The sequence below is a fragment of the Ranitomeya variabilis genome, chromosome 6, assembly GCF_051348905.1.
Source record: "Ranitomeya variabilis isolate aRanVar5 chromosome 6, aRanVar5.hap1, whole genome shotgun sequence".
Taxonomy (NCBI): domain Eukaryota; kingdom Metazoa; phylum Chordata; class Amphibia; order Anura; family Dendrobatidae; genus Ranitomeya; species Ranitomeya variabilis.
In genome coordinates this window covers 543,696,571-543,757,518 of record NC_135237.1, presented here as the reverse complement: position 1 = coordinate 543,757,518, position 60,948 = coordinate 543,696,571, and the positions used below count along the sequence as shown (strand labels likewise).

General features: G+C 44.3%; 1 protein-coding gene across 1 annotated transcript; it reads right to left on the bottom strand.

Annotated features, from left to right (window-relative positions):
* Positions 1–20,021: 20,021 nt before the first annotated feature.
* On the bottom strand, positions 20,022–25,817 carry TRIB1 (tribbles pseudokinase 1). The gene is made up of 3 exons (XM_077271217.1): positions 25,224–25,817; positions 22,865–23,157; positions 20,022–21,062 (listed from the first exon to the last, which is right to left on the bottom strand). The coding sequence occupies exons 1-3, from the start codon at positions 25,524–25,526 to the stop codon at positions 20,594–20,596; spliced, it is 1,065 nt and encodes a 354-aa protein (XP_077127332.1). The 5' UTR covers positions 25,527–25,817; the 3' UTR covers positions 20,022–20,593.
* Between the last annotated feature and the right edge of the window lie 35,131 nt (positions 25,818–60,948).

Sequence of the window (60,948 nt, the reverse complement as noted above, 5' to 3'; positions counted from 1 at the left end):
ATGTTCAGAAGCAGCAGTAGAATGGAGGACATTATATAACTTGTATCCTGCTTTTGCCTCCAGTTTTCACACTCCGCAAGGTTCTTTCTATCATTTTTAAATGTTTCTGAGCTAGTGGGTGGAGACTTGCTCCTATAATGGTTTTGATACACTGAACACACAGACATTAGGGATACCCCGTCTACTGTGTCTATGTAAAAAAATGTTCACAAGCAGCAGCATGGAGGACATTATATACAGCGGGGAAAATAAGTATATGACACACTGACGATTTTGCAAGTTTTCCCACCTACAAAGAACGGAGAGGTCTAATTTTTATCATAGGTACACTTCACCTGTGAGAGACAGAATCTTAAAAAAAAATCCAGAAAATCACATTGTATGATTTTTCAATAAATAATTTGCATTTTATTGCACAAAATAAGTATTTGATACAATAGAAAATCAGAACTTAATATGTGTACAGAAACCTTTCTTCTTAATTACAGAGGTCAGACATTTCCTGTAGTTCTTGACCAGGTTTGCACACACTGCAGCAGGGATTTTGGCCCCCTCCTCCATACAGATCTTCTCCAGATCTTTCAGGTTTTGGGGCTGTCGCTGGGTAACATTGATTTTCAGCTCCCTCCAAAGATTTTCTATTGGGTTCAGGTCTGGAGACTGGCTAGGTCGCTCCATTTTGTCCCTGCTGTCCTTAGAAAGGTTTTTGGTCTTGGCCATGGTGGAGAGGTTGGAGTGTGATTGAGTGTGTGGACTGGGTGTCTTTTATAAAGGTAAACAGGGGCAATTAATACAGGAAATGAGTGCAGAGTAGTTAAAGAAAAACTGACAGGTCTGTAAGAGCCAGAATTCTTGCTGGTTGGTCGGTAATCAAATACTTATTTCATGCAATGAAATGCAATTTATATATTTAAAAATCATACAATGTGATTTTCTGTTTTTTTCTTTATTATTTTTAGATTCTGTCTCTCACAGTTGAAGTGTACCTACGATAAAAATTACAGACCTCTCCATTCTCTGTAGGTGGGGAACCTTGCAAAATCGGCAGTGTATCAAATACTTATTTTCCCCCACTGTAACTTGTATCCTACTTTAGTACTAGTTTTCCCTTCTGCAGGGTCTTTGCTTCATTTTCTGTGTCTCTGAGCTGGTGGGTGAAGAGGAGCTGCCTTCATGTCTCCTATACACAGCACACAAACTGTACCCATTAGGGATTCCTGCCAGGGATGAGCAAACCCTTGGAAATTTGGGTTCTGATATCTGACCCAAACTTTAGTCCAAAGTTCAGTAGGGGTACCAGAACTGTACCCAAACTTTAACCAGAACCCAAATTCTATTAAAAGCAATGCAGACCCCAACTTTGAATCTGGGAAAAACAATTCTCTCTCTCTTATCCCCGAACTCCGAACTTTGCAACAGGCTTCCAGAAGAAGTCCGTGTTCGGTGTTTAGCGCCAGACACTATCTGTCCTGTATAAACCTCAAGCTTCTAATTCCTGCTCCCCTGTGTCTATGTAGTACATGTTCACCCGCAGCAGCATGGAGGACATTATGTAACTTGCATCCTGCTCTTACTACTAGTTTCCCTTCTGCATTGTTGTGCAGTCAACAATGTCTTGTTTTCATGATCTCTGAGCTAGAGGGTGGAGAGTAACTGATTTGATGTCTCCTATACACAGCACACACAGACATCAGGGATTCATACTCTCTTGTGTCTATGTAGGACATGTTCAGCAGCATGGAGGGCATTATACTGTAGAACGGAGCTGAACAGTGTTTTACTGAAATGACAGTGACAATATATAACGTTTTTATTTTATTTTAATAAACTTTTTACAGAGCGTTTATCCTTAGTAAAGGAAGCAGTCAGTGTGAAATATTATGTAAGTTCTTGATTCATCCTTAGTTAAGGAATGCTCAGTTACATCTGATTCTGCAAACGTTATGTAATAATCAATATGGGAGCCATTAAAGATCAATAGGAAGCAATACACCCCAGCAGAATTTTTGCTTTCTTGGCCTTTTTTTCAGAGAATATGAATGATAACACCAAAAGTTTTTCTCCACTCATGGTTAGTGGTTGGGTGAAGCCATTTATTGTCAAACTACTGTGTTTTCCGTTTTTAAATCATAATGACAACCCAAAACATCCAAATGACCCTGATCAAAAGTTCACATACCCCATTTCTTAATACCGTGTATTGCCCCCTCTAACATGAATGACCGCTTGAAGTCTTTTGTGGTAGTTGTGGATGAGGTTCTTTATTTTCTCAGATGGTAAAGCTGCCCACTCTTTGTGTCAAAAAGTCTCTAGTTCCTGTAAATTCCTGGGCTGTCTAGCATGAACTGCGCGCTTGAGATCTCCCCAGAGTGGCTCAATGATATTGAGGTCAGGAGACTGAGATGGCCACTCCAGAACCTTCACTTTGTTCTGCTGTAGCCAATTACAGGTCGACTTGGCCTTGTGATTTGGCTCGTTGTCATATTCGAAGGTCCAAGTACGTCCCATGCGCAGCTTCCGGGCTGATGAGTGCAAATTTGCCTCCAGTATTTGCTGATAACATGCTGCATTCATCTTTCCTTCAACTTTGACCAAGTTTCCTGTGCCTTTGTAGCTCACACATCCCCAAAACATCAGCGATCCACCTCTGTGCTTTACAGTAGGAATGGTGTTCCTTTCATCATAGGCCTTGTTGACCTCTCTCCAAATGTAACATTTATGGTTGTGGCCAAATAGTTCAATTTTGGTATCATCACTCCAAATTACCTTGTTCCAGAAGTTTTGAGGCTTGTCTCTTTGCTGTTTTGCGTATTGTAGTCGAGATACTTTGTGGCATTTGAGCAGTAATGGGTTTCTTCTGGCAACTCGACCATGCAGCCCATTTTTCTTTAAAGTGCCTCCTTATTGTGCATCTTGAAACAGCCACACTGCTAGTTTGCAGAGAGTCCTATATTTCAGCTGATGTTATTTGTGGGTTTTTCTTTGCATCCCGAACAATTTTCCTGGCAGTTGTAGACGAGATTTTTGTTGGTCTACCTGACTGTGGTTTTGTTTTTACAGAGCCCCTGATTTTCCATTTGTTAATCCCAGTTTGAACGCTGCTGAATGACACTATCAATTCCTTGGATATCTTTTTGTATCCCTTTCCTGTTTTATACAGTTCAACTACTTTTTCCTGTAGATCCATTGATAATTCATTTTCTTTCCCCATGACTCACAATCCAGAAATATCAGTGGCTGGATGAAAGATGCAAGAGTCTGTCTGGATCCCAGAAATTCACTCAGCTTCTATGCACACACACTGATTACAAGCAGACAGGTCACAGGTGAGGATCTTACCTTTAGTAGCAATTCAAACCCATTTATGTCAACTTCTGTGCATGGACTTGGACATTCCAACATGACAACGATCCTAAACACAACAACCACAAAAGACTTCAAGCTGTCATTGATGTTAGAGGGGGCAATACACGATATTAAGAAATGGGGTATGTGAACTTTTGATGAGGGTCATTTGGATGTTTTGGGTTGTCATTATGATTTAAAAAGAGAAAACACAGTACTTTGACAATAAATGGCTTCACCCAACCACTAACTATGAGTGCAGGAAAAGTTTTGGTGTTATCTTTCATATTCTCTGAAAAAAGGCCAAGAAAGCAAAAATTCTGCCGGGTATGTAAACGTTTGAGCACAACTGTATTTAATGATAAGTATAGTGCAGTTTGCATCATTTTTTCAGAAAGACAGTACCAGAGCCCTGACAGGCACCATGAAGCTAGCGGCATCCATAGGGATTTGTCAGTGTCTCCTATTAAAAATAATTCCTTGACAATAAATTGTGTAGGGGCCTAACTTCAACTGCGTGCTCTCTCGAGTGAATGGTGGTCCTGCAGGCTTGTCTAGATGGGGATGTGATGGACTATGGGGATTGTCTGGTTGTCACTGAATCTGTTGCAAAACAAAAAACGTTAAAGATGCGCAAGACTTAAAGGGTTTGTCTGGTCACAACATATTAACGACCTATCTGTAGGGTAGATCATCAATATCAGATCTGTGGCAACCAATGACAATGCAGCTTCCATTCTTCCACAGCAGAATAAAAGATTAAAGCTGTGTTGTGATTGGTTGCTAAGGGTAACAAGGCCTGTCCCTCTGTTTTGGTAAATGAGGCCGTTAGTGCAACTATGTCACATTGGCCAATGGCTGAGTATACCTCCCAAAATCAAAATTAGGGAAATGAACTAAAATTCAGCTAGGAAATTTGTAGCAAATTTATTCGTTGTGTATCGCAAAAATTCCCTGAGTAGCATCAAATTATGTTTATTAAGCTCTGAGGTCTCTAAAGACCCTAAAGCAAAATTAACGGAGGTCCAGGAAGGGGTCGTCCGCTCACTCCTTCCAGTCTCCCACACTAACGTATAGGATTCCTGCACATTATTACTTTATGGAGAATGAGGACAATGTACCAGGATGGAGGATATTATACCAGGAAGGGGCCCAGGAAGGGGGCCATATGTTACTGGAAGGGGCCAGGATATTGGCCATTATCACTGTAAGGAGCCCAGAATAGGGGAAAATATTACCTCAAGGGGCTCAGGATGGGGACATTATTACCGAAAGGAGTCCTGCATGGAGACATTGTTACTGCAAGGAGTCCAGGATGGTGGACATTATTACCTGAAGGAGCCCAGGATGGTGGACATTATTACCGGAAGGAGCCCAGCATGGGGACACTATTACTGCAAAGAGCCCAGGATGGTGGACATTATTACCAGAAGGAGCCCAGGATGGTGGACATTATTGCCAGAAGGAGCACAGGATGGCGGACATTATTACCAGGAGGAGCCCAGGATGGTGGACATTATTACCAGAAGGAGCCCAGGATGGTGGACATTATTACTGAAAAGAGCCCAGGATGGTGGACATTATTACCAGAAGGAACCCAGGATGGTGGACATTATTACCAGAAGGAGCCCAGGATGGTGGACATTATTACCAGAAGGAGCCCCGGATGGTGGACATTATTACTGAAAAGAGCCCAGGATGGTGGACATTATTACCAGAAGGAACCCAGGATGGTGGACATTATTACCAGAAGGAACCCAGGATGGTGGACATTATTACCAGAAGGAGCCCAGGATGGTGGACATTATTGCAAGAAGGAGCCCAGGATGGTGGACATTATTACCAGAAGGAGCCCAGGATGGTGGACATTATTACCAGAAGGAGCCCAAGATGGTGGACATTATTACTGAAAAGAGCCCAGAATGGGGGAAATTATTACCAGAAGGAGTCCAGGATGGTGGATATTATTACCAGAAGGAGCCCAGGATGGTGGACATCATTACCAGAAGGAGCCCAGGATGATGGACATTATTGCAAGAAGGATCCCAGGATGGTGGACATTATTACCAGAAGGAGCCCACGATGGTGGACATTATTACCAGAAGGAGCCCACGATGGTGGACATTATTACCAGAAGGAGCCCAGGATGGTGGACATTATTGCCAGAAGGAGCCCAGGATGGTGGACATTATTACCAGAAGGAGCCCAGGATGGTGGGCATTATTACCAGAAGGAGCCCAGGATGGTGGACATTATTACCAGAAGGAGCCCAGCATGAGAGACATTATTACTGCAAGAAGCCCAGGATAGTGGACATTATTACCAGAAGGATCCCAGGATGGTGGACATTATTACCAGAAGGAGCCCACGATGGTGGACATTATTACCAGAAGGAGCCCAGGATGGTGGACATTATTGCCAGAAGGAGCCCAGGATGGTGGACATTATTACCAGAAGGATCCCAGGATGGTGGACATTATTACCAGAAGGAGCCCACGATGGTGGACATTATTACCAGAAGGAGCCCAGGATGGTGGACATTATTGCCAGAAGGAGCCCAGGATGGTGGACATTATTACCAGAAGGAGCCCAGGATGGTGGACATTATTACCAGAAGGAGCCCAGGATGGTGGACATTATTACCAGAAGGAGCCCAGCATGAGAGACATTATTACTGCAAGAAGCCCAGGATGGTGGACATTTATAGCAGAAGGAGCCCAGGATGGTGGACATTATTACCAGAAGGAGCCCAGGATGGTGGACATTATTACCAGAAGGAGCCCAGGATGGTGGACATTATTACCAGAAGGAGCCCAGGATAGTGGACATTATTACCAGAAGGAGCCCAGGATGGTGGACATTATTGCCAGAAGGAGCCCAGGATGGTGGACATTAGTACCAGAAGGAGCCCAGGATGATGGACATTATTGCAAGAAGGAGCCCAGGATGGTGGACATTATTACCAGAAGGAGCCCAGGATGGTGGACATTATTACCAGAAGGAGCCCCGGATGGTGGACATTATTACCAGAAGGAGCTCATGGTGGTGGACATTATTACCAGAAGGAGCCCAGGATGGTGGACATTATTGCCAGAAGGAGCCCAGGATGGTGGACATTATTACCAGAAGGAGCCCTGGATGGAGGACATTATTACCAGAAGGAGCCCAGGATGGTGGACATTATTACCAGAGGGAGCCCAGAATGGGGAAAATTATTACCAGAAGGAGCCCAGGACGGTGGACATTATTACCAGAAGGAGCCCAGAATGGGGGAAATTATTACCAGAAGGAGCCCAGGACGGTGGACATTATTACCAGAAGGAGCCCAGGATGGTGAACATTATTACTGAAAAGAGCCCAGAATGGGGGAAATTATTACCAGAAGGAGCCCAGGATGGAAACATTACGGAGGGACTTTTATGTCTTTATAGGTTTTAGAACACTACAAGGGCCAAACATCTGACTAATAAAAGACCTAAGAATCATCGAGAAGGGGACTGGGACGGGAGGAAGAGATTAGGTGAACTAAGGCTGATTATTTTAATTCATATTAATATTTTATGAATTTTTTAACGCTTACTCCGGAAAAAAAATTGGCGAAGAAGGCGGTTTTACTATTTCCTGGGAAATAACTGTAAAAGATAGCGAGTGTAACCCACGTTTGTGTATCCCCACTTTCATGTATGGCCCACATGTCCACCATGTGATGTAAGGTCACGTCTTTTCTATTTCCAGCATTTCCCCGCACTGAGATCATCGCTCCCCACAAGGAATGTCCTGGGGGGCAGTAACCTGCGTGTGTCAGGACGCTCGTCTTAGTTCATTACTCATTCCTCCATGCCCCGGACATGTAACTGACACCTGTTGTGATTCACCTTGCAGCCATATTGGGTATGAGGAACGAGTGTCGCTCACTACCAGAAATACAAGCCTTTTATAGGTTTCAGGAATTAGTGAGGAGACCCCACCAAAGGATAGGACCGCGGGCGTCACACTAGGCACACATCCGCCGGTGTGGCAGGTGGCAGCCACAGTACGACCGAGCAGGGCCCACGTCCCTTCATGTGGATGTCAGCACAGCTGTGTTTACTCATGGGAGTATTTATAGGGCGCAGTGGGGATGCTGCCATGTTTCAGCCCGTGGTCTATAAATTAAAGGACTCCTCAGGGACATAGTATTGTCTGCAGACGGTCGTTTCTTCTCACCTGTTTGCAGTTTACATGACTATATTTTCAGATGCAGCAGAGTTGAGCTTGTCATTTAGTACCGTTTATTTTATGCAATGGGTGTAAGTTACGCTATGACAGCTCTGAGTCATAGAGGCGCGTAACATACACCGAATCTGCGCATAGGAAAGGAGCATTCACCCTGGATGCACAATGTGGTCTCATTACGGGAGCATTAACTGAAAACTGGATGTTATTATAGGAAATAAATGGAGTATTATGAGAGTATGTGCAGTATTATGTGGGCATGGTGTGGTGGTAATATGAAGACACAGAGCAGCAGTATTGTGTGGGCCGTATATATGACACCATGATGTGGGCATGGTGTGGTGGTAATATGAAGTTGCAGAGCGGCAGTGTTGTGTGGGCCGTATATATGACACCATGATGTGGGCACAGTATGGTGGTAATAAGAAGTTGCAGAGCGGCAGTATTGTGTGGACCGTATATGACTCCATGATGTGGGCACAGTATGGTGGTAATATGAAGTTGCAGAGCGGCAGTATTGTGTGGGCCGTATATATGACACCATGATGTGGGCACAGTATGGTGGTAATATGAAGTTGCAGAGCGGCAGTATTGTGTGGGCCGTATATATGACACCATGATGTGGGCACAGTATAGTGGTAATATGAAGACGCAGAGCAGCAGTATTGTGTGGGCCGTATATATGACACCATGATATGGACACAGTATGGTGGTAATATGAAGTTGCAGAGCGGCAGTGTTGTGTGGGCCGTATATATGACACCATGATGTGGGCACAGTATGGTGGTAATAAGAAGTTGCAGAGCGGCAGTATTGTGTGGACCGTATATGACTCCATGATGTGGGCACAGTATGGTGGTAATATGAAGTTGCAGAGCGGCAGTATTGTGTGGGCCGTATATATGACACCATGATGTGGGCACAGTATGGTGGTAATATGAAGTTGCAGAGCGGCAGTATTGTGTGGGCCGTATATATGACACCATGATGTGGGCACAGTATAGTAGTAATATGAAGTTGCAGAGCGGCAGTATTGTGTGGGCCGTATATATGACACCATGATGTGGGCACAGTATAGTGGTAATATGAAGACGCAGAGCAGCAGTATTGTGTGGGCCGTATATATGACACCATGATATGGACACAGTATGGTGGCAATATGAAGTTGCAGAGCGGCAGTATTGTGTGGGCCGTATATATGACACCATGATGTGGGCACAGTATAGTGGTAATATGAAGTTGCAGAGCGGCAGTATTGTGTGGGCCGTATATATGACACCATGATATGGACACAGTATGGTGGTAATATGAAGTTGCAGAGCGGCAGTGTTGTGTGGGCCGTATATATGACACCATGATGTGGGCACAGTATAGTGGTAATATGAAGACGCAGAGCAGCAGTATTGTGTGGGCCGTATATATGACACCATGATATGGACACAGTATGGTGGTAATATGAAGTTGCAGAGCGGCAGTGTTGTGTGGGCCGTATATATGACACCATGATGTGGGCACAGTATGGTGGTAATAAGAAGTTGCAGAGCGGCAGTGTTGTGTGGGCCGTATATATGACACCATGATGTGGGCACAGTATGGTGGTAATAAGAAGTTGCAGAGCGGCAGTATTGTGTGGACCGTATATGACTCCATGATGTGGGCACAGTATGGTGGTAATATGAAGTTGCAGAGCAGCAGTATTGTGTGGGCCGTATATATGACACCATGATGTGGGCACAGTATAGTGGTAATATGAAGACGCAGAGCAGCAGTATTGTGTGGGCCGTATATATGACACCATGATGTGGGCACAGTATGGTGGTAATATGAAGTTGCAGAGCAGCAGTATTGTGTGGGCCGTATATATGACACCATGATATGGACACAGTATGGTGGTAATATGAAGTTGCAGAGCAGCAGTATTGTGTGGGCCGTATATATGACACCATGATATGGACACAGTATGGTGGCAATATGAAGTTGCAGAGCGGCAGTATTGTGTGGGCCGTATATATGACACCATGATGTGGGCACAGTATAGTGGTAATATGAAGACGCAGAGCAGCAGTATTGTGTGGGCCGTATATATGACACCATGATATGGACACAGTATGGTGGTAATATGAAGTTGCAGAGCGGCAGTATTGTGTGGGCCGTATATACGACACCATGATGTGGGCACAATATGGTAGTAATATGAAGTTGCAGAGCGGCAGTATTGTGTGGGCCGTATATATGACACCATGATGTGGGCACAGTATAGTGGTAATATCATACCTCCCAACCGTCCCGATTTCAGCGGGACAGTCCCGCTTTGGCACCGGGGTCCCGCTGTCCCGCTTCGGGCATTTAAAATCCCGAATTTGCGGCCGCCGGTGAAGCCCCGCCCACTTCCGGGACGTAGAGAGAGCCTGTTTTTTTTTTTTTTTATATAAAAGCTGCCTCCTGACCGCCCGCGCAACACCCCCCCCCCCTCCCGCCCCCTGTGCGGCGCTGCCACGCTGAAGGAGAGAGCCTGCAGCAATCAAGAAGAAAGGTCAGCGATTCACTACCTCTGGCTGTGTGTGCACGGAGCTCCGGCTTCTGCTCTTAGCTGCTATCCCGGCAGAGAAGGAGAGACGGGGGAGGTGCCGGGATAGTGCAGAGCTGTGAGCAGGAGACTGAAGACTTCAGCAGAGAGCTGCACATGGACATCAGCCGCCCCTGCATCACAGAGGAGATTGTGTGTGTGTGATGTGTGTGATGGCTGCGTGTGTGTGTGTGTGTGATGGCTGGGTGTGTGTGTGTGATGGCTGTGTGTGTGTGATGGCTGCGTGTGTGTGTGTGTGATGGCTGCGTGTGTGTGATGGCTGCGTGTGTGTGTGTGATGGCTGTGTGTGTGTGATGGCTGCGTGTGTGTGTGTGTGATGGCTGCGTGTGTGTGTGTGTGATGGCTGCGTGTGTGTGTGTGATGGCTGCGTGTGTGTGTGATGGCTGCGTGTGTGTGTGTGATGGCTGCGTGTGTGTGTGTGTGATGGCTGCGTGTGTGTGTGATGGCTGCATGTGTGATGGCTGCGCGTGTGTGTGTGTGTGTGATGGCTGCGTGTGTGTGTGTGATGGCTGTGTGTGTGATGGCTGCGTGTGTGTGTGATGGCTGCGTGTGTGTGTGTGATGGCTGCGTGTGTGTGATGGCTGCGTGTGTGTGATGGCTGCGTGTGTGTGATGGCTGCGTGTGTGTGTGATGGCTGTGTGTGTGTGATGGCTGCGTGTGTGTGATGGCTGCGTGTGTGTGATGGCTGCGTGTGTGTGATGGCTGTGTGTGTGTGATGGCTGTGTGTGTGTGATGGCTGTGTGTGTGTGATGGCTGCGTGTGTGTGATGGCTGCGTGTGTGTGATGGCTGCGTGTGTGTGTGATGGCTGCGTGTGTGTGTGTGTGTGATGGCTGCGTGTGTGATGTCTGCGTGTGTGTGTGATGGCTGCATGTGTGTGTGATGGCTGCGTGTGTGTGTGTGTGTGATGGCTGCGTGTGTGTGTGTGATGGCTGCGTGTGTGTGTGTGTGATGGCTGCGTGTGTGTGTGTGTGATGGCTGCGTGTGTGTGTGATGGCTGCGTGTGTGATGCATTTGTGTCAAAGCTGCATGTGTTTGTGAGCTGCGTGCGTGTGAGCTGCGTGCCTGTGTGTGAGCTGCGTGCCTGTATGTCATTATACAGTATGGAGCATCATGTGTGGTCATTATACAATATGGAGCATCATGTGCGGTCATTATACAGTATGGAGCATCATGTGCGGTCATTATACAGTATGGAGCATTATGTGTGGCCATTATACAGTATGGAGCATCATGTGCGGTCATTATACAGTATGGAGCATCATGTGCGGTCATTATACAATATGGAGCATCATGTGCGGTCATTGTACAGTATGGAGCATCATGTGCGGTCATTATACAGTATGGAGCATCATGTGCGGTCATTATACAGTATGGAGCATCATGTGTGGCCATTATACAGTATGGAGCATCATGTGCGGCCATTATACAGTATGGAGCATCATGTGTGGCCATTATACAGTATGGAGCATCATGTGCGGCCATTATACAGTATGGAGCATCATGTGCGGTCATTATACAGTATGGAGCATCATGTGTGGCCATTATACAGTATGGAGCATCATGTGCGGCCATTATACAGTATGGAGCATCATGTGTGGCCATTATACAGTATGGAGCATCATGTGCGGCCATTATACAGTATGGAGCATCATGTGCGGTCATTATACAGTCTGGAGCATCATGTGCGGTCATTATACAGTCTGGAGCATCATGTGCGGTCATTATACAGTCTGGAGCATCATGTGCGGTCATTATACAGTCTGGAGCATCATGTGCGGTCATTATACAGTCTGGAGCATCATGTGCGGTCATTATACAGTCTGGAGCATCATGTGCGGTCATTATACAGTATGGAGCATCATTTGCGGTCATACAGTATGGAGCATCATGTGCGGTCATTATACAGTATGGAGCATCATGTGCGGTCATTATACAGTATGGAGCATCATGTGGGGTCATTATACAGTATGGAGCATCATGTGCGGTCATTATACAGTCTGGAGCATCATGTGCGGTCATTATACAGTATGGAGCATCATTTGCGGTCATACAGTATGGAGCATCATGTGTGTTCATTATACAGTATGGAGCATCATGTGTGGCCATTATACAGTATGGAGCGTCATGTGTGTTCATTATACAGTATGGAGCATCATGTGTGGCCATTATACAGTATGGGGCACTGTGTGGCCATATTTTTTTGTTTATAATTATTGTATATGAAACAGTGTGATCGGCAGTGCTAAATGGGTGTGGTTGGGATGTGGATATGGGTGTGACTAATTTTGAATGGGTGTGGTCAGAGGCGTGGCCTAAAATTTGCCGCGGCGCGCAAAGCGCGCCGCAAACTTTGTCCCTCTTTCCCATCTTCAAAAGTTGGGAGGTATGGTAATATGAAGACGCAGAGCAGCAGTATTGTGTGGGCCGTATATATGACACCATGATGTGGGCACAGTATGGTGGTAATATGAAGTTGCAGAGCGGCAGTATTGTGTGGGCCGTATATATGACACCATGATGTGGACACAGTCTGAATGTAATATGGTGATATTATGTTTGCACTGAATCGCTCTATTGTTGATGTTCTGCATATGTATCTGTGCGTTACAGATGAAATTTGCGTTTCTTCACCAGCAGCATCAGTTTCTATAAAAACTAAATACTGATCTATCTATTATCCATCCATCTTCCTAATTGTCATCTTTCCATCTATTATTGATCAATTATCTACCTACGTAAATATCTATTATTTATCTGGTATATATCCTTCTATATATTGTTTATCTTTCTATCAATATATCTATCTGTTTATCTAAATATTATCTATCTTTCTAAGCATCTATTATTAATCTCTGATCCATCCATGTAGCTATTATCGGTTTACTCTCCATCATTGATCTATTATCCATGTAGTCTCTGTGCAATCTCTCAGTCATTTGTGGGGTGATTGCTCAGCTCGCTGTGTTCGCGATGTGACATTATTGATCCCACTCATCTCCGGTGTCGCAGACCGCGGTGCCCCATGTGTCATCTGATGATCACAGCCGGTGGGCGACAGCGCGAATTTCATTACAATCAGACTGTTTCCTTTTAATCATCTGTAGCTGCACATGTCCAATACTGAAATCCCAGCCTGAGTCTGCATCCACCCAGAGGTGCAGCGAACCGTGCCACACAATACACAGCTCAGCACATAGTATCACACAGTCTAGGCTTAGATACACAGCTCAGCAGACAGTATCACACAGTCTAGGCTTAGATACACAGCTCAGCAGACAGTATCACACATTCTAGGCTTAGATACACAGCTCAGCAGACAGTATCACACATTCTAGGCTTAGATACACAGCTCAGCAGACAGTATCACACATTCTAGGCTTAGATACACAGCTCAGCATATAGTATCACACAGTCTAGGCTTAGATACACAGCTCAGCAGACAGTATCATACATTCTAGGCTTAGATACACAGCTCAGCAGACAGTATCACACATTCTAGGCTTAGATACACAGCTCAGCAGACAGTATCACACATTCTAGGCTTAGATACACAGCTCAGCAGACAGTATCACACATTCTAGGCTTAGATACACAGCTCAGCATATAGTATCACACAATATAGGCTTAGATACACAGCTCAGCAGACAGTATCACACAGCCTAGGCTTAGATACACAGCTCAGCAGGCAGTATCACACAGTCTAGGCTTAGATACACAGCTCAGCATATAGTATCACACAATATAGGCTTAGATACACAGCTCAGCATATAGTATCACACAATATAGGCTTAGATACACAGCTCAGCAGAATGTATCACACAGTCTACGCTTAGATGTAGCAGCTCAGTATATAGTATCACACATTCTAGGCTTAGATACACAGATCAGCAGACAGTATCACACAGTCTAGACTTAGATGTAGCAGCTCAGCATATGGTATCACACATTCTAGGCTTAGATACACAGCTCAGCAGACACTATCACACAATCTAGGCTTAGATGTGGCAGCTCGGCATATTGTATTACACATTATATGCTTAGATGTAGCAGCTAAGCATATAGTATCACACATTATAGGCTTAGATGTAGCAGCTCAGCATATAGTATCACACATTATATGCTTAGATGTAGCAGCTCAGCATATAGTATCACACATTCTACGCTTAGATGTAGCAGCTCAGCATATAGTATCACACATTCTACGCTTAGATGTAGCAGCTCAGCATATAGTATCACACATTATAGGCTTAGATGTAGCAGCTCAGCATATAGTATCACACATTCTACGCTTAGATGTAGCAGCTCAGTACATAGTATCACACATTATAGGCTTAGATGCAGCAGCTCAGCAAACAGCGTACATGAAAGGATAAAATACAATGGCTCAGCTGATAGTACCACACATGATATACTTAGATACTCTGACAGCAAACAGTATTATGATAGATTTAGATGCACTGGTTCAGCAGACAGTATCGTGCATAATTTGTTTAGATACAGCATCTCATCAGACAATATTATAAATTATAGGATTAGATATAGAAGCTCAGCAGGAGAGTATCATTCATAATAGACTTAGATACACTGTCTCAGCTGACAGTATCACATATGGTAGATTTGGAAGAAGGTGGAGGTGTTGCCCACGGTTCCCCCCGAAGACACGTGCATTGTTACAATTTATGTGTTTAGTGATGTGCGTTATTAGTAATAGACTTGTGTTCTGCCCAGCTACGGGTAGTTGGTAGGGACAGGTAGAGTTAATGGTAGGTACTAGCCCAGATTGGGAGCGGTAAAGTGAAGGGACAGAGACACCTTCCTGTCAGAAATCAGATAGGGCCTATTGTGCAGCAGAAGCAGACCTGTGGTCTGACCAGCAAGCAGGGCTCCATGAGGGTGTTCCTGAAATAAGAGGAGACTGAGGCTACAGATAGCGTGATCAAGGGTAGAGGAGTACTAGCGGGATGGTCTTGAGTTCGCAAGCCAAAGAGGCAAAGGGACGAATCAGAGGTGGGAACGGCCGATAAAGAGTGCCCCATATGGTAGTTCCAGGGCGCTGGCAAGCAGTGAAGCTAAGTAAAGACCATAGTGGCAGAAATAGATTGCCTAAGGGAAAAAGGACGTGGAACTTCGGGTTGAGAAACTGGACTCTTGCTTACTGACTGTAGTGCCGTTATTAGGGACAAGGGGGAACTCCCGAAGCACTGTGCTTGGTTGTGGTGAGGGCAGAGGAACCGAGGCAGAACCGAGTGAGTTTAGGAAGGAAAGAAATAATGTGTATGAAGATGTTCCATATGTTAAGGGAAACATCCATGAAGATTTGCACGCTCTATTCACAGTACATACTCTTCCCTACAGTGTTGTTGAGTAAAAGACAGTTTATTGTTGAGTAGTGATCCCTCTGATTGAACTTTATAACATCTAGTCCTGGCCAGCTGGAGTCACCGGCATCATGCGGTCTGCAAGGGTATAACATCACTACAGTTAAAGTCCACACAACCAGCCTGTACCCCCATTTTCCTGTAGTGTTTTGGGGAACACAAGTACTTCACCTATGGCTACTGCCCTGCACCACGTTACATTTGGCATAGTCAGCAGGATCGAGTCTTTCGAGAGGAAGAACGAAATAATGTGGGGAAGACTAATGTTACATGGAAGATGGGGACTATTATGCAGTCTAAGACGGCGCTGAGTATGAACTCTAAGATAGTGGTTAGTGGCACAGTGCGAAACCGGGGACCCACCCATTGTGGGTCGAGAAAATGGTCGAGACTGAGCATCTGCCCTGGAGAATGCACAATCTTTCTCTGGGTACACAAGTCATGTTCTTTAAGATGGATTGCCATGAAAACCTGGAAAACATTGAAGATTGTCCTCGCCGTCACAAGGGTCGGTCATGATTCAAGTCATGACCAGAGCAGTGGCTCATGTCAACATACCGGAGGCCACTATGGTATTAGAGGGTGGACAGCCTGCAGAACCGGCACAAGGAGAAGGAGCTCTAGAAAGAAAAGAGGGATCATCTCAGAGTTCCCCAGAGGAGGAAGAAGGAACCTTTAAGAACAAACGAACAATGTCTAAAGGAGTCAGAAGTTGGAAAGGTTCACGTAATTCCCGTTGCATGCCAAATTTGAGGTTCCAGAGATCCGAAGCTCAGTGGATGGGATGATGGACTGGTGCTGGGTTAAAGGACTTGGTTTGGTGCTGTTCCTGAGTCCTTACTGAAAAGGTCCTGGTCCATGTTGCTCTATGAGAGGACGAGGATCCAGTATTGTTTAATAACTGTTGTGTCATGTTGAGACTATTTGATGTATTTCAGGTTCCGGATGGCCATTGTTAAAGGAGAGGGAAATGTAAGAGGGTGGAGGTGTTGCCTACGTTTCCCCTTGAAATCATGTGTATTGTTACAATTTATTTGATGTGCAATGTGCTTAGTGATGTGTCTTATTAGTAATAGAGTTGTGTTCTGCCCAGTCACATATAGATGATAGGGACATATAGAGTTAATGGTTGGTCCCAGAGTGGATGTTGTTGAAGTGAAGAGTCAACAGGAGTTTCTTGTCAGAAGTCAGATAGGGCCCATCTTGCTGAAGAAGCAGACCTATGGTCTGAGCAGCGAGCAGAGCTGCATGAAGAGGGTGTCTCTGAAGTGGGAGGAGACCGAGGGTACAGATAGCGTGATCCAGGGTAGAGACGAGGAAAAGTGATAGGAGGAGTGAGTAATTCACAGGAAAAAGAATGTGTATGAAGATGTTCTATGTGTTCAAAGAAACATCCATGAAGATTGGCACCTGCTGTCCACTGTACATACTCTTCCTTATGTTATTCTTCAGTAAAAGACAGTTTATTTTTGAATGGTGGCCTTCCTCATTGAACTTTATAACATCCAGTCCTGGCCAGCCGGAGTAATCGGTATCTTGTTGTCTGCAAAAGAATAACACCTCTACAGCTAAAGTCCACACACCCAGCCAGGACCTCCATTTTCCTGTAGCGTGCCAGGGTGTAGAAAATGAGTACCTTACCCACGGCCACCGCCCCACGCCACGTTACAGATTAACGGACTCAGCACTGGTTTAGCATACAGTATCACATGCAATAAGCTTAGAGACATCAGCTCAGAAATCAGTATCTCCAAATGCTGCAATGTTTGCAAAAATGGTGGATAATGTAACCATGGTGGCTCCAGAACTTCCTGTTGGGTTAAAGTGTAGTGGTGTCAAGCAGCACCTCTAAAGGGCCTACATTTTTATAGTTGTTGTGCAGGGGGATTCCACTATCACTGAACAGGAGTAATTAAGTTCATTGACAATCACCATTAATATCAAAATAGGGCATGCATAGAGTCTGTGATGGCAAAAAATATAACTTTGGTCCTGGAGTATGGATCTGCAAATGATAAGAAGCAGATTAATGTAGCCCCACATGGCCCATACATCCAGAAGTCCGAAACTCAAGACCTTGGCCTTAAAGGATTAATCTCATCTTCATAGATGGGTATATTTTGTAATTTATTGCTTATTAAAATTTGTAGCTGCCTCGAGATATTAACACTTTTCTTTTGTTAACAGCTTGTTGTCTAGGAGACCGACCACTGCTGCTGTCTCGCTTGTCAGCACTGTACTGAAGCTGCATGACTGTACTCCAGAGATCCTGCCAGCTTCAAAATCAGTACCTACAGGCTCAATAGAGAAGAGCTTTGTAAGCGCTGCCCATGTTCTGCTGTCTAGCGGATGTGGTCGGTCTCCAAGGCAATAGTGATAAGCGAGTATACTCGTTGCTCGGGTTTTCCTGAGCACGCTCGGGTGGTCTTCGAGTATTTATGACTGCTCGGAGATTTAGTTTTTCTTACTGCAGCTGGATGATTCACGGCTGCTAGACAGCTGGAGTACATGTGGGGGTTGCCTGGTTGCTAGGGAATCCCCACATGTAATCCAGCTGTCTAGTAGCCACAAATCATCCATCTGCGGCAAGGAAAACTAAATCTCCGAGTAGTCATAAATACTCAGAGACCACCCGAGCGTGCTCAGGAAAACCCGAGCAACGAGTATACTAGCTCATCACTACAAGGCAACCATCTATAAACAAATGAAAAGCGTTAATAACTCGAGAACGACTGAAAATTTTAACAGGTAGAAAATTGTAAAACTACTTGCATTTACAAGCTCTATCCAACAATAACCATTTATGAAGATGGGCAAAAAACCCTTAAATAGTTGTAATTTGACGGGAAAACTGGCCATTTATTAATAAGTACCTGTCACACAATGTGTAGGAAAGGCTAAGTGCAACATGAAGAGATAAGGGAAAGGGAACCAAACACTAGGGAAGGGGGAATGAAGACCCCTAGACAGATCTAATGTGACCCTGTCTGTCCTATCGTCCCTATATAGGTTCCGCAGTTATCGCCGAGCAGGATACCTAATCTCTGCCTGACCCTGGCGATAAGCCCTGCAGCGGGAAGGACAGGATGAGCACTAGTCAATCCCCACTACCACAAAAGACAGATGACATACAAAAACAAGGCGGAACGCTTAGGCGGAGTAGACTCAGAGAGAAACATGGACGTCCTCCAAACACCAGAGAGGAAGATACCGACTGCTATAGCTCCAAGCCGCAACATCAACCGTGCATTCCAGCAGCCAACTGGGAGTTATATACACCCAGGTCCAGGTGTGTCAACTAGAGTCGGGGGAGGTTGCAACTGGGGGTCCTAAAGTCACAAGGCGTAGGAAAAAGTTCTGCAAAGCAAACTGTTGAGACCTTCTGCAGTCAGATGCAGAGAGACGGTCTGCTGCCTCTGCCACACCCGTAAGATGACTATAAATTCAAGACCAAGACGACAAATTTTAAAAAAGAAATATTTATTACAACAAACTTTACAAATGTTCCCGCCATGGGGAATTTTTCACATATTTACACAACATAATAGTGTTTTTTTATTTTTATTTCTGTTTTCAGCAAACGCTTACTGTCACTATTTACAGGCTCATCCATATACAGCGTATCACAGATACGAAAGAAACAATCGCGAGGCAGTTAGTGCAAAAAGGGCCAAAGTCGCCCCCATAGGTCACTCACGATTTAAAAAGAAAAACTTAGTTGTTTTTTTTGACTGATGCTTTTTTGCCAACAGTTATTCACATTTCAATTGTTGATTATTTTGGGGATTATTTTCTTTTTTTCCCTTCTTAATTTACAATTCAAATTAAAAAAAAGAGAAAAAAAAATTTAACTTCTCTGCCGTCGTGACAGATTGTCGAGCACCATCTTATAACTGGACTCCGGGGCAAGGCAAACGCACAGGCTGTAACATATAGCAAACCATTAAGGGTAGGGCCACAGTGTGCAGTGGTGGTGCGGCCGCAGTACGGTGGAAACTCCACTCAATGGCCACACGATTGTAAAACAAAATCAGGTGACAATTGGGCAAGTTTTGGTGGCATCATCTGGCCCTACCCTAAGCGGGTGATATCAGTTACATCCCATGATGTAGCAGAGCTGAGTTTATTATCGTGGCTCATAGTGATAACATGTGGCTGACCATAGGAGGTAACGCCGCTGAGTTATCTCCCGCAAATGATGCAGACCTAAAAAAGCAGGAAGACAAATTCAGCTCTACTACATCTGTATTTAGTGAAAAAAGCGTCCATTACGGGTCTATGAAAAAGAAAAATTTAGTCACCATGAACATATTTACAAAAGAATCTAACTTATAACTGAAGTTGTGAAATGCATGGCACCGAGGCCAAAAATAATGAGGTATATGTGTCATCATCGTCACCATTTATTCACTCTGCTAGGACACCTGTAGCACTCTTCAAAAATTTTATGACCATAAAGTATGAATTAGATTTTAGTTTTTTTTTTTCAAAAACATTCAGTTCTCTTCAAGGCCCTTTTTTCGGATATAATAGAGGAGAATAAAATCACATAGAACCCAAAAAGAGACCCATATTTCCCACACTGCACTTCACTGGCCAAAACAATATTTATAAAAAAAAAAAAAATAACAATTACAAAAAAATTCTTGAAGTGATTGACACCAGCTCGAAAAATTTAACGATCACTCGAATATTTTGAAACGCCACATAGCAGTAAAGCCCACCATATAGGGTCAACCACCTACACCTTGATAGGAAGCCTTTTCTCAACCTGTACCATTATACCGTTCACCGATTTATGGCTGCTTTCATTGAGTAGTCCATGGGTCCATTCTTAAATTTCCCAAAAACCATAATGAGGGTTTGTAATTTTTCTTCTAAAAATACCCTACAACAAGAAGAAGCACCAACCTACCCCCCAAGACAAAAGCTCTTGCAATAGGATAATTGTTGGCAAAGACCAGAAGGGCATTTATCTAAGGGGTAAAAGACAAGATGGTTGTCCAATTTTAAAGTTTATAAAAAGTCTTTACAAAGAGGCAACCGTGGTCCGTGAGATGGGATAAGCTAGCAGAAGAACGACTCCAGGTCATCACAGTTCGGAGGGATATCTGGGACTAGTTGGTCAGTGTTACTCGATTCCTGGTCCGCGTAACTGGGTTGCGTTGCAGCCTCAAACCAGGGATGCAATAATATCTCATCTGCAGTCAGTCTTTCAGAAGGTTCTTTCCTCAAAAGGCTTCGTATAAGGCACCTGGCTTTCGGAGATACATGGTCCGGAATACAGAACTGTCCACGGCGAATTTTTGAAAAGAGGGAACTCGGATCTGAGTCATGGAAAGGATAGCGTCCCACCAGGAGAGTGAAGAGCATGACTCCCAAGCTCCAAACATCGGCCGATCTCCCGGAATAAGTCCCAGTGGTGTTCAGAATCTCCGGGCTCACATAAGCTGGGCAGCCATGCTTGTCCGACAAAGCGTCGTCTTTTCCTTTCATGATATGAGCGTCCTCCAAGCTTTCCAGTCTGAGTTGAGTCCTAGGAAACAAAAAAAGCAAGAACTTAAAAAATGGTTCCAAAAAATGAGTTGAACATTTAGAAGTTAACGAGAACTCATGCCCCATAACTCCCACCCCAGTGAGAAGTTGCTCAATGGTGGCCACTTCTTTTGTTTTGCCACATAGAAGAAGTGCCAATTCCTCGGTCTTCTATGGAGTGGGAATGTCCTCAGATAGTGCCATGCTACTTAAATAACACCTCCTTCTCAGATGGCACTGGTTGTCATCAAGATCTAGACTACCGTGGCCAAAAATTCAGGCAATGCAAGATAAAAGGGCATCAGTATTTTGAAGTTCTATAAGACGGGCGAGATGAGAGGCTCATGGAGGGGAGAAGTGGATTTTTTTTCACCTTGTAAAGTGTTCCTCATTCTGTCCTTACCGTGAACTTGAGTAATGCAAAGAGAGGACGGAAAACATGACTCAAGAGTGGCAGCAGTCTGGCAGCAAGTGACGGGTATCATACCAAAAACCTTGCACCTGTACTAGTCAGATACAAAAATTCCTACCGCAATATGCTGTTGAACCCACTCCCCACCACAGGAAACATCTACAGTTTTTTTTACTTTCTGACCGAAAAGTTGGTGTAATGTGGCCAGTGCTGTCCCACCCTTGCACTCTCTCTCCATAGCACAGAAATAAAAAAGGACATTTAAAAATACATCTGGCAAAACCGACTTCTGAAATCACCACCATGACCACAAATTTGACACCCCACACCCTCCCCTCCGCTCACTCTTGGCATAGATCTTCTCTAACATCAGTTTACATACCAGTGACATGACGTGGGCAAATATCCCTAGTGGAACACCATGAACACAATGTATTCCTGATGCGGCAGGATTTCCAAACGTTTTGGCCGAGAATTTAATACCTTCCGCCATATAGCGTTAATTTCATTCACCCATAAAAGATGATTTTGAATAACATAAGAATGGGCAACGGGCCAGTGTGGAAAACCAATGTATCAACAGGTATAAGACATGCCCTCTGACGGTAGGCGTCTTGTTAGTGCCCATCGTTGTCCCCACTTTCCTAACAATCTGATGTAGCAGGGCAGAATGTGTTATTTCTGCACCGACCAAGTAAAATCATGCAGAACCTGTGCCGCTGCTGATAATAATGTAAAATGACAACCTCAGCTCTGCTCCATCTACACCACTCAATCCAAGCCAATTCACTCTATGCCATATTTCGTTTTTAGTCTCACTTCCCCCAGCCATGACTAAATGCAGTAAAAACAAAACTTCACTCGCCCCCTCTATCAGGTCATCGCCTCTGCGAGCTGCCAATGTTCCATTACATGAAAGAATTTGGCCTGCGTTGCTCTGGAGGGGAATCCGAATAAGGCTGTCAAATGATACCGACCTAGCAGAGCTGAGATGGGAAAGATTCAGCAGAGATAAGTTTGCAATATGGTCATAGTCACTGACGTACATTGCCATTTTGAAACCTCCAGCATAATCTAAGCACGGATTGAGAAAATAGACAAACACAGCTCTGCTATTTCAGCATCTGTTCGTTTTCCGGCGCCTGTTTTGCTATGAGCAATACGAGTGTAAACAGACAGAGCAAACACTCCGATGGAAATACTAATATTTGGGAGCAATATGGAAGGGAGGAGGAATAGCAGATTACGGACCATTGCACAACACCGCTGCACCTGTCCTTAACATTAAGGAAAGAGGCACCTCATGACTCGCGCCTTCGTGAGGACGTGTCTGTTCCTGAGGAACCAGTCATCTCAACCAGAAATTAGGCCCTTATTATCTCCTGTCTCACCTTTCTTTGTCGGAGAAGACAAACTTCCTCAGCTTGAGGTCCCCTAAGACAATAGAAGATCGATGGCAGTGGGAAACAGCGCTGATGATCTGCTTAAATAACTTGGCCGCTTCCTCTTCGCCCAGCCGCTTGCAGCTTCGCACGTAGGAGTGCATGTCGCCAAACTCCTTCTCGAAGAATACGTAGGCCCTGCTCTCTCCATGGATGATCTCTACAATCCCGGTGATGTTCCGGTGCCAAGGCAGGTGGATGTACGGCTGGATTTTTTTCTGGTAGTGCTTTAAGGGGAAAACCTGCAAAAATGGGGAAAAAGATGACGTTTAATACTTTAGCTACACGCAAAGTGCACATCATCAATAATTCTAATCTATAGAGGTAAGAAGCTCCAGAGAAAAACAGCAAATGGACCCTTTGTTTTCTGACAACTTATCATCATTTTACAGGGATGAAAGTGGCTTTTGAATGAATGGTGTCCCCCTTCTGGCGGCTGCACAGGTTGCCCATTTTGCATGCTCAACTACCCCATATTTTCATATTGTGAGTGCAACCAAAAATAAAATCCAAAAATTATCTCGGTATCTAAAGAGGCTCCAGGACAAATGCAGCTCTCCATATATTCCCCTGTCACTCAGCTCCACGCAGGATTAAGGTTACCGGAGGGGATCAGCATTGACGTAACTTGTCGAGTCCAATTAAAAATCTGCAAAATGAGACGATGGCTGAAGAATGTGGTTGTGTCATTGCATGAAAGCGGGGCAGATATCACATGGGAAGTGCAATTATTAACCACCTGGTGCACAGAGAGAAGGCAGCAGGGGCCACCAAGGTCTGGTATGAGGTGGTGTTTCATGCAGTGGGCCTTAAGGCTGGAGTCACACATGCAGTTTTTGGAGCTAGAATTGTTTTTTTTTTTCCAGAGGTAACATCTTTTGGCTTTGTCTCAAAAACTGCATGTGTTTCCATGACCAAAAATTATGACGGTTCAGTGCGACCACTACTGTAGAGCGGAGAAGACTCTGAAGAAGGGCAGATGACGTGACAGCACTGTGCACATAACCAACGCTCAATCTAGGCCATCCTAACAGAAGGCCACAAGCAGACAGTGGCAGCTAGGGGTAGTAGTTCTACAGTCAAAGGTGATGGTCTACATCTCAAGAATTTGGAAAAGGAAGCAATCCATTCAGAAGTCCAAGCACTCATTCTTACGGGAAGATATCCTGTGCCCTGGAGGGGCAATCACTTAGCCAAACTAATTGTTCTGGGAAAATGCAGGAAGCGGAAAAGACGGTTCCCCAGAGACACAGCATGGAACTAGAAACTGTGCACCCCTGAGGCAGCGCAGGAAGCAGAGAGGTGGCCCCCAGAGGCCCCCAGGATGAGGAACACACTAGACATTGAGGTTTGTTGTCTACTTCAGACAATGAAATAACTAGCGTCTGAGAGGGGGTCTATTGGGACAACACAACATGCAGACCACCTAGGGAGGTCCAACCCAGTCCAATACAGAAAGCATTTTAGGTTCCAGCAACGTGAGGTCACCTTAGTTTGGCCAGACCTGAAAGTCAACAAAGAGTGACGATAACTCACCCTAACAATGCAAAAGCATTGATAAGTCACCGATCCGTTACTGTGCCCAGCTGGTAGGAATGATTTTCCCAAGAATGTAAATGTCTATATATTGGAAGCTCCTTTCTGTTTGGGCTCTCCTAGGAATACTGCAGACAACACAATGAAGACACACCGCTTTTCTCAAGCTTCCCATGAAGCTAAAGACACCAGACTGAGGTCACCCCACAGCTCGTATCCCCCACTGTAGACCGCAAACTAAACATAAGCTTATGTAGACTCAAAAAAACCTCCCAAAATATTCAGGTTACCTCGCTCCTTTGGACACTCATAATTGATTACTTTTGCTTTCGGGTTCCCAAAGCTTCAGGGCACCTCTTACAGAAACTGAGTAATGTCACCTTGACCCTATAGATAAACTATGGAGGTCCTGGTGCCTTCAGATTCAGCAGCCCTCAAGGTTTAAGGCTCCCATGAGCTGTCCAAGAATTTGGGTCTCCCATTGACTGTACGAGGCAGCTTAGACCTTAAGGTGTCACCTCGGTACTTCCATGAGATCCTACAGACAGAATTATGAGCGCTCCCCTTCCTTGAGACACCAGATCACCCTATGAATGGTTCTTTGAGATTGAGTAGCCCTTCTGGCTCTCAGACTAAGTTCTCCCAAGATCTTGGGGTTATTGACTGTACAAGGCGTAATGAGCTCAGCTAAAATCTTGGGGTTCCCATGAGGGTAAGACATTGAGGGGGCACCCCTGGCCTCCAAGTGGTGGTCCTCAGCCCCTGGGCTCACCTTACACTGCAGCTCCTCGCCCGTGTGCAGGTTGAGGGCTCTGGTCACGTTGTCCCGGTCGCCAGCCGGTAGCAGCAGGTAGTTTCCTATGCAGGTCGGTCCTTGGTGTTGGGGGGACGCGCTGTGCAGAGCGGGGGGCTGTGGGGAGCCCGGGGAGGGCAGCAGTCCGCTGTCTGGGGGGCACTCGCTGAGCCGGGGGCATTTAGCAGGGGGCTCATCGCTCTCCAGCCTCTTGGAGTGGGCTCTGCAGGTGACCAGACGGGGGGCTCCCAGCCGGCTCTGCCTCTGCACGTTGGCAATCATGAGTGAGTGACAAAGGGTCCTAAGAAGGAGAAGGAGAAATCATCCAGCAAGTGTGCGGGGTCCAAGCCAAGGAGGGCAGCAGGCAGCAGCAAAGGGCGCATCCAGGGTCCTGGAGCCGGGGGCACAGGCTTCCCTATGGGAGATGCAGCCTGGGCGAGCTCCTGACTACATCTGCTGCGGAGGTCCCACTGACTAGGACACGTCCAGCTGAATGCAGCCTCCTCCTGGGTGACTGACACCCTGACACACACCGTGCGCCCTCCTCCGGGTGACTCACCGCCTCTGACACACAGTGTGTGTAGTGTAAGGGACCCACCTCCAGGGCTTGTGCAACACATTCATAATCACATCACAGTCATGGAAAGAGGAGGAGGAGGAGGCCACTGCTGCAGGGGAGGCCGGCTCCTTCCTCCGCTTGCATCATCCCTCCTGGCTCCTCTCTGCCTGGGACTCACTTACCTTCATTTTCATCATGCAGCCCCTGAGCGATCGCCCACCAGACGGATTGCACCTGCAGAGGATAATGCAAACAGATGCAGCAGAGCTGCAATGTATGGCATTCATTTATGCATTACCTGCAGGATGCTGATGTGTGCCAAATGGCCAACTCAGCTCTGCATCTGCTCAGTATGGTGCATGACATGGTCTCATAATAACTCACAGATGTAGCAGAGCATCAAGTATACCTTTTACTGGTTACATGACCAATTAGCCTTTTAGGGAACTAACAAAGGTAACTCTGCTACATCTGCAGTCTGAGCAAGTTCCAGTCTGCAGGATGTAATTCCGCATAGTGTCCACCAGGGGGCGCGGCTGTGACAGAGGAATGGCAGGTTACAGTGCAGCCCTGTAATGTTATGGAGCTGCTGAGTTGGGGCCAAGTTTTAGTTATTTTTATAGTGTAACTAAACTTTGGGAAAGTTGTGGCCACATTGTAGCCGTATGGACACATCTGCTGCACTTCTAATCTGACCGCTGAGCAGGATCAATAAGCCTTGGGGTCCGTACATTACTGTATCCCGATCCTAAAAAATTAAAATCTTTATTTTGTCCCCGGTGTTTGGTGTCAGGGGGCATCAACAAGGTAGAATCACGTTTCCAGGGGTATTTAGATACAGCAAAATGAATCTTTGTCCTTGTGATGGAGGAAAGAAGAGCTACGCTTCTGCTTCCATGGGCCCAGACGGCTCCTTCGGGGTTCTGACGAGGAGCGAGAACCCTAAAACCCGTGCAGTTGGGGAGAAGATTCCGGTTTGGCTTCATATCCTAAGAATCAAGATTCCCGGGCCCAACTCCAGTCCTCGAGATCAAGTCTAATGATTTCCTGTAAAGGTTTTCTAAAAGAGTCAGTATTTCCTCCTCCAATAGGTGGCGCTAGAGACCCTGCGTAGAGGATATTTGCATATTTTATTTCCCAGGGAGCATTGCATGGCCTAAAAGTCTTCCCCCTCTTATGTCAGCATAGGCCATCACAGATGGGGGCCACCACTAGGGAAAGAAGGAGCAGCCGCAAGTCATTGGGCATGTTATTGGTCTGAGCGGCAGTGAGAAAACCCCCTTAAAGGGAACCTGTCATGATGAGCATGCAGGCCCCATGTTATAGAGCAGGGGGGGGGCGGAGAAGATTGACGTGTAGTTTTGTGAGAAAGGACCATGCGCTGCAAGGGTTCTGAATGCAGCTTCGGATGTGACCGGAGAAGAAAACACAAAATATAACATACGAAAAACAGTTTTCACAAAGTCTCTCCACATGTTCTAAGGCCATGTTCACACTGGGTGTTTTTTCTGCAGGAAAACCTGTTCTTTCGGCAAGAAAGGAGCAGCAGAAAAAAGCAGGTTTTGCTTGTTTTTTCCTGCTGTTTTTTGTGCGTTTTTGTTGCTTTTTTGTCAGGGTACATTTGTCTCTTGTGCTTGTTGCTGATAAAGTTTAGTGCAAAAAAAAAAATCTGATTCTACTTAATCAGGTTTTGGCACAAAAAAAACACAGCAAAACCTGGTACCTGCTCTTGGTGCGGATTATCAGCCCTTGTTTTAGAACCTGTTACTTCTATACTGCTCCAAAAAATAAAGGGAACACTTAAACCAACAGAATCTAACTCCAAGTAAGGGCTGTCCCACACGTCCAGATAATTCCGGTACCGGAATAAATCGGTACCGGAGTTATCCGTGTCCGTGTGCCTGGGAACTCACGGAGGCCATACTTGCGGCACACGTGTGCCGCCCGTATGGCGAGTGGGTACCACACGGAGCGTGTGGTACCCACTCTGCATGGTGCTGAAGCTGCTGAAGCTGTGATTCATATCCTCTCTGCAGTAGCGTTTGCTGCAGAGAAAATATGAAGAATAGTGTTAAAAATAAAGATCCATGTGTCCGCCGCCCCCCCACCCCCTGTGCGCCCCCCCGCTGGTCAGAAAATACTTACCCGGGTCCCCCGTCGGCTGTCGCTCCTTCCTGGTCTGGCCGCGGCTTCTCCTGCATGCGGTCACGTGGGGCCGATCATTTACAGTCATGAATATGTGGCTCCACCCCCCATAGGGGCGGAGCCGACTATTCATGATTGTAAATGATCGGCCCCACGTGACCGCATACAGTAGGAGGCGCGGCCAGACCAGGAAGGAGCGAGGGAGCGGGTAAGTATTTTCTGACCAGCGGGGGGGCGCACAGGGGGTGGGGGGGCGGCGGACACATGGATCTTTATTTTTAACACTATTCTTCATATTTTCTCTATAGCAAACGCTGCTACAGGGAAGATATGAATACCGGCTTCAGCACCATGTGGGGGGGACAGCGCTTACTGTAGCGCTGTCTCCGGCACGCACACGGACCCCAGACGGAGAATGTCCGTGTGAGGTCCGTGTTTTACGCGGACCCATTGACTCTATTGGGTCCGTGTAAAACGTGCGCTCCCACGAACACTGACATGTCTCCGTGTTTGGCACACGGAGACACGGTCCGCAAAAAATCAATGACATCTGAACAGATGCATTGATTTTTATGGGTCTACGTGTGTCAGTGTCTCCGGTACGTGAGGAAACTGTCACCTCACGTACCGGAGCCACTGACGTGTGAAACCGGCCTAAATCAAACTTCTGTGAAATCAAACTGTCCACTTAGGAAGCAACACTGATTCACAATCAGTTTCACATGCTGGTGTGCAAATGGAATAGACAACAGATGGAAATTATCGGCAATTATCAGGACACCCTCAATAAAGCAGTGGTTCTGCAGGTGGGGACCACAGACCACATCTCAGTACCAATGCTTTCTGGCTGATGTTTTGGTCACTTTTGAATGTTGGTTGTGCTTTCACACTTGTGGTAGCATGAGACGGACTCTACAACCCACACAAGTGGCTCAGGTAGTGCAGCTCATCCAGGATGGCACATCAATGCGAGCTGTGGCAAGAAGGTTTGCTGTGTCTGTCAGCGTAGAGGCTGGAGGCGCTACCAGGAGACAGGCCAGTACACCAGGAGACGTGGAGGGGGCCGTAGGAGGGCAACAACCCAGCAGCAGGACCGCTACCTCAGCCTTTGTGCAAGGAGGAACAGGAGGAGCACTGCCAGAGCCCTGCAAAATGACCTCCAGCAGGCCACAAATGTGCATGTTTCTGCACAAACGGTTAGAAACTGACTCCATGAGGATGGTCTGAGTGCCCGACACCCACAGATGAGGGTTGTGCTCACAGCCCAACACCGTGCAGGATGCTTGGCATTTGCCACAGAACACCAGGATTAGCAAATTCGCCACTGGTGCCCTGTGCTCTTCACAGATGAAAGCAGGTTCACACTGAGCACATGTGACAGACGTGACAGAGTCTGGAGACGCCGTGGAGAGCGATCTGCTGCCTGCAACATCCTTCAGCATGACCGGTTTGGCAGTGGATCAGTAATGGTGTGGGGTGGCATTTCTTTGGAGGGCCGCACAGCCCTCCTTGTGCTCGCCAGAGGTAGCCTGACTGCCATTAGGTACCGAGATGAGATCCTCAGACCCCTTGTGAGACCATATGCTGGTGCGGTTGGCCCTGGGTTCCTCCTAATGCAGGACAATGCCAGACCTCAAGTGGCTGGAGTGTGTCAGCAGTTCCTGCAAGATGAAGCTATGGACTGGCCCACCCGTTCCTCAGACCTGAATCCAATTGAACACATCTGGGACATCATGTCTCGCACCATCCACCAATGTCACGTTGCAACACAGACTGTCCAGGAGTTGGTGGACGCTTTAGTCCAGGTCTGGGAGGAGATCCCTCAGGAGACCATCCGCTGCCTCATCAGGACCATGCACAGGCGTTGTAGGGAGATCATACAGGCACGTGGAGGCCACACACACAGTACTGAGCATCATTTCCTTGTCTTGAGGCATTTCCACTGAAGTTGGATCAGCCTGTAACTTTATTTTCTACTTTGATTTTGAGCATCATTCCAACTCCAGACCTCCGTGCTATATTAGTTGTGATTTACAATGATCATTTTTAGGTTTTATTGTTCTCAACACTGCTTCCTTTTTTGGACTACTACATGCAAGGTTTGGTATATGCCTGTGGAAGCTCTTTTGCACACAGATTCTTTCCATGCTGAATGTGCTGCTCTATTTTTCTATTTCTTATCTATCTTTCTATCTATCATCTATCTATTATCTATCTATCTATCTTTCTTATTATCTATCATCTCCATGCACATTCATACATTTTGTTCTTACTCGCGCCGTTTATCATCCCCCGCACACTGTAGCCCTGAATTCTGTCAGAAAGGAATCGGCTTCTATTTCTGACTTACCGCAGTTATCTGACAACTCAAAATAAAGTGACAAATCCGACATTACAGGATGTGAGCCGATCGTCTAATGTTAGATGGAGACCTGGAGCGGCGTACAAGCCACGGTGTCTTGCACCCACTGTGAAATTTGGTGGAGGATCAGTGATGATCTGGGGATGCTTCAGCAAGGCTGGAATTGGGCAGGTTGTTCTTTGTGAAGGACGTATGAATCAAGTCGCATACTAGGCTATCTTGGAAAAACAGTTGATTCCTTCTGCTCAGGCAATGTTCCCCAACTCTGAGGACTGTTTTTTCCAGCAGGACAATGCGCCATGCCACACAGCTAGGTCAATCAAGGTGTGGATGAAGGACCACCACATCAACTCTCTGTCATGGCCAGCCGTATCTCCAGACCTGAACCCCATTGAAAACCTCTGGAATGTAATCAAGAGGAAGATGGATAGTCACAAGCCATCAAACAAAGAAGAACTGCTTACATTTTTGCGCCAGAAGCAGTGTGAAAGACTGGTGGAAAGCATGCCAAGACGCATGAAAGCTGTGATTAAAGATCATGGTTATTCCACAAAATATTGATTTCTGAACTCTTCCTGAGTTAAAACATTAGTATTGTTATTTCTAAATGATTATGAACTTGTTTTCTTTGCATTATTTGAGGTCTACATGTAATGCATTTTTTTTGTTATTTTGACCATTTCTCATTTTCAGAAAATACATACAAAATTTATTGCTTGGAACTTCAGAGACATGTTGTCAGTAGTTTATAGAATAAAAGAACAATTTACATTTTACTCAAAAATATACCTATAAAGAGAAAAATCAGACAAACTGAACATTTTGCAGTGGTCTCTTAATTTTTTGCCAGAGCTGTATGTGTAAGGCCATGAGGGGCCACATGAGACGGGCACCAAAGGTTTTGGAAGAAGTATTTTGTTCTAACCACTGTTCTTGTGAGCGATACATGCGTGCGGCAATCCTTACTTATAGGCGACTCTGGACCTTATAAAGTGATATGTGAATTATAGGTCACATTATATTGTACCGTCCCTCCCCCGTGTGGGTTATTTCGAGCTGGCGTGGGCCTAGAGTGGGCACAAAAGAGAGCTGAGTTCAGGTCGACAACAGACGCAGGTTGAGCACCCAGGTATTGTTCCCACACATATCAGGCTATCAATGAGTGATGTAAACACATTGTTCACAGAGGTAAAATTATCTGTAAATGTCAGCGGGCCGTCACTGGCAGCGGAGCGCAGGCCGTGCACACATAATTACACTGCTGCTCCATACGTGCCGTCAGCTATAGAGCGGAGCATTCTGGGAACCGCACGCAGCTCTGCAGCTCAGTGACTCACCGGATGGCAGCACATATAATGTCTCTGAGCTCCAAAGTCATGTGTCAAAGGAGAGAGGATTATCCGCAGGCGGAATGGGCTTTCTTGAAAAATGAAAAATAGAATCTTCATGGAAGTCTGCGGAATATTGCAGCTAGTAACAATGGGGTGATCTGTTCTCCCTCGTTTAGATCTTAAAAGTCATATGTAAAACTCAGCAGAGCAAATGTGTATTCGAAGACTTCCGTGGTTAGAATTTTATCTGCAGTGAACAGTATTATACAACCCCTGCCAAAAAAAATGATGGAATCACCGGCCTTGGAAGATGTTCATTCAGTTGTAGAAAATTTTGTAGAAAAAAAAGCAGATCACAGACATGGCACAAAAGTAAAGTCATTTCAAATGGCAACTTTCTGGCTTTAAGAAACACTAATAGAAATCAAGAGCAAAAAATGTGGTAGTCAGTAATGGTTACTTTTTTAACCAAGCATAGGGGAAGAATTATGGAATCACTCAATTCTGAGGAAAAAAATTATGGAATCACCCTGTAAATTTTCAGCCCCAAAAATAACACCTGCATCAAATTAGATCTGCTCGTTAGTCTGCATCTAAAAAGGAGTGATCACACCTTGGAGAGCTGTTGTACCAAGTGGACTGACATGAATCATGGCTCCAAGACGAGAGATGTCAATTGAAACAAAGGAGAGGATTATCAAACTCTAAAAAGAGGGTAAATCATTACACAATGTTGAAAAAGATGTTGGTTGTTCACAGTCAGCTGTGTCTAAAATCTGGACCAAATACAAACAACATGGGAAGGTTGTTAAAGGCAAACATACTGGTAGACCAAGGAAGACATCAAAGCTTCAAGACTGGAAACTTAAAGCAATATGTCTCCAAAACAGGAAATGCACAACAAAACAAATGAGGAACGAATGTGTGGAACCTGGAGTCAACGTCTGTGACCGAACTGTAAGAAACCGCCTAAAGGAAATGGGATTTACACACAGAAAAGCTAAACGAAAGCCATCATTAACACCTAAACAGAAAAAACAAGGCTACAATGGGCTAAGGAAAAGCAATTGTGGACTGTGGATGACTGGATGAAAGTCATATTCGGTGATGAATCGCGAATCTGCATTGGGCAAGGTGATGATGCTGGAACTCTTGTTTGGTGCCGTTCCAATGAGATTTATAAAGATGACTGCCTGAGGAGAACATGCAAATTTCCAGAGTCATTGATGATATGGGGCTGGATGTCAGGTAAAGGCACTGGGGAGATGGCTGTCATTACATCTTCAATTAATGCACAAGTTTATGTTATTACTTTGGACACTTTTCTTATCCCATCAATTGAAAGGATGATGAAATCATTTTTCAAGATGATAATGCATCCTGTCATAGAGCGAAAACTGTGAAAACATTCCTTGAAAAGACACATAAGATCAATGTCATGGCCTGCAAATAGTCCGGATCTCAATCCAATTGGAAATCTTTGGTGGAAGTTGAAGAAAATGGTCCATGACAAGGCTCCAACCTGCAAAGCTGATCTGGCAACAGCAATCAGAGAAAGTTGGAGCCGGATTGATGAAGAGAACTGTTTACACTCACTAAGTCCAGGCCTCAGAGACTGCAAGCTGTAATAAAACCAAGAGGTGGTGCAACAAAATACTAGTGATGTTTTGGAGTGTTTTTTTTGTTTGTTTGTTTTTCATGATTCCATATTTTTTTTCCTCAGAATTGAGTGATTCCATAATTTTCCCCCTGTGGTTGGTTAAAAAAAGTAACCATTACTGACTACCACATTTTTTGTTCTTGATTTCTTTTAGTGTTTCTTAAAGCCAGAAAGTTGCCATGTGAAATGACTTTAGTTTTGTGCCATGTCTGTGATCTGCTTTTTCTCTACCAAATTAAACAACTGAGTGAACATCCTCCAAGGCCGGTGATTCCATCATTTTTGCCAGGGGTTGTAGTAGTTATATTCTTGTACATAGGGGGCAGTATTATAGTAGGTATATTCTTGTACATAGGGGGCAGTATTATAGTAGTTATATTCCTGTACATAGGAGCAGTATTATAGTAGTTATATTCTTGTACATGGGAGCAGTATTATAGTAGTTATATTCTTGTACATAGGGGGCAGTATTATAGTAGTTATATTCTCATACATAGGGGGCAGTATTATAGTAGTTATATTCCTGTACATAGGAGCAGTATTATAGTAGTTATATTCTTGTACATAGGAGCAGTATTATATTAGTTATATTCTTGTACATAGGGGCAGTATTGTAGTAGTTATATTCTTGTACATAGGAGCAGTATTATAGTAGTTATATTCTTGTACATAGGAGCAGTATTATAGTAGTTATATTCTTGTACATAGGAGCAGTATTATAGTAGTTATATTCTTGTACATAGGGGCCGTATTATAGTAGTTATATTCTTGTACATAGGAGCAGTATTATAGTAGATATATTCTTGTATATAGGGGCAGTATTATAGTAGTTAAATTCTTGTACATAGGAGCAGTATTATAGTAGTTATATTATTGTACATAGGAGCAGTATTATAGTAGTTATATTCTTGTACATAGGGGCAGTATTATAGTAGTTATATTCTTGTACATGGGGCAGTATTATTGTAGTTATATTCTTGTACATGGGAGCAGTATTATAGTAGTTATATTCTTGTACATAGTGGGCAGTATTATAGTAGATATATTCTTGTACATAGGAGCAGTATTATAGTAGTTATATTCTTGTACATAGGAGAAGTATTATAGTAGTTATATTCTTGTACATAGGGGCAGTATTATAGTAGTTATATTCTTGTACATAGGGGCATTGTTATAGTACCGTATTTTCCGGCGTATAAGATGACTTTTTAACCCCTGAAAATCATCTCAAAAGTCGGGGGGTCGTCTTATACGCCGGGTACGGCGTGTGCAGGGAGCGGTCCTGGATTGTTCCCAGAGTCAGGAGGAGAGGAGACTCTCCTTCAGGCCCTGGAATCCATATTCATGTTAAAAAAAAGAATAAAAATAAAAAATATGTGATATACTCACCCCTCCGACGGCCCCCGGCTCTCAGCGGTGCAAGCGGCGGCCTCTGTTCCTAAGGATGCATTGAGCGAAGGACCTTAGATGACGTTGCGGTCGCGTGACGTCATCTAAGGTCCTTCACTCAATGCATCTGCAGCGCCCCAGAGTTCTGTTCGTTGCAGTACTGTGGCTCTGCCACTAAGGGGAGCCATGGTACGTTCGATGGCACCGAAGGAGTTCCTCCAATCAGGTATCACAGACACCAATATGTTTCACAGCTGGGCCTCCGGGGGGAGCTAAGGGTGCTATTCATTAGGCCACTCCCCACCATAGTGGGTAAACTGGGGGTCAGGCAGGAAGTTAGAAAAGAACGCTGACGGGATTGAACGGCGCAACACCCTGTGGCAGGGGGTGTTGTGAAGGGAGAGACTGTAGGGTCTCTGCCAGGGGTGGGATCCTGGCAGAGGCTTGGCATTGAAAGAACGTAACGGGTCCGCGCAGGCTCCTGGAAGCGGCGGGACTCAAGAAAGGACTAGAAGCGAGATAGATTGTGCTGAGTGAGAAACGAGATCAAGCAGAAGGAGAATACCAGCAGGGGTTTTGTTGAAAGAGGCAGCACCCTGCTGAGGCGCAATACCGGTGGCCGGAACGCCGAGGGAGTGGATTAGAATACAGCTTCAAGCCATACTCCAAACAGCGGCAGGACAGTCGGTCTCAGGCGGGCTGTCTACCACATATCACCTATGAAGTCTTGGGGGGCAATTGCGGGAGAGGGGCGACTCTAGGGTCCCGGAAGAACTCCAGGCCTACCTGACAAACGGGTGCCATTCCAACCTGAATACAGGGAAGGGGTGGATTACAGAGGAACATCAAATCGAGTTGTGAGGGAACTTAAGAAACAGACACAACCGTTGTGGGGTTACTTTCCGTGAGCACAGCAGGGAAGGACTACAACACATAGCGCTAGAAGGAAGGCACAGATTTCCACCTGAGAGGAGAACTCTGGAGGTGCCATTGGACCGGCCGGACTTGCGTAGCCTGGTGAACCGTGTTCTGGACTGAGGACTCAGAGATCTCCAGTAAAGAGGTAAAGAGACTGCAACCTGGTGTCCTCGTTATTTACCGCGACTTACACCCCACAACCGTACCATTACTACCACCTATTATACCGGACGTCCCCCACTGACGGACAGGGCCACGGACCGGGTCTAGCCACCGTGACAACCCCGAGACTGAGAACTAGAGGCCCGGCTCCGGGTACCCCTCGGCCCTGCGGCGGTGTGGGGGCGCTCCAACTTGGCGTCACGAACAGGATCTACTTAAGCCTGAAGAATCAGGTCATGTGTGCCTAGAGACTGTGATTTACTGTACTTGAACTGTACTTTATTGTAAGACTGTGCTGCGCCATTAGCCGCCAAAAGTTCCCGCCAAAAGGCGCCGCCATTGCTACACCCAAGGGGAAGGAGGGCGTGTTATGGGCGGAGACTCCCAGTGTGGCGCGAGAAATGGCTACCGCCCCCTGCACTTCTGGCTGCAGAGGAATGACCTGCCCCAAAGCAGAAGAGAAACACCCCTTGATATGCAACGGCGAGAGGCTGGTGACGGAGAAGCCCGACCTCGGAGAAATGGCGGAGTTAGGTGCATGCACTGCCACCGACTATCAGGCAGCGATGATGAACGGCGAGTGCCTGAGCGAGGAAGAAGCAGTTCCGGCCTGCCCTTCTTCACCGGAGATGGACCGGAAGCCTGCGGACCCGACAGCGGAGTTACGTCCACCAATCCCGACCTCGGAGTTAGAGGAGGAGGAACCACAGCCAGCGGAGCCGAATCCGAGCATCCCATTGGAGGAGCCCCGGTCCGGGCTGCAGCAGACTCCAGCGTCCTCGTTAACGGACCGGAGCGACACCGATGGAACCATATTAGGCGCAGGTATGGCCGACGTCCCTGCTCCCCTCCGCGAGCCCGCTTCCATGACCCACCTCTATCGCAGTAGGGAGCGACTTATCTCGGCAGGGCTAATGGTGCTATCCCCCGATGACCTGGGGAGGATGGTGCCACCGCTGTCGACTGGAGTGGGGGAGCCTGTGGATGTGAGCTTAGATGGAGTAGTTCTTCGGTGGGACACCCCCTGGTTTAGAGCAGATGGATCCCGGGAGAACGGGTCCACTCTTGCGGTGCTTACATGGGAACAATATAGACAGTGCTTGATTCTGCAGTGGAAAGGACGGAAAGGAGCTGAGTCGATGGGCCCATCGAAAGTACAACAACCCCCCCCGGCATGGGATGACAGAGACGCGGTAAGGCGGGGCACTGTGTTGGCCTACCATGTAAAAAGGGGGTGGGGCCTCATACACGAGCCGGGACTGGATACTGATGTTTTCGTTGCGCATTGTAACGTGAGGGCTCCCTGTTGTGGCCGAAGCGGAGAACCATTACAAAAGGGGGATCCAGTGACCTACAGCCGCCACTTGAACCCACTCGGGTGGTATGCACGGAATGTTCGGCGGTGTATGTCTGGAGCCGCGGCACTTGCTACCCCAGCCCTGGTCCCGGGAGCACCTGAACTTGTCACCATCGCAACGGTACGTCTAGTAGCAGCCCCAGAGTTGGCCGGTCGAGTCCATCTGCATGTTCGAACCGAGGACACTGGCGCTACAGTGGCCGGGGGCCCGGAGCCCCAGCCACCGGAAAAAGAGTAAACCTCGGAAACCTGAAAATGTAAATAGTTACTGTTTGTTCTTTTGAGTTGCTGCTAAACCTGTCTAGGGTTAATGGATCCCTTTGTTGACCCGGGATCCCCTTTGTTTGTTTTTCTTTTTCTTGAAGTTTTTGCACCAAGTTACACAAACTGCAGAAATCATGGACTGTGCATGATTCGAACTTTCTTTTGTAAATAGTTTGCACCTTCTTAAAGGTGCTCCCTACTGGTTTTAGCCAAAGACACTTTGCGAAGATATTTGCCCTATTGGTTTGAGCCAAAGACACTTTGCGAAGATACCGTTCCTACTGATTCTAATTAAAGACACTTTGCGAAGATACCATACCGGAACCTTTGCATGGACTGGTAGGCTGAGAAAACGAGCTACCTCAGAAAGACTTGGTCCCCTCTTAAAGGGGATGTGAGAAACTGAACTTGAGAGAGATACTGTTGCAGAACAGTAATGCCATAATGATGCTTTGAAAAGAAATGTAACTGTTTTACATGCTAAGTTATATGTGTTGAATTTGTTGAAATGTGAAATCTAAATAATGTTTTGCAGAAAGAAAAGATGCAGAGAGCCCGTAGGGGTAGAGATAGAGATCTGCATAGCTGAAAGTAAGGAAGTAATGATGAAGGTGAGGATAGAAGGTCAACCCTGCGTCCCCATAGAAAGTTACTTTGTTACTAAGGACAGAAGGCGAACCCGTAGGGGTTAGAGAGTGAGTCCTTAAAGGAGCCGAGTAGAGCTGGCTCAGAGTTCTTTAAACGAAAGGAATGTTATGTCTATACTATGTATAGTAGCGAAAGGCAGTAGGCCCTGGCTGAACGGGGCGGTCCTGTAAAAGAAAGGAGAGGCAGTAGGTCTGGTGCCATAGGGACAGGCGGTCCTGCAGGTTCAAAGTAGGAGAATGTGAAGTTACCTTACCCTGTAATGTGATTATAGGAAGGCCTTTGGTAAACTAAGAGTGTATGTTTCTTAAAGGCAATGTTAATTTATTGTTCCAGAATTTGCACTAAGTAGAATACCCGGTTGGGTAACAGGAGTTATGCATAGCCTGTAATTTATAATGTTGACCATGTTTGTAACGTTAAAAGTGTCCTCACCTCCCATAAAGGGAAGCCTGTTCAAGTATACTTATCGTTTTGCACTCAACAAAATTGTATGTCTGTTTACTAATCTGTATTGTTGTTTTTCTTCCCAGTCCCGGAGTACTGTGTTTAACCAGGGGGGAGTGCAGCGCCCCAGAGTTCTGGTCGTTGCAGTACTGTGGCTCTGCCACCAAGGGGAGCCATGGTACGTTCGATGGCACTGAAGGAGTTCCTCCAATCAGGCATCACAGACACCAATATGTTTCACAGCAGGGCCTCCGGGGGGAGCTAAGGGTGCTATTCATTAGGCCACTCCCCACCATAGTGGGTAAACTGGGGGTCAGGCAGGAAGTTAGAAGAGAACGCTGACGGGATTGAATGGAGCAACACCCTGTGGCAGGGGGTGTTGTGAAGGGAGAGACTGTAGGGTCTCTGCCAGGGATGGGATCCTGGCAGAGGCTTGGCATTGAAAGAACGTAACAGGTCCGCGCAGGCTCCTGGAAGCGGCGGGACTCAAGAAAGGACTAGAAGCGAGATAGATTGTGCTGAGTGAGAAACGAGATCAAGCAGAAGGAGAATACCAGCAGGGGTTTTGTTGAAAGAGGCAGCACCCTGCTGAGGCGCAATACCGGTGGCCGGAACGCCGAGGGAGTGGATTAGAATACAGCTTCAAGCCATACTCCAAACAGCGGCAGGACAGTCGGTCTCAGGCGGGCTGTCTACCACATATCACCTATGAAGTCTTGGGGGGCAATTGCGGGAGAGGGGCGACTCTAGGGTCCCGGAAGAACTCCAGGCCTACCTGACAAACGGGTGCCATTCCAACCTGAATACAGGGAAGGGGTGGATTACAGAGGAACATCAAATCGAGTTGTGAGGGAACTTAAGAAACAGACACAACCGTTGTGGGGTTACTTTCCGTGAGCACAGCAGGGAAGGACTACAACACATAGCGCTAGAAGGAAGGCACAGATTTCCACCTGAGAGGAGAACTCTGGAGGTGCCATTGGACCGGCCGGACTTGCGTAGCCTGGTGAACCGTGTTCTGGACTGAGGACTCAGAGATCTCCAGTAAAGAGGTAAAGAGACTGCAACCTGGTGTCCTCGTTATTTACCGCGACTTACACCCCACAACCGTACCATTACTACCACCTATTATACCGGACGTCCCCCACTGACGGACAGGGCCACGGACCGGGTCTAGCCACCGTGACAACCCCGAGACTGAGAACTAGAGGCCCGGCTCCGGGTACCCCTCGGCCCTGCGGCGGTGTGGGGGCGCTCCACATCCTTAGGAACAGAGGCCACCGCTTGCACCGCTGAGAGCCGGTGGCCGTCGGAGGGTAAGTATATCACATATTTTTTTTTTTTATTCTTTTTTTTAACATGAATATGGATCCCAGGGCCTGAAGGAGAGTCTCCTCTCCTTCAGACCCTGGGAACCATCCAGATCGCACACGCCATATAAGATGACTGGGCGTATAAGATGACCCCCGTCTTATATGGCGAGTATATCCCAAACTCCATATTTTATATGGAAAAGTTGGGGGTCGTCTTATACGCCCAGTCTTCTTATACACCAGAAAATATGGTAGTTATATTCTTGTACATAGAGGCAGTATTATAGTAGTTATATTCTTGTACATAGGGGCAGTATTATAATAGTTATATTCTTGTACATAGGAGCAGTATTATAGTAGTTATATTCTTGTACATAGGAGCAGTATTATAGTAGTTATATATTTGTACATAGGTGCAGTATTATAGTAGTTATATTCTTGTATATAGGAGCAGTATTATGGTAGTTATATTCTTGTACATAGGGGCAGTATTATAGTAGTTATATTCTTGTACATAGCAGCAGTATTATAGTAGTTATATTCTTGTACATAGCAGCAGTATTATAGTAGTTATATTCTTGTACATAGGAGCAGTATTATAGTAGTTATATTCTTGTACATAGGAGCAGTATTATAGTAGTTATATTCTTGTACATGGGGAAGTATTATAGTAGTTATATTCTTGTACATAGGGGGCAGTATTATAGTAGTTATATTCTTGTATATAGGAGCAGTATTATAGTAGTTATATTCTTGTACATAGGAGCAGTATTATAGTAGTTATATTCTTGTACATGGGGCAGTATTATAGTAGTTATATTCTTGTACATAGGGGCAGTATTATAGTAGTTATATTCTTGTACATAGGAGCAGTATTATAGTAGTTATATTCTTGTACATAGGGGCAGTATTATAGTAGTTATATTCTTGTACATAGGGGCAGTATTATAGTAGTTATATTCTTGTACATAGGAGCAGTATTATAGTAGTTATATTCTTGTACATAGGGGCAGTATTATAGTAGTTATACACTTGTATATAGGAGCAGTATTATGGTATTTCTATTATTGTATTATTATTAGTGTTGTATTATTGTGATTTTTTTCTTACACATAAGGAGTGATAAGTTGTGATTTTCAGTATTTGTAAGAAAAAAAAATCTGTACTTTTTCATGTACTGTAGACTTATTTGCCTTGTGCTGAGAAATGTATTTACTGTCACAAGGAAATGTATGTTATGGCACAGTGCAAAAAAATGTTGCGTGCAAAGTCACATTTCCTGGAAAACCTATTTATGCCAGAAGCAAAAAAAGAAAACACTTAGATTTCAACCTTATAAACAGCATCCGTCATGTTTACAGTTAACCCTTCCATTGCATTTCTTTAATTGGATAAAATAACTGGGGCTGCATTGCATTATTTCACCCGGGACCCCTATAAGAACCTGGAAGCTGATGCAATATCTCTATGTAATGCGGAGTGAGGCTATTTAATTGTCTATGGATAATACTGGCAGGGAAGTGATGTCACTGAGCTCACACAATGTGTACACTCACAGCACCGTCTTCTTGACAAACAGTATATTATTTGTTTTATTAGTAATGTGCAATTAAATCTTATGCTGCTCCTTGAAAAGGACGCGTCAACCTTAAGTTACGAAAGTTTACAAAGTTCTAGAAGACAGGAAAAACTTTACTGAACTGATCTTGTGAGATATACTTGTTTCAGTAAAATAGTGTATGTAGCCCGACTATGAAACAACTGGACAATAAAAGGTGAATCCCAACAAACTAATGCATTGTCAAAAATTAACATTTGTTAAAAAACATTTTAATACTAATATACTAATTAGTGATGAGCGAATTTACTCGTTGCTCGGGTGTCCTCCGACAATTTGTTAGTGTTTGGAGATTAAGTTTTCATCGTAGCACCTGAATAATTTACAGCTATTAGCCAGGCTGAGTACTTGTGGGGATTCCTGTCATGTCGGACGCTGTTCAGACCAGGTCGTTCGACAGACAGCGGTAATTCCGCTTTTGTCCACTATGCGCTCATTGGCGTCGGCTAGATTTTATCTAGCTGGTCCGGGGTTAATTTAGCTGGTGCTCGGATTGGAAGCTGGGCCACGTCCACTGCCTTTAAATAGTTCTCCTGAACATTGGGCGTCGCCGATTATAGCTTCTGTCTTGTGCATTGTTATCTCGGTCTGGAGTGGTGAGCTAGTAGTTGGAGTATCGTTGCTGGTGGTGTATTTCCCTTTGTCTTATTTTCTCCTTCCCATATTTGTATTTGTTTTGCCCTTTGCACTTATAGTGTATTCCTGAGTGACTGCGGCGTGTTGCTTATTTTTCCGTTATCCTTGTCTGTGCTAACTGTGGGTATTGGAGTGTGGTCTCTTCACTGGGTGGTGGGTGGTGGTTTCAGCCTAGGGTTGAAACAGGAGATAGGGCGAGGGTGGAGGCTCAGACATGCACACCATCAGTGTAAACTCTGGGAGAGGGTCAGTCGGGGTTTCCCTAGTCTGAGGGAAATCGCAGGGGCCCGGGTTATTAGCTCTTTCCTACCTAGGTCTCCCGTGACAATTCCCTAGCAACTAGGCAACCCCCACATATACTCAGCCTGGATAGTAGCTGTAAATCATTCAGCTGCTGCGATGAACACTAAATCTCCGAACACTAACAAATACTTGGAGGACACCCGAGCAACGAGTATATTCGCTCATCATTAATACTAACACATTTTTCTTAATTTACCATGTCACAATCTGAGAGAAATCTGTAATACTGCCCCTATGTACAAGAATATAACTACTATAATACTGCCCCTATGTACAAGAATATAACTACTATAATACTGCTCCTATGTACAAGAATATAACTACTATAATACTGCTCCTATGTACAAGTATATAACTACTATAATACTGCACCTATGTACAAATATATAACTACTATAATACTGCTCCTATGTACAAGAATATAACTACTATAATACTGCCCCCTATGTACAAGAATATAACTACTATAATACTGCTCCTATGTACAAGAATATAACTACTATAATACTGCCCTTTGGTACAAGAATATAACTACTATAATACTGCCCCTATGTACAAGAATATAACTACTATAATACTGCCCCCTATGTACAAGAATATAACTCCTATAATACTGCCCCTATGTACAAGAATATAACTACTATAATACTGCCTCTATGTACAAGAATATAACTACTATAATACTGCTCCCTATGTACAAGAATATAACCACTATAATACTGCTCCTATGTACAAGAATCTAACTACTATAATACTGCCCCTATGTACAAGAATATAACTACTATAATACTGCCCCTATGTACAAGAATATAACTATCAGTATTTGTTTAGCGGTTTACAACAGTATTTGTAAACCAGAACCAGGAGTGGGTGATAAATGCAGAAGTGATGCATATGTTTCTATTATACTTTTCCACTATTTGTTCCACTCCTGATTTTGGCTTACAAATACTGATGTTGAACACTGACCAAATACTGAATGTGTGAGTGTGGCCTAACACTGCCCCCTATGTATAAGAATATTTTTTGTACGTTGTCAGTCAATTATTAACCCCTTACCGACATCGGACGTACTATCCCGTCCGATGTCGGCTCCCCTGCTCCCCTGCTCCTCCGCGGTGAGCCCGCATCAAAGCTGGGATATCGCGATTCACCCGCCGCTATTAACTAGTTAAATGCCGCTGTCAAACGCAGACAGCGGCATTTAAGTACCGCATCCGGCCGGGCGGCCGGAAATGACGTCATCACCGACCCCCGTCACATGATCAGGGGTCGGCGATGTGTCATGACAGTAACCATAGAGGTCCTTGAGACCTCTATGGTTACTGATCGCCGGTAGCTGTGAGCGCCACCCTGTGGTCGGCGCTCACAGCACACCTGATTTTCTGCTGCATAGCAGCGGTCTGATGATCGCTGCTATGTAGCAGAGGCGATCGTGCTGTGCCTGCTTCTAGCCTCCCATGGAGGCTATTGAAGCATGGCAAAAGTTAAAAAAAAAGTAAAAAAAATGTGAAAAAAATAAAAAATATATAAAAGTTTAAATCACCCCCCTTTCGCCCCAATGAAAATAAATCAATAAAAAAAAAAATCAAATCTACACATATTTGGTATCGCCAAGTTCAGAATCACCCGATCTATCAATAAAAAAAAGCATTAACCCGATCGCTAAACGGCGTAACGAGAAAAAAAATCGAAACGCCAGAATTATGTTTTTTTTGTCGCCGCGACATTGCATTAAAATGCAATAACGGGCAATCAAAAGAACATATCTGCACCGAATTGGAATCATTAAAAACGCCAGCTCGGCACGCAAAAAATAAGCCCTCAACCGACCCCAGATCATGAAAAATGAAGACGCTACGAGTATCGGAAAATGGCGCAATTTTTTTTCTTTTTTTTTTTAGCAAAGTTTGGAATTTTTTTTCACCACTTAGGTAAAAAATAACCTAGACATGTTAGGTGTCTATGAACTCGTAATGACCTGGAGAATCATAATGGCAGGTCAGTTTTAGCATTTAGTGAACCTAGCAAAAAAGCCAAGCAAAAAACAAGTGTGGGATTGCACTTTTTTTGCAATTTCACCGCACTTGGAATTTTTTTCCCGTTTTCTAGTACACGACATGGTAAAACCAATGATGTCGTTCAAAAGTACAACTCGTCCCGCAAAAAATAAGCCCTCACATGGCCATATGGATGGAAAAATAAAAAAGTTATGGCTCTGGGAAGGAGGGGAGCGAAAAACGAACACGGAAAAACGAAAAATCCCACGGTCATGAAGGGGTTAATACTATACTTTTTTGAGTATCTTGGGAGCATTTGTACTGTATGGAGATTGTGGGGGACAACATACTGTATGGGGAGCTGCAGTGGACCATCATACCTAATATGAGGCTGTGTGGCCATCTTGACAGCCATTATACTGTATGTGGAGGGACTCTGGGGGTCATCATACTGTGATGGGATGTCATTACATTAGGATTTTACTGTTGCGGCCACCATACTTTTTTGGGGCGTTGTGAGGTCCATAATACTGGATGGGAGGCTTTAAGAGCGATCATTCTGAGTTGGGGGCTTTGGAGGCCATAAAACTGAAGGGGTGGGTTGTGGGGGCAATATACTAAGTGGGTGGCTGTTGGGGTAATCAAACTGAGTGTTGGGTGGACAGTGGGTGCATCATGCTGAGGGTTCATGGTGGCCATCATACTAAGTTAGAGGATGTGGAGGCATCATACTAAGTGGGATGCTATGAGGGAATCATACTAAGTGATGGGCTGTGGTTGGCCATCATTCTGAATGATGGTCCATGGGGTCCATCATGCTGATTGAGTGGATTGTAGAGCCACCATACTGAGTGGGGGTGAGAAGAATATTGGAGAGATAATTTCATGCCAATCCTTTGCATCCTATCTGGCATGGGATTATTAAACCCCCATTCAGCATGCAGATGTTTGAGAACACTTAGCTCAGCAGGAATGGGGGGTCCAGCCATAGTTTATAGGACTTGGCTGTTCCAAATTGTTTTCCCACACACTTGACTTTACTACAGCCATATACAGTTTTTGCCTGTCTACCCGTCTCTGCTGTTCTAATGTGCTGTGTCTACCCGTCTCTTCTGTTCCAAGGTGCAGTGTCTACACGACTCTACTGTTCCAAGGTGCTGTGTCTACCCGTCTCTGCTGTTCCAAGGTGCTGTGTCTACCCGTTTCTGCTGTTCCAAGGTGCTGTGTCTACACGACTCTGCTGTTCCAAGGTGCTGTGTCTACCCGTTTCTACTGTTCCAAAGTGCTGTGTCTACACAACTCTGCTGTTCCAAGGTGCTGTGTCTACACGACTCTGCTGTTCCAAGGTACTGTGTCTACACGACTCTGCTGTTCCAAGGTGCTGTGTCTACCCGTTTCTACTGTTCCAAGGTGCTGTGTCTACACAACTCTGCTGTTCCAAGGTGCTGTGTCTACCCGTCTCTGCTGTTCAAATGTTCTGTTACATCAAGGTACCTATCTCTCTTGCTGTTCCAAGGTGCTGTCAATGTACTCTGCTCTGCTATACAAAGTTAACAGACTGCACACAATGTTCCAAAATGCTGTCCGCACACTCAGTTCCCTTATTCCAAGGTTCCCAACTGCATATTCTACACTGTTGATCCTTGCAGTCCTACGTGTTGGCCAACATGTCCAGCTCTACTAAGCCTCATAGTTCAACATGAGAGTCAGTGATGAGCAGTCATATAGGAGCACCTAGGAAGCAGCCCAGGGGTGGACAGGATGTCAGGTGTCCACCACAGCTCCAGCCAAAAACCTCCAATGGAGGATGGGAGCGATGAGACAATTATAAACGGTCTGAGGAGCGCAGGAAGGAGACACAGATGAGAGATGGGGTTAAACCACAACGCATTTCGATGGAGGATCCGTCCTCATCAGGTGGATGTTCCACCTAATGAAGACAGATCCTCAGTCGAAACGCGTTGTGATTTAACCCCATCTCTCATCTGTGTCTCTTTCCTGCGCTCCTCAGACCGATCATTGTCTCATAGTTCAACATGGCGTCTGGTCTATCCAACTCCGACTCCAACGTCTCTGACCCGAGTTGCTCACCATGAAATATGTCTTAGCAAACCCACCTCTTTGGACAATCACTTTTGATGAAGGAGTCCCGGAATGATTAGTAAACGTCCAGCAATCAGCTGCAACTGTTCTGTTCCTCTGCGGCCCCCCATATAGTCTATGTATTATTATGACCCCTGACACCAAGAAGGAATGTCTCCATGCTATGCGTTGGATGATCTTTGTCCTTTACTGACTGAGATTCTAAGAATCTTAATATTAAGCATAACCTCTTCTTTTATGATGGCAGATGATCACACCCTTGATACACAGACTGAGCGCATTGCTCCAGGCAGGGGTGGAGGCCAACACTAAAAATTAGTGAGGAGACCCTAAAGTGATCAGTGAGTCATGCTTTTGTCAGAGGATGGGTGTATAAACCACAGTGACCTTACTGCTCTGATAACTATAGAGTGAGAGAACCATGTATATGACACATGCACCTGACATAAAGGATTATCACACCGATAATAAGCAACCTATGTCCAAACATGAAACTGCAGATAATAAACGGACGAGAAAATCCCACTGATCTATAACATCCTTTCAGAATCTGAATAATAGAGAAAATGCATTGCTGTTATATTCTTATACAGAGAGGGCTGTATTATAGAAGTTATGTTCCTGTACCTACAAAGTGCGAAGGGTTTCTGCACCAAATATTGAGTTCTGTTTTCTACTGTAACAAATACATATTTCATGCAATAAAATACAAATTAATGATGTAAAAATCATACAATGTGATTTTCTGGATTTTATTTTTAGAATCTGTCTCTCTCACAGCTGAAGTGAGCGTATGATAAAAATTACAGATCTCTCCATTCTATGTAGGTGGGAAACTTGCAAAATCGGCAGCGTGTCAAATACTTATTTTCCCCACTGAACGTGGCCATATTATAGTAGTTATATTCTTGTACATAGGGGAAGTATTATAGTAGTTATATTCTTGTACATAGGGGGCAGTATTATAGTAGTTATATTCTTGTACATAGGGGCAGTATTATAGTAGTTATATTCTTGTAGATATGGCAGTATTATATTAGTTACATTCTTGTGCATAGGGGCAGTATTATAGTAGTTATATTCTTGTACATAGGGGCAGTATTATAGTAGTTATATTCTTGTACATAGGAGCAGTATTATATTAGTTACATTCTTGTGCATAGGAGCAGTATTATAGTAGTTATATTCTTGTACATAGGAGCAGTATTATAGTAGTTATATTCTTGTACATAGGAGCAGTATTATAGTAGTTATATTCTCATACATAGGGGCAGTATTATAGTAGTTATAAACTTGTACATAGGAGCAGTATTATAGTAGTTATATTCTTGTACATAGGAGCAGTATTATAGTAGTTATATTCTCATACATAGGGGCAGTATTATAGTAGTTATAAACTTGTACATAGGAGCAGTATTATAGTAGTTATATTCTGGTACATAGGAGCAGTATTATAGTAGTTATATTCTCATACATAGGGGCAGTATTATAGTAGTTATATTCTCGTACATAAGGGCAGTATTATAGTAGTTATATTCTTGTATAAAGGGGCAGTATTATAGTAGTTATATTCTTGTACATAGGGAGCAGTATTATAGTAGTTATATTCTTGTACATAGGAGCAGTATTATAGTAGTTATATTCTGGTACACAGGAGCAGTATTATAGTAGTTATATTCTTGTACATAGGAGCAGTATTATAGTATTTATATTCTCGTACATAGGGGCAGTATTATAGTAGTTATATTCTCGTACATAAGGGCAGTATTATAGTAGTTATAATCTTGTACATAGGGGCAGTATTATAGTAGTTATATTCTTGTACATAGGGGCAGTATTATAGTAGTTATATTCTTGCACATAGGGGCAGTATTATAGTAGTTATATTCTTGTACATAGGAGTAGTATTATAGTAGTTATATTCTTATAAATAGCGGCAGTATTATAGTAGTTATATTCTCGTACATAAAGGCAGTATTATAGTAGTTTTATTCTCGTACATAAGGGCAGTATTATAGTAGCTATAAACTTGTACATAGGAGCAGTATTATAGTAGTTATATTCTTGTACATAGGGAGCAGTATTATAGTAGTTATATTCTTGTACATTGGAGCAGTATTATAGTAGTTATATTCTGGTACACAGGAGCAGTATTATAGTATTTATATTCTCGTACATAGGGGCAGTATTATAGTAGTTATATTCTCGTACATAAGGGCAGTATTATAGTAGTTATAATCTTGTACATAGGGGCAGTATTATAGTATTTATATTCTTGTACATAGGGGCAGTATTATAGTAGTTATATTCTTGCACATAGGGGCAGTATTATAGTAGTTATATTCTTGTACATAGGAGTAGTATTATAGTAGTTATATTCTTATAAATAGCGGCAGTATTATAGTAGTTATATTCTCGTACATAAAGGCAGTATTATAGTAGTTATATGCTCGTACATAGGAGCAGTATTATAGTAGTTATATTCTTGTACATAGGGGCAGTATTATAGTAGTTATATTCTTGTACATAGGGGCAGTATTATAGTAGTTATAGTTTTGTACATAGGGGCAGTATTATAGTAGCTATATTCTTGTACATAGGGGCAGTATTATAGTAGCTATATTCTTGTATATAGGAGCGGTATTATAGTAGTTATATTCTTGCACATAGGGGCGGTATTATTGTAGTTATATTCTTGCACATAGGGGCAGTATTATAGTAGTTATATTCTTGTACATAGGAGCGGTATTATAGTAGTTATATTCTTGTACATAAGGAAGTATTACAGAATATATTTTCATGTATGTTTTAGGCAGCATGTTTATTTTATTCGCTTACATAGAACAATTAATTCCACAGTGCTGTACGACATTATCGACACTGTCCCCATTGGGGCTCACAGTCTAAATACCCTATCTGTATGTCTATAGAGTGTGGGAGGAAACCATAGAACCAGGAGGAACCTGACACAAACACGGGGAGAGAGCATAGAAACTCCTGGTAGGTTTTGTCCTAGATGGGGTTTGAACCCAGGACCCAGTGCCTGTCAGGCTATGGTGCTAACCACTGAGCCACCATACTGACCATTAATTAAGCTTAAAAATAATATTACTGTATACAGTTGTTGAGATAGTGCCGCCATGAAATTTAAGTCATTATGACTTGGATTTCTGATCTGTTTGTGTTCTCTGTTGTTCTTGTTCAGGGCCTGATGTCATCCTGGTGAGATAAGCGGATCCTTCAGTGATGTTTCTGTCTAGGTCTGGTGGAGCCGGGCCTGGGCTTATCTAATTAACACATCTCATCATTCCAGGCTGGATGATCGCAGACAACAATGTCTTCTCCATGCGGGATTGATACAAAACCACAAATCCATCTTTGTTATTATCAGAAGCACCAACCATTGGGAGATGCAGAACACCCTGCAGAATAAAAGCTGCAGATCCTTAAACTGGAACACTGGACAGACAGACGACATTTAAAGGGATACGCCAAGAATTTAACATTACAAACAAATGGTAAAAAAGTGTGTATGTCCATGGGTATATGGCAGTATTACATCCAGAATGGTTTCAAATGTAAACCAAAAAAAAACCTATGGATTTTTTTGCAGATTTGAAAAGGTTATTTGCATTTTTTTCTTTCACGTAAGAACCAAGTTTTGTTGCCGTCACATCGTGGTCATTCCATGATTCTGGAAGTTCAGGAAATTTACTGCTATTTTGTACTATAATTTAATGTCATAGGTTTAACGACATTTGACGTTTAAGGATATTTTCCAAAATAACAAGTTACTCCATATCCATGGTCCGGACATTGAATGGAGCGGAGGCTAAGCATGCGGGGACTTTGTGGCCCCGTTCTCAGATTTCCAGAGCCTCGATCTTGCTTTTGCAGAGGTCGGATCCTCAGTGATCAGCAAGTTACCCTCTATTCTGCTGGTATATTGTGCCCCAAACTGAGACAAAGCCACAACTATCATTATGCCCTGACAATCCGCAAAGAGGCGATCTGGCTAACAATCGGGGCTCCACTGCGTCCTAAAGGATCAGGATGGGGATGAGGTCAGATCCACTAGTGGTGGTCTATGGGGATTACGGGGCTGTGTGCTTGATTTTATGCAACTGTTTGCACCCGGTGTGGCTGAATAAGAATCAGAAGTGGTGTCCAGATAGTCTTGGCCATAGGGTGATAGCATGCACCACATCTTGTGATGCCCAATGGGTTCAATGTCAAGAAGCTGTTGACCACCATGGTTGAACTAGTTTCAGATGCATGTAGCCAGATGCAGCGTGTTTTTACGACATACAACAGTAGAGAGCCTTCAGAACAAAATCCAAATATCCTCTAAATTCAGGTTCACCTTATAGTAGTTTGATGCCAGGTATCTTTAGGAGATGCAGGATTACAATAATTTTGCACAAAAGTAAATTATATATATATATATATATATATATATATATATATATATATATATATATATGTATCGAGCATGTACAGGTGCTTCTCACTAAATTAGAATGTCATCAAAATGTTAATTTATTTCAGTTCTTCAATACAAAAAGTTAAAATCATCTATTATATAGAGTCATTACAGAGTGATCTATTTAAATTGTTTATTTCTGTTAATGTTGCTGATTATGGCTTATAGCCAATGAAAACCCAAAAGTCATTTTCTCAATAAATTAGAATAATTAACATAAAACACCTGCAAAGGCTTCCTAAGCGTTTATAAAGGTCCCTTAGTCTGTTTCAGAAGGCTCCACAATCATGGGGAAGACTGCGGACTTGACAGATGCCCAGAAGGCAGTCACTGACACACTCCACAAAGAGGGTAAGCCACAAAAGGTAATTGCTAAAGAAGCCGGCTGTTCACAGAGTGCTGTATCCAAGAATATTAATGGAAAGCTGAGTGGAAGGAAAAAGTGTGGTAGAAAAATGTCCACTTGTATACATATATATAATATTCCAAAAGTATAGAGCACACTATGACTCCTTATGGCTAACACATACAGTGGTATGTAAAAGTTTGGGCACCCCTGGTCAAAATTACTGTTAGGCTAGGTTCCCATTGCGTTAATAGGATAGCGCTAACGGACAGCGTTGCACGGCGAAATTAACATCGTGCACCGCGTCTGTTAGCGCTCCCATTGCCGGCAATGTTAGAGCGCATTGCTAGCGCGTGTCATTTTCGGCACGCGCTAGCGATGTGCCGGTCTTTTGTAGCGCGCCTCGGACGCTGCTTGCAGCGTCCGCGGCGCGCCAGAGGTCCGTTCCCCACTCTCGCAGATCGGGGATCTGCGAGAGCGGGGACGTTAACGCGACCCCTGAACGCGGCCCCGAAAAACACATTGCGTTAGCGCAATCCGCTAGCGCTCGCGCTAAACGGATTGCACTAACGCAATCTGAACCTAGCCTTATTGTGAACAGTTAAGCAAGTTGAAGATGAAATGATCTCTAATAAACCTAAAGTTAAAGATTACACAATTCATTCATATTTTAGGCAAAAAAAAATATTTTCATCTTTTACATTTTAAAAATAACAAAAATGAAAATGGGCCGAAAAATTTGAGCACCCTCCATGGTTCATACCAGGTAGCACCTCCTTTTGAAAGTTTCACAGCTTGTAAACACTTTTTATAGCCAGACAAGAGTCTTTCAATTCTTGTTTGAGATATTTTCATCAATTCTTTCTTGGACAATTTCAGTGAGATTACTGGGGCGTCTTGCATCCTCTGCTATTTTGAGCCACAGATTTTCAATGATACTCAGATCAGGGGACTGTGAGGGCCATTGTAAAACCTTCAGCTTGCAACTTTTGAGGTCGTCTATAGTGGATTTTGATGTGTGTTTAGGACCATTATCCATTTGTAGAAGCCATCCTCTTTTCAACTTCAGCTTTTTTATAGATGGTGTTATGTTTGAATCAAGAATTAGTTGAAATTTAACTAAATCCGTTCTTCCCTCTACCCGTGAAATGTTCCCTGTGCCATTGGCTGCAACACAACCCCAAAGTATGATTGATCACCCCCCATACTTAAAGGTTGTCGAGATGTTCTTTTCCTTAAATTCTGTGCCCTTTTCTCTCCACACATACCTTTGATCATTGTGGCCAAAGAGTTCTATTTTAACCTCATCAGTTCACAGGACTTGCTTCCAAAATGCATCAGGCTTGTTTATATGTTCTTTTGCATACTTCTAATGCTGAATTCTATGATGAGGATGCAGGAGAGGTTTTCTTCCATAAAGGCCACATTTTTGCAGATGTCTCTGAACAGTAGAATAATGTACGACAACTCCAGAGTCTGTAAAAATCTTCCTGAATGTCTTTTGCAATCAAGCGGGGGTTCTAATTTGTCTCTCTAGCATTCCTACGAGCAACTCTCACTGAAATTTTGCTTGTTTTTCCAGACCTTATTTTGACCTCCATTGTTTCTGCTGCCATTTCTGAATTACATTTCGAACAGAGGAAACGGCAAATTGAAAACGCTTTGCTATCTTCTTATAGCATTCTCCTGCTTTGTGGGCCTCCACCATTTTCATTTTCAGAGTGCTCAGCCACTGCTTAGAAGAACCCATCGCTGCTATTTTTGGCACAAGGTTAGAGGAGGTTTGGGTTTTAGAAAGCTGTGAATTTACATCACCTGGCTTTTCCTAACAAAGATAGTGAACAAGCCATAACTCTAACAGGCTAATTAAGGGTCTGACACCTTGATCAAACTTATGTGAACACACAAATCTGTAAGGGTGCTCAAACTTTTGCACTGGCCCATTTTCCTTTTTGTAACTTTCAAAATGTAAAAATTATAATATTTTTTTGTAGCCTAAAATACAAAGGAAAGGAGTCATCTATAACTTTAGGCCTTTCAGTGATCATTTCACCTTCAACAGTAATTTTGACCAGGAGTGCTCAAACTCTTACATGCCACAGTATGTATGTGTATATATATATATATATATATATATATATATATACACTGCTTAAAAAAATAAAGGGAACACTTAACTCCAAGTAAATATATAACTCCAAGTAAATCAAACTTCTGTGAAATCAAACTGTCCACTTAGGAAGCAACACTAATTGACAATCAATTCCACATGCTGGTGTGCAAATGGAATAAACAACAGATGGAAATTATTGGCAATTATCAAGACACTCAATAAAGGAGTGGTTCTGCAGGTGAGGACCTCAGACCACATCTCAGTACCAATACTTTCTGGCTGATGTTTTGGTAACTTTTGAATGTTGGTTGTGCTTTCACACTCGTAGTAGCATGAGACGGACTCTACAACCCACACAAGTGGCTCAGGTAGTGCAGCTCATCCAGGATGGCACATCAATGCGAGCTGTGGCAAAGTTTGCTGTGTCTGTCAGCGTAGTGTCCAGAGGCTGGAGGCGCTACCAGGAGACAGGCCAGTACACCAGGAGACGTGGAGGGGGCCGTAGGAGGGCAACAACCCAGCAGTAGGACCGCTACCTCAGCCTTTGTGCAAGGAGGAACAGGAGGAGCACTGCCAGAGCCCTGCAAAATGACCTCCAGCAGGCCACAAATGTGCATGTGTCCGCACAAACGGTTAGAAACCGACTCCATGAGGATGGTCTGAGTGCCCGACGTCCACACATGGGGGTTGTGCTCACAGCCCAACATCATGCAGGATGCTTGGCATTTGCCGCAAAACACCAGGTTTGGCAGATTCGCCACTGGCGCCCTGTGCTCTTCACAGATGAAAGCAGGTTCACACTGAGCTCATGTGACAGACTCTACAGAGTCTGGAGATGCCGTGAAGAGTGATCTGCTGCCTGCAACATCCTTCAGCATGACCGGTTTGGCAGTGGGTCAGTAATGGAGTGGGGTGGCATTTCTTTGGAGGGCCGCACAGCCCTCCATGTGCTCACCAGAGGTAGCCTGACTGCCATTAGGTACTGAGATGAGAGCCTCAGACCCCTTGAGAGACCATATGCTGGTGCGGTTGGCCCTAGGTTCCTCCTAATGCAGGACAATGCCAGACCTCATGTGGCTGGAGTGTGTCAGCAGTTCCTGCAAGATGACGGCATTGAAGCTATGGACTGGCCCGCCCGTTCCCTAGACCTGAATCCAATTGAACACATCTGGGACATCATGTCTTGCACCATCCACCAACGTCACGTTGCACCGCAGACTCAAAATGTTCCATTCCCTCCTGCGCCATAAAGTACAGACCCCCATCACCAGCCTCAACGCTGATGATCTGGCCACTTATTTCCTAGAAAAAAATCATCAACCACATCTGCCAGGACATTTTCAAGCAATTCCCTTGCGCACCTCGAGTTAACTTTCCATCTTTGAACCTGTCACAGAAGGAGTGACCAGGCCCCTCGCTTCTTCTTGCACCTGTGACCCTGTTCCCTAGTATAGAGAGTGCTATGACTATGTGGAATCGCTGACTATTCCTCGTGGCTAGCACACATATATACATGTGTATATATTTAGACCTGTACAATGCACAGTCATCCTGTTCATTCTTAAACGTTTCCGACTTGTTCTCAAACCTCCCACATCCCCCTAGAAGCGACTTGATGAATCCTCCTACATGTCTGCAGAGCAACGTTCAAGCCTTTCCTGTTTTAAAATTAAAACAAAAAAGAAAATCTAAAAATCTTATGTGAGCAGCTTGTTCTCACATTGTACATCTCGCCATAAATGTCATCTGGGCTCAGATCTGTCTGATCTCTAGAACTTGTTCCATCCGTGGGTTAAAGTTGGCCTTACATAGGGCAGATATAGCAGCTGCCAGGTGCACAAATAATTAGTCGCCATTTACACACTGGAACGAATAGCAGGAGAGGTTACTATTGTTCACAGGCAAAGATCTTTACATGCAGTCAACAGGAGACTGGAAATAATATATATTTAAATATTTGTAAATAAAGTTTTGGAAAACGAATATTAATTTGTAATATTTGATTAAATTATGAAATATAAATATGTTTAATATTCCCAGATATGTACAAACCTCATAACATTAAAAAAGTTGTCCACTACTTGGACAACCCTTTCTTGATCTAAATGTTTGGCTCCGATAACTGAAAAAAGACTATACTCACCTCCCGTGCTAGCGCCTTCCAGCAGTGTCAGTACAATACTGGGGCTCTCGTGTGGTGTTGTGACATGTGACCCCAGCGCCCAATCAGCACTGACGTCACTGTCTCCGCCTTCGGACAAATCACACATGGAGAGGAAGTCCGGGCTGATCTCCCACTTCCTCTTCCTGTTCAATTCGACAGGAGGCGGGGACAGTGACGCCAGAGTTGATTGGGCGTCAGGGTCACATGCCACAACAACAGCAGGGGACCCCCGGTGAGAGCGAGTGTCGATACCGCGGTAATGGCGCCAGCATGGCAGGTGAGTAAAAGCTTCTTTATTTTATAGGAGCCAATTGAGGGGTATGAGAAGGTGTTCAAGTAGCTTACAACTTCTTTAAGTAATTTGGTAAATTGTTGGTGCAATGTTCCTTTATTAATGTGTCACATTTTTATCAATTCCCCAAATTCTGATCCTCACCCCCAAAAAATCCTCATGGCAGTATAATATTGGAAAAAGTTGTAGCCGGTGGGAAAGAACAAGGCAAACACAAAAGGACCTCGACATCAAAAAATGGGCTTTGGTTTCAGGTGAGGTGACGCCCCGATCTCCATTTATTACACCGTGAGCAAGCCTTATAAAGGCATTATAATCCATTTTGGATTTTCACACAGAGGGTTTTTTACGTAGATCTTGGAGCAGAGTTTGCTCCAACATACTCGTGAAAGAAATGCTTCTTATGCTCTTTGAATCAGCTTCCAATTCATTTCAGTGGGATAATGTGGCCGTGGTGGACATGGGGCTGTTTTCTCCACATGGAGAAGAAGAAAAATGTGAATTTTTGTGAAGTTTTTTTATTTCAAAATGCTCCAAATTTATCTTCAGAATTAAGTTAAACAAACAAAAAATCAATATACAGAAAAGGGATATTCTTCCTTCCCCCTCAAAAAAATCTAAATCAAAGAACTTTGCGTGAATATGACCTAAAAGGTAGAAAATGATGAGACTTAAAGGGGATCAGTCACCAGGGCAAAAATGTCCAGTTTTTATTCTTATTTTATTCCCATTGCGCCCCTGAATATTTCATTTTTTTCCTCTTCTAAATCCACCATACGATTCCAGAGATATGAGCCTTTTTATTTAGTGCAAATTTGTATGATCTTTACAAGGGGGCGTGGTTTAAAAGACTCTCTGGGGGCGTGTCTTTAGGTTCCGCTGCATAAATAACCTATGAGCCACGCCTCCTTGAAAAGACCATAAAAGTTAGCAGCGAATAGAAAGATCCATATCTCTGAAGCCATATGGCAGATTTAGAAAAGGAAAAAAATGAAAGACTCAGGAGACCAGCGAGAATTAAGAAGAAAAAACTACGTCTTTTGACCTAGTGACAGGTCCACTTTAATTTAACTATTTAAATGCTGATATTTTAGGGAAAGTGACTTATTGACCGAAGTCACTGAAAGGAGCTTAATACCAATATTGGTACCAGCCTCCAGTCATTTTCACCATTATGATTCACAGATTTGTGGATTCCATTTGATTCAGCAAATTTGCAGATCAGGAGATAGGACAGTATAAAGTTATACACCGGCAGGGCATGCGTGTTTCTCAACCTACACATTACAGAGGGAAGGAGTGTGAAGTTGCCCACAAAGTTTCTGTTATGAACAACCCATCTAGTTTCCCAGGGTTTGCACCTTTTGCAAGGTTTTGGGTTGGCAGAGTGGGTAAGAATAGGAGTTGTATTTGCTCTGGGCCCCTGGAGCGGAGAACAATCATCCTGCAACATAAGAGGACAGGGGCTGCGGCACTAGGTCCCCAGGTGTCATCAAGCATGGGTAAGGACAGTTTTTGACTTACTGTGCGCACTTGTGTTCCCTTAAAGGGATATACAGTTGTATGAAAAAGTTTGGGCACCCCTATTAATCTTTAGCTTAATGTTTTATAAAAATGGTTTTTTTTGCAACAGCTATTTCAGTTTCATATATCTAATAACTGTTGGACACAGTAATGTTTCTGACTTGAAATGAGGTTTATTGTACTAACAGAAAATGTGCAATCTGCATTCAAACAAAATTTGACAGGTGCATAAGTATGGGCACCCTTATCATTTTCTTGTTTTAAATACTCCTACCTACTTTTTACTGACTTACTAAAGCACTTTTTTTGGTTTTGTAACCTCATTGAGCTTTGAACTTCATAGCCAGGTGTATGCAATCATGAGAAAAGCTACTTAAAGTGGCCACTTGCAAGTTGTTCTCCTGTTTGAATCTCCTATGAAGAGTGGCATCATGGGCTCCTCAAAACAACTGTCAAATGATCTGAAAACAAAGATTATTCAACATAGTTGTTCAGGGGAAGGATACAAAAAGCTGTCTCAGAGATTTAACCTGTCAATTTCCACTGTGAGGAACATAGTAAGGAAATGGAAGAACACAGGTACAGTTCTTGTTAAGGCCAGAAGTGGCAGGCCAAGAAAAACATCAGAAAGGCAGAGAAGAAGAATGGTGAGATCAGTCAAGGACAATCCTCAGACCATCTCCAGAGAGCTGCAGCATCAACTTGCTGCAGATGGTGTCACTGTGCATCGGTCAACTATACAACGCACTTTGCACAAGGAGAAGCTGTATGGGAGAGTGATGCGAAAGAAGCCGTTTCTGCAAGCACGCCACAAACAGAGTCGGCTGAGGTATGCAAAAGCACATTTGGAGAAGCCAATTTCTTTTTGGAAGGACGGATGAAACCATGATTGAGTTGTTTGGTCATACAAAAAGGCGTTATGCATGGCGGCCAAAAAACACAACATTCCAAGAAAAACACTTGCTACCCACAGTAAAACTTGGTGGAGGTTCCATCATGCTTTGGGGCTGTGTGGCCAATGCCGGCACGGGGAATCTTGTTAAAGTTGAGGGACGCATGGATTCCTCTCAGTATCAGCAGATTCTTGACAATAATGTTCATGAATCAGTGACAAAGTTGAAGTTACGCAGGGGATGGATCTTTCAGCAAGACAATGATCCAAAACACCGCTCCAAATCTACTCAGGCATTCATGCAGAGGAACAATTACACTGTTCTGGAATGGACATCCCAGTCCCCAGACCATAATATCATTGAACATCTGTGGGATCATTTGAAGAGGGCTGTCCATGCTCGGCGACCATCAAACTTAACTGAACTGGAATTGTTTTGTAAAGAGGAATGGTCAAAAATACCTTCATCCAGGATCCAGGAACTCATTAAAAGCTACAGGAAGCGACTAGAGGCTGTTATTTTTGCAAAAGGAGGATCTACTAAATATTAATGTCACTTTTCTGGTGAGGTGCCCATACTTATGCACCTGTCAAATTTTGTTTGAATGCAGATTGCACATTTTCTGTTAGTACAATAAACCTCATTTCAAGGCAGAAACATTACTGTGTCCAACATTTATTAGATATATGAAACTGAAATAGCTGTTGCAAAAAAAACAATTTTTATAAAACATTAAGCTTAAGATTAATAGGGGTGCCCAAACTTTTTAATATAACTGTATACCCTTTTAACTTTGCCTGTCTTAAGGTACATTCACACGAAACGACTTTGTAACGATATCGCTAGCGATCCGTGACGTTGCAGCGTCCTGGATAGCGATATCGTTTAGTTTGACACGCAGCAGCGATCAGGATCCTGCTGTGATGTCGCTGGTCGCTGAATAAAGTTCAGAACTTTATTTGGTCGTCCGATCGCCGTGTATCGTTGTGTTTGACAGCAAAAGCAACGATACCAGCGATATTTTACACTGGTAACCAGGGTAAACATCGGGTTACTAAGCGCAGGGCCGCGCTTAGTAACCCGATGTTTACCCTGGTTTCCAGCGTAAAATGTAAAAAAACCCAAACAGTACATACTTACATTCGCATCCCCCGCCGTCTGCTTCCCACACTGACTGAGCGCCGCAAAGTGAAAGTGAAAGCACAGCACAGCGGTGACGCTACCGCTGTGCCCTGCTACTGCCGGCGCTCAGTCAGTCAGTCAGTGCAGGAAGCGGACGCCTGGGGACGCGAATGTAAGTATGTACTGTTTGTTTTTTTTGCATTTTACGCTGGTAACCAAAGTAAACATCGGGTTACTAAGCGCGGCCCTGCGCTTAGTAACCCGATGTTTACCCTGGTTACCCGGGGACCCCGGCATCGTTGGTCGCTGGAGAGCGGTCTGTGTGACAGCTCTCCAGCGATCAAACAGCGACGCTGCAGCAATCGGCATCGTTGTCGCTATCGCTGCAGCGTCGTTTCGTGTGAAGGTACCTTTACTTGACCCGTTTGGGATTGAGTTGTAGTACCTGATATATGTCCTACTGCTCTGCATGAGCTGACTGATATTTAGTGATCTCTAAGAGTTTCACTCCTTTTCCATTTGGTGCTATATCTCGATTGATGGAGATTTATATGGAACAACCCAATATGGGTCGCACTTGCACTTTCGCTTTAAAAATAGCAGAACATACCAGAACAGATGAATAAATAGGTCCAATCTCTTGGTGACCCTCCGGACTCCTGTCTTGTGTTACTAGGTTGCTGTAAATTAACAAACGCATTAATGGAATATGTTTCCATAGTGAAGCAAATGACGTAAAAAAGGAGGAAGATCAGGTCAGGTGGTTATTTGTACAGCGGCACGTCCTTTCCCTGGATGTCAGGATCCTCTTATACAATAAGTTCATTTTGCTTAGGAAGGAAATTCTTGGTTGCTGACATAAGTAGAATAGATAACCGGTCGCTTCATGGGCCCAGAAAGCCTGGTCAATGGTAAGTCACAAGAGCGCAGTCTCACGTAGATGGGCAACGATGCGTGAAGCTTCTTGCGCTGCCTCCATGGTGTATTACGCTCGGTGAATGTTTAATATCATTTCAGCATCTGGGAAAAAAAAAGAATTACGAAAATGAAGCTGAAAACCTACTCTCATATTTACCCCGCAGTGTGAAAACCGAAGAACTGTTCTCATAGTCTGCCCCGTAGGGACCTGGCGATCGCCGAGGATTCTACACTGTACTGGAAGCCGGGAAAGCACCAAGTCACAAATCAGTGGGAACGTTGTCTGTGACGTTATACTACTTACAATGTATGAATCACAGCGTCGTCCCCCCCAGCAAAACATAAGCTCAGAGCTTCCATCATCTCTAAATATTTAGAAAACCCACTTTCATATTTGGGAACCTGTGTGCATATCAGTCATTAAGCCTGCCACTATTCATTCATTGAGCGTATATAATGCATATTCCAGTGACTATTGTTGTGGTTACAGTGATGGTGACCACCATCAACAGTGATCATACATTTGGTCAATAATTATTATCTACTTTTCATCTATAATATACAATAACCAGAGATGTGCCCTTCTATCTGAAGCATCCGGCGCATGCGCAGGAGTCAACGTATGCCAGGACGTTGG

Excerpts from the sequence above, each read along its gene's own strand:
- TRIB1 (XM_077271217.1), bottom strand. The coding sequence starts at position 25,526 with ATGATTGCCAACGTGCAGAGGCAGAGCCGGCTGGGAGCCCCCCGTCTG. Across the intron at positions 23,158-25,223 it reads GCGAGGAGCTGCAGTGTAAG|GTTTTCCCCTTAAAGCACTA; the intron begins GTGAGCCCAGGG and ends CCATTTTTGCAG. Across the intron at positions 21,063-22,864 it reads GTCTTCTCCGACAAAGAAAG|GACTCAACTCAGACTGGAAA; the intron begins GTGAGACAGGAG and ends TTTGTTTCCTAG.